Raw genomic sequence first — 71,251 nt, 5'->3', positions numbered from 1 at the left:
ATAGTTTTCTGAGGCATAGTATATTCTACACATTCTTCCTTACCAAAGATGACAGGCTGTTTTCTAGACTGTTTTTGCTGTACGGACAGGAGAAATGATCCTCCAAAGTAGCCCATGTAACCCAAGTGGGAAAAAACAAGAACGAACACAATCTGTCAAACTGCAGGAGCTCACTTTTCAAAATTTAACCTCTTAGAAAGAAGCAATTTCTGACCAGTTCTACTTCAAAATTGCCACAGGCAATCCTCAGATACACTTCTCCTCCACTAGGAAGATTCAGCCTGGTCTGTTGAGGCATTTTCTCAATATAAGAAATAGAATCTGCTCCCCCCGCCCCCAACCTCTGGTTATACAAGAATACGATTCACCCAGTTTTCTCCTCCACAACTGGGATGCCACAGGAGAAAAGGCCCTGGTCTTTCTAGCCACTCACCTTGCTTCCTCTGGTGGGGGCTTCTGGAGCGAGATGGCTAAAGCTGATCTCAGGGTCTGGGCCAGTGTATATGGGAGGAGATGATCTTCCAGGTAGCAAGGGGGGTGCTGGGGGCAATTTGAGCATTTGGGGGCACCAAGCTGGGCTGAGGGGCTGTGTTTTTTGAATACCCTGTCTGCAGTGAGCTAAGATGGCAAAAGCAAGTGCCTGTAACCCTCCTTTCAAGGTTGTGCAGGTTGTGTGAGTACCAGCTGGAAAAATGCTCTTCCTTCTAGGAGCGTTGAAGAGTGCTTCGTTTTCAGTTTCCACTTTGTTGCACATAATGCTAGTTTCGCCCCCTGGAGGCCAGTCCAATTTGCCCCAAAGGGGAGAGTCAACTTCAGGCTGGGTCCAACTGGATTTTATTGTTTGCAAACAGTTCAACAGAGGAGCTCACACTCAAAAGCAGAGTCGACCCTGGGCAACCCCCGCGTTACAGTTTTATCACCTCAGCTTGCATTCCTCAGCCAGCGTGTCACTTTCATTGGTTGCTAGCAGTTTGCTTGGCAACCTTATCTTAGGGTTACTGTCTGCTAGGGGTGGACGAAAGTCCCTTACCTGTCGTCGAAGGACGTTCGCGGTGGGGCGGAGGCGGTTCGCTGCTCCTCCCGCGAAGTTCAGGCCGGGGGGGGAGGCTTCCCGCCTCGTCCCGGCCGAAATTCAGGCTGGGGGGGAGGCTTCCTGCCTCGCCCTGGCCGAAATTCAGGCTGAGGAGGAGGCTTCCTTGCCCGGCCGCGAACGTGAAAGTTTATTTTTTAAAAAAACAAAACGCCCCCTGATAGGCTACGTGATGATTCACGTAGCCTATCACGGCTAGATCTGCAAAGTCAGCCGTGATAGGCTACGTCAGTCGTCACGTAGCCTATCACGGGTGACTTTAAAAAAAAAAAAAGCGCGTACGCTAATGGCGGCCCCCATATCAGGGGGCGTTTTTTTTTTCTTTGATTGCAATGGCGGCGGCGGCAGCCGGTCGAAAGTCCGGCTGCCGCTCCCGCCCCGCTCGAACACCCGCCGAACCGCCGGCCGGACCCGCCACCAGAAGGGACATTCGGTGAAGGTAAGTCCCGTCCCGGGGGGGGTGCAGGGGGCGGGAGGGGTTCGGAGAATTTCTCCCCGAAACTTGTTCGGGGGGCCGAACACGTTGGCGCTCGGCCCCCCGAAGTTTCGAGGAGAAATTCTCCGCCATCCCTACTGTCTGCTCATTCCAGGCATACGCAGCTCTGACAATACTACGTGCTGCTTAAGACACATACAATGGCTTTTAGGTTACATTTTTACTACAACTTTGATGTGATTTCCAGTGAGTAAAAGTGAGTGGGACACAGTTTTTCTTTGAGGCGACGTTCCCGAGCACTTAACACAAATACTGTAAACATTATAACGGCTGCAGGTGACTTGCATACACGTTAAAAAGAGGGGTTTTTTTTTAAAAAAAAAGTATTCTACCATCCCCAAAACCTGAGGAATAGGAAATCATCAATGTTTTAGCCTTAAAAAAATGCCCCCCCCATTCTGATCCAAACAAGGTCACTGATACATATTGCCCAAGTCACTTTGGGCAGAGAGGGGGGATTGTTTGCTTTTTCTCTTATACTGCTGTTTCTCTCCCCATAGTTCACCAATAGACCTGGAAAGTGATGCAATCCCCCGAAATTGGTGGTGAAATTCTCCGCCCTCCCGCCCCCCCCCCGGGATGGGACTCACCTCCTTCGAATCTCCCTCTCAGCAAGGGGTCCCGGCAGCGTTTCGGTGGCGTTTCGACGCTATTTGCATCGCCCTTATTTTCGCTGTAGTCTACGTAAATCTTTACGTAGACTACCCCTGCCCAAACAAGGAACGCAAATGGCGGCGCCCATGGGCGCCACCATTTGTGTATGCGCTTTTTTTTTTTCAAAGTCACCCATGATAGGCTACGTAATGATTTACGTAGCCTATCACGGCTGACTTTTGAAATCTAGCCGTGATAGGCTACGTAAATTGCTGCGTAGCCTATCACGTTTGTTGTTGTTTTTTTTATTTACTTTTTTATTTTGCAGCCGGAGAGACGGGGCGCTACTTCCCAGCCTGAATTTCAGGGGCGAGGGATGGGGCACCTCCCCCGCGGCCTGAATTTCGGGGGGAGAACCAAAGCGCCTCTCCCCCATCTCAAAGCAAGCTGTGGGACCAGGTAAGGGACTTTCGTCCATCCTTACCTGCATGGCAGTACAGGCAGCCACTAGACCTTGTTTTCTGCCACTGTTACATGCTAAAGTAGCTTCCCTCCTCCAAAAACCCCTTACAAATGAAGCCCCAGACCCTTCGAGAACCAGTTGTTTTTGTTTTCTGAAGCACCATCAGGATACAATCTCTTGACTTTGCAGTCAACTTAATGTTTTTGTTGTAGAAGACCCATTGGGATCCATTTCTCTGATCGCTGTCTTATGAAGTGCACAGGGAGTTTGCAGCAATGTGCCCCCTCTTACATGTCCTCCTAATAAAAGCTAGCTGTGGAGGATGGGGTATGACCAGGTGGGTGCAGCCTGTGGTAAATGGGGAAGTCACAAGCACCCACCTTCATCTGGAAGTCCCGCAGACTCCCCCCACCCAGCCCCCTTGACCCCACTCACAGAGCCATGTGGCGTTGACAGAGCTGGTCGCTGAGCTGCTGGGAACAGCCCCGGGTTCTCACCACACACACCCCAACCTCTCTCACTATCTCCTCCTTGCAAGGAGGAGAGGGCAAATGTGGCTAGGGCATATACAGCACTGAGGCTTCATGTTGCCCTTTTGGTTGTCGAGGAAGCCCTTAACAGCTGGCATGGTCTGGATGAGGCCTCAGCACTCCAGCCTCTCTAGCCATCTCCTTGTGAAGAGATGAGGGCTTGCATGCTGGGCCCATGTGTGCTGAGGACTCCAGCAGTGAACCCCTGTGGAGGTGGGTGGGACAGCTTGCTTGGCAGACATTGTGAGGCAAGCTGGGAGGCTGGGTGGGGGGCTCTTGGATGTCCTCCATGCCTTGGATAGAGGTGAGTCCATCCATACGGAGTGGTTAATGCATCCCGATGTGAGGGGGTAGTGCCTGCTGTTCCTAAGGGAGTAGTAGTGTGACCATTTGTTTTGAAGCATTGTCTGGACTCTATGGTTTTGGATAAGGCTGTGCACATCTTCGGAATGAATCCCAAATAACTGTCAAGGGCTCCTTGGTGGCCTCTGTTTGTCTAATCCAGTAGACAATTCCAGACACAGACAAAGGGATTCTTTTCAAAGCTTTATTCCTCTTTTACAACTTAACAACTCTACTGTTAGCAACTAACTATGAGCAGCAGAGTACCTATGCCTAAGTTGAAACAGTTGGTCCCATTTAAAGGAGAATCACTGGCAGACCCTGAACTTATGGGCCAGGGAGAGTCCCTCCCCTTTTCCCTTAGATTCTCTAGGCGCAACTGTTGTTTGCGCGCCAACCGGGCACTACGCCTACTTTCCACGCCCTCCATTTGGCGCCACTCCCTGCGTCGGCGTTGCATGTCCAGCAAGTCTTCTTCCCATGCTCTCTCACTCCCGGGACTGCTATCTATGTCAGGAATGCTGGTGAGAGGAATCTCTGTCAGCTATTGGCCCTAACAAAGATGAGCATGCTCCACTCCCAGGAGCAGCTGCTCCACCTCAGAATCAGAACTACTCTGGGATTCTATGGGCTCAGTGTCCACCCTGACAACAAAGCAAAGTGGGCTGCTTTGGAGGTGCCTCACCATGATCCAAAGTGGATCAGAACAGCGCCGAGGTGCCCCGAAGTGAAGCAGCTCATGGCCAAGGCTTCTCAGTTCCACTTGGATCTTCAGAGGCATTCTGATGCCTTCTGAAGCGCAGATAGCCCTTTTCCAAAATGTAGCAACTTGCAAAAGATATGGAATGGGGAGAGGAGGGGGAGGCGGGAGGGGGAAATGGTGAGCCTTGGGGAATGACAGCTCCAGTCGCCACATGAGGGCTGAGTGTAACCCAGCAGTCTCCAATCAGTGACAGTGTGTGTGTGTGTGTGTGTGTGTGTGTGAGAGAGAGAGAGAGAGCACTTATTAGATGGTGGTTTTGGTTTATGACGTGTTGTTAGGGAGATTTGGCTATATCTATATGGCGTGTGTGTGCTTGTACTTTCTTCTTCCTTCCATTCTTTTTTTTCTTGCTTTCTTTCAATTGTAGATCCTTTATTTGAAAAACCAAACACTTGAAAATTAGAGAGTTTGAGTTTCCCTCTTTCTCTTCCTGGATCTTTGTCTCTCCCCTTCCCTTTCTTTAATAGGTTTTACACTTCATTTTTTTCTTGATTGTTTATTTTAAAAAGGAGAAATACAATAAAAACTACTACCCTTTTCCTTCCCTTGCCTCTTTCTTTCACTTCCACCACACTCTTCTCATTTCTGAAACCATTTGTTTCCCCTTACTTTGATTCTGTCTGGATTTTACACACACAGTCACACACACACACACACACACACACCTTTTTCTTGGCTCTCCTCCACCCACCCCACCCTCCTCCATTCCTGTATTCCTTCTGTTCCCATTTTTGATCACATATCCCTTAAACAAAAGCAAGAACAACAACAGTTAAAAAGTCCGTCATCTTCTGTTGTCCTCCTGCCTTGCTTGTAGGTAGTCCAGCATTTGCTTTTCTTTTGATTCTCTCTCTCTCTCTCTCTCTCTCTTTCTTTCTCTCTCCTTGTGTGTTCATTTTTGTGTTTGTGTTTGTGTTGTGCTCAAGCAAGCAGTGTGTGTCAAACTACGACACAGTCCACATTTCAAAAAGCAGTAGGCAAAGCACTACACACACATTAACATCTATCATTTGAATAACTCACAGCCACCCTGTGTTGCAAAGCAAGCAAGCCCAGTATGGGGCAGCTTCAGCGTCTTGTTGGCAGGGGCAGAGCAGAGGTGGACGAGGTGGGGCTGGGATTCGCAGCCCTGGTCGGCAGTCAGCCTCTCCCCTGGTCCAGATAGTGAGTGCTGGTGTAGTGGGGCAGCTGAATGCGGAGGCAAGTTGCAGTGCTTAGAGGTCTCTGACCAAGGAGGCACTTCACAGCAACGTACAGCAGAGATCAGGGACAGTGACCTCCTCCACTCCAACAACCAACTTCTCGGATTATTATCCCTTCTGAGTTTGGTTTGAAATTCTGAGAAAAGCACATTGTAGCAGTGCCTAGTGCAACAACTCCTTTGCCAGACTGTCTGAAATTTGGCAGGTGGGATCCCCTCCATGGGGGATGCCAGGTTCCCAAATTTCATGTGTTTAGCATAAAACCTGTAAACCTGACAGCCATTTCTATTTTTCAATGCCAGTCAATGAGAACATGTCATATCAGAATGAATTGGATATCTAAATCTTGCTTTGGCTTGGGATCTGAAGAGAAGCGGAAGGGGTCAGAATCAGCCTGAAGCAAAGCAGGGCTGCTTCAGAAGGTCCAAAGTCGCATCCAAACCGTGATGGGGACTCTGTTCACAGCCCTGGTTTGGATCACTGCTGCCAGCCCTAATACCCCCATTTGGCTAGTGGTCTCAAGGGGGAGGGTGGTGGCAGCCCAGCTGCAGTTCCTGATTGTCTAGCTCCTTTCCATTTGGATTCCCTCTCTGGTTATGTGACTGAATCAATCTTGGTCTCAGGAAGGATGTGAGATATCAGAGGGAGTGAACAGGGAGAGAAAACAGGAGTTGGCCAGGGGCGTTCGGCAGGGGAGGTCAAGGGGGAGGCAGCTAATGATTTTTTTTTCATTTTTTTTAAATCCTTTTCTTGTAACCCACACTTCCATAACAGTCGGGCTGTGTTTTTAATTTCCAGTGAATAGAGGACGAAGCACAGGCTATTCCAGTACAATCTGAAAGCGAGAAACATAAAGCTAGAAGAGCATCAGCAAGCTGAGGCAGAATGGGAAACTGCTGAGGAGAGGAAAAATGAAACAGGAGATACTCTTTGGAAAAGGGTGAGAATTAGAAGAAGAACAACTGGAAGCCACTCTAGACCAGTGGAAGCATTGGAACTATGGAATCATTTCCAGGTACTTGAGGATGAGAGTGGAGGACACCATGCAGAGGAAGAATTACAGGGGACCCCGCATGAGAACAAGTAAGAGGCTGAAGGTCAGTCAAACAGAGGCAATGAAAGCAAGGCTTACAACAGGAAGAAGAGATGACTAGTAGTAGTGGGAGACTCCTTGCTGTTTGGGATTGAAATCTAAGTATGTCGTGAAGACCCGTGGACTCGCCTGGTAAGCTGTCTCCCAGGAGGATGGACTAGAGATGTGTCTGAAGGGTTCCCTATGCTCATAAAGCCCAATGACAGGTAACCCTTTCTTCTCATCTATGTGGGAACAAATGATACCAACAAGCAGAGCTACGAAGAAATCATGTCAGACTTTGAAGCTTTGGGAAGGAAACTCAAGAACTTTGGAGCTCAGGTAGTTTTCTCATCCATCCTTCCAGTAGTTTGAAGAGGGATAAAAAGGGAAAGAAAAATACTCCAGGTGAATGGCTGGCTATGAAGGTGGTGCTAGCATGAGAAATTTGGGATCTAGGACTGCGGGCTATATTTCCTGGCAGATGGACCAGTGGCAAGGGTTCATCAGGTGGATCCACAGTTGGCTACAGAATCGGATTCAAGGAGTGCTTATCAATGGGACCTTCTCAAACTGGGGATTGGTATCGAGCGAGGTACCACAGCGCTCAGTCCTGGGCCAAGTGCTCTTCCACATTTTTATTAATGCGTTGGATGAGGAGATGCAGGGAATGTTGATCAAATGTGCAGATGACACAAAATCGGGCAGGAGAGCTAATACCATGGAAGAAGTTACAGAATTCAAAGTGATCTTGAGAGGCTGGAGCGCTGGGCAGAAAACAACAGAATGAAATTTAGTAGGGATAAATGCCAAGTTCTGCACCTCGGATAAAGAACCCAAATGCACAGTTACACGGTAGGGAATACTTGGCTCCAAAGGACAACAAGCGGGAAGGATCTTGGAATTGTGGTCAATCACAAGCTGAATCTGAGACTTCGAAATCACGTGAAGTACAAGTTGCCCTCTACTCAGCACTGGTTAGGCCTCATCTGGAGTACTGTATCCAGTTCTGGGCACCACACTTTAAGAAGGATGCAGACAAACTGGAGAGGATTCAGAGGAGGGCAGGAAAGATCATTGGGCGATTGGAAACAAAGCCCTAATAGGAGAAGCTGAAAGAACTGGGCATCTTTAGGCTTGGGAAGAGAAGACTGAGGGGAGATACAACAGTGCTGTTCAAGTACTTGAAAGGTTGTCACAGAGAAGAAGGCCAGGATCTCTTCTCGATCATCCCAGAATGCAGGACACGGAATCATGGGCTCAAGTTACAGGAAGCGAGATCCAGCTGAACATCAGGAGAAACTTCCTGATGGTTAGAGCAATATGACAATGGAACCAATGACCTAGGGAGGTGGTGGGCTCTCCCACACTGGAGGCATTCAAGACGAGGCTAGACAGCCACCTGTCAGGGATTCTTTGACTTGGATTCCTGCATTGAGCAGGGGGTTGGACGCAATGGTCTTATAGCCTCCTTCAATTCCTACAATTCTATGATTCTAAGATTTTACCATCAATGCTCGTAACCTTCTGGGCCTCCTACACTGGTGTTGGAGGCACTGAACTCCAGTTCCCCTGCTACCTCAAAGGGAGGTTTCAGAAATTAAGATTCGGTGATCATTCTTTGATCTCTTGAGCTGTGGCATCCCAGACGGTATATGCCCTTGTCCACCAATGTTGTTTTCATTTTGCTAACCATCCGCTCTCCAGTGTTATCTGTCTATCTTCTGGATGTGTTTTGTGAGCATCCCATCTTCTGTGGCATGAAAGGGCTCCTGGCATTCACTCCTGGTGGCTTCTCCAGGGTCCAAAATATCACTTGGCCATAGAGAAAGCCCATGGCAGTTAGAGCATTGCCAGAGTGGAAGAGACTTTATCCAGCAGACTCTATGGTCATGGCCTGGAAGTCCCCTGGAGCCTGTTGAAACCCTGGGGAGCCCGCCAGATGACACGATAAGTCACCTCGGGACCCTTAACACTTTTGTAGAGAGGTGGTTAGTTGGGGTGGCTCACTAAGCATGAGGAATGTGGTTTTCTCCCCCACATGACATGCTAAGCCACCAAGGTGAGCAGACATTCCTTAACCATTACGGCTTAGCATGATGTCTGAACATGCCTGGTATCTTCATTATGAGTAGGAATGGGCAGGTTTTGTTTTAAAATCTCTGCAAATATGCACCTCCCCCCCCCCCGTAAAACAACAACAAAAAAGTCCTGCAAGTTTCCCTAATCTGTGCAACTTGGGAAAAGCCCTCTCTTAAATATGATCCCTTTTGAATTGATTGCGGATTATTCTGACAACACTAATTGTGATTGTGAACAGCCAAAGAATGGCATTGTAAACCCAGATGGGATGTGCACTGACCATGGAAGATCACAGCTCGAAGTGATGAGGCCTAAGATATGGACTAAATTTTCATGATTTCTATTTCGGGGCTGTTTTCTCTATCATTCGAGCTTCACACGTCCTTACGAGACATCCAGTTTTCTAATGCTTCCATGGGCGGACTGTATCTGGATAAGACTGGGGAACTGGCAGCTGACTTTGATATCGTGAATTGGGTGATGTTTCCCAATGAGTCTCGTGCTAGAGAGACTATTGGGAGTGTCGAGAGACAGGCATCTTCAGACATGAAACTCACCATTAAGCAGGAAGCCATTGCCTGGCCCGGCCATTTTAATGAGGTAGGGGAAAGGATTTGTGTCCTATTATTGGCTTGTGACATCTCTTAAGCTCTAAGAATATCCACCCTGTCTTGTGTGTCCCACTCCCAACCCCAGATTCTAAACATTTCATTATTTATTTATTTACTTATTTCATTTCTATCCCACTTAATAGCCGAAGATCTCTGGGTGGTTCACAAAAATTAAGACCAAATGGCCCGCAATACAACAATTTTAAATATATAGAACATCCAAACCACAATATAACAATACAACCACAATAAAACCTAGCAGCAGTGTAGGAATTTAAAATACAGGTTTAAAACAGCAAAGCCAAAAGTCTAGAAAGCTAAAACGCTAAAATGCCCGGGGAAAATAAAAAGGTCTTCACGTGGCACCGGAAGGAATACAAAGTAGGTGCCCGGCAAACCTCAGTATAGACCTCATTCCACAGCTGTGTCATTCACCTGTGCCTCAAGTGACAGTTCTGGGTCAAAGAGCACCCCAAAACTATGAATGTGATCCTTTGGGGGGAGTGCAACCCCCTCCAGAACAGGTGGAATATCACCTAGCCAGGCAGATGAACTACCCACCAGCAGTACCTCCGTCTTGTCTAGATTGGGTTTCAGTTTATTGGCCCTCATCCAGTCCATTACCGTGCCCAGACCCCATTAAGAACAGCCACTGCCACAGCTGGTTTTGATGAGAAAGAGAGGTAGAGCTGGGTGTCATCTGCATATTGATGGCACCTCAGCCCACATGGATAACCTCCCACTGCAGTGCACTGCCTCCAACTCCCAGCCCAGGCAATCTGTGCAGAAGGATCTCATAGTCAATGGTATCGAAAGCTGCTGAGATGGTATCCCACTCTCCCTGTCCCTCTCAAAACAGAGGTCATTCCACAGGGCGACCAAGGCAGTTTCCATTCCAAAACCAGGCCTGAAGCCCGACTGAAATGGATCTAGATAATCTGTTCCATTCAACAGTGCCTGGAGCTGTCCTGCAACCACCCGCTCAAGCACCTTGCCCAGGAAGGGGATTTTGGCCACTGGCCTATAATTGTTAACATCCTCCAGGTTCAGCTTTTTTAGGAGTGGTTTGATTACCGCCTCTTTTAAAGGGGCCGGCACCACTCCCTCTCTCAAGGAGGAATTTGCAACCTCCTGGACCCAGCCGGACATCCCCTCCTTGTTTGATTTAATAAGCCATGAAGGGCAAGGGTCAAGCACACAAGTGGTCATTCGGACTTTGCCAAGCTCCTTGTCTGCATTAGGGATGTCAGAAAATTCTGAGACGGATCTCAGTGAGGCCGAATGCCAGTGCATTCGGCCCACCGAAATCCATCGCGGAACAAAGCCCTCACCCCCCCCAACCCACGAAAGGCGCACGGCACAAGGTCCCCGCTGCCCCTACCCCATGAAAGGCATGCGAAATGAAGCACTTACCTACTCCCGTCCGCGCTGCTTTGCGAATGGCAGCCATCCTGCGGCCGCCATTCGCTTCCTCCTCTTCAAGTCCTGATAGGGTATGTAAATACTTACGTAGCCTATCACGACTAACGCAGGGACACCATTTGCGTCCCTGCAGAGGCCGTGATAGGCTATACATGTATTTACGTAGCCTATCACGGCGGGCGGGGGGGAACCCAGCGTATGCAAATGGTGGTGGCTACCGACATTTGCATACGCTGGGTTTTTTTCCCCCTTGCCGTGATAGGCTACATAAGTATATATGTAGCCTATCATGGCAGGGGGAAAAAATCCCAGCATATGCAAATGGCGGTAGCCGCTGCCATTTGCGTACGCTGGAGTTTTTCCCCCTGCCGTGATAGGCTATGTAAATATTTGCGTAGCCTATCACGGCTCAATAAAGGGACGCAAATGGTGGTGGCCACAACAGCCACCATTTGTGTCCCTGCAGGCAGGCGGATGGAGACAGCCAGCGGCTCCGCAGTTTGGACGCGGAGCAGAGCCAGCCAGGCAGGATTCCGGGGGGAGGGATGGAGTGCCTCCCTCCCACCGCTAATGCCCCTCAGCGGAGCAAGGTAAGGGATTTGTACATCCCTAGTCTGAATCCTCCGGCCTCAATAACTGAAAATCAGCCAATAAAACGGGACCATATGATGCTCTGAACACGTCTACCAATGGATCTGCATTAATGGTGGTGTCCAATTCATGACAAATCTGAGCGACTTTATCTGAGCCCACCGTCATTGCATGCACACGTTTTGAAGCTTCTCCATTTATTGCTGTTGCTTGTAATTTCTGTTATTCTGGGATTGCCTTTTAGTTTATTTCATTGTCGTATCTTTTCCCCTCCAGTTTTTATATTGGCTTGAGTCCATATATAGTATAGGTGGCATAAACATTTTGAAACAAACAGACCAAAAACCTCCGTGCGATGTTGTGATGCATAAATAGTGGTTCCCTGAAACAAGGACCTGGGATCCCTGCTTTTTCATTTAGCTGCCGCCACTGCCATTTCCAGCTAAAAAAAAACAAAAACGTGATAGGCTACGTAAATGTTTACGTAGCCCATCACGGCTGACTTAAAACAACAACAACAACAACACCGCGCGTACGCAAATGGCGGGGGCCATGGCTGCTGCCATTTGCGTTCCTTATTTTGGCACGTCTTAGTCTACATCAAGATTTTAGGGATGTACGAAAGGGAATTACCTTGTCCCGCAGCTTTTTTTGCAGTGGGGGGGAGGCGCTTCGCTTCTCCCCCTGAAGTTCATCTGAGGGGGGAGTGTCTTCCCGCCTCGCCCGGCCGAAATTCAGGCTGGGGGGGGGGGAGGCTTCCTGCCTTGCCTGGCTGAAATTCAGGCCGGGGAGAAGCACCCCGTCTCCCCGGCCGTGAACTTCAAAAGAAAAGTAAAAAAAAAAAAAGCCCCGTGAAAGGCTACGTAACGATTAACGTAGCCTATCACGGCTAGATCTGCAAAGTCAGCCATGATAGGCTATGTTAATCGTCACGTAGCCTATCACGGGTGACTTAAAAAAAGGCCTCCCACCCCCCGCCACCACGCAGAATCCCAATGGGACAGAGCTTACCTGAGGTGAATGCAGCAGCGGCAGCTCCAGCTGGTCTACCGGCCGGCCGCGGCTGGGCTGCTGCGGCCGCAAATGACATAGCGGCAGCCATTTGCATGGCTGCCTTTCCCGTGATAGGCTACCAGGTCACCTCCCCCCCCCTCAGCTAATGCCCCAACCAGAACCAGATAAGGGATTTGTACATCCCTACTGTAGATGCATTATGTTCCCCAAGACTCTGACATTGCTTCTGTGATGTTAGCTTGGATGGCTTTCCTCTGGCTGATGGTTGTCTGCCTACACCTCTCTTCTGCCATGGAGAACTCTATCTTATCTTGAGTCGCGTGCGCTCATCGGTAAACCTGGAAGGTCACTGGAAGTAATAATATAGGGATGGCAGAGAGTTCTGCCATGGATCTTGGTGAGACCGAATGCCAGTGCATTCGGCCCCCCGAACTCCGTGGTGGAATGGCCACCCCCCCCGCATCCCCCCATGGACCCCCCCCCCGGATGAGACTTACCTGGGGCGGATCTTCCGGGAGGTGGTGGCTGCGGCGGCAGCTTCGGCGGCGGCTGTGGTGGCTGGTCTTCCAAACGGCTGCCACCGCCACCATTTCCAGTCTTGTTAAAAAAAAAAAAGACATGATAGGCTATGTAAAGATTTAAATAGCCTATCATGGCTGTGTATATATATAAAAAAAACCACAACGTGATAGGCTACGTAAGTCTTTATATAGCCTACCATGGCTGGGTGGGTTTAAAAACAAAACAAAACAAAACCGCGTACACAAATGGTGGCGGCTACGGCCGCCGCCATTTCCGTTCCTTATTTTGGGCAGAGCACAGCTGGTCCCGGAGGATTCCGGGGGGAGGGACGGAACGCCTCCCCCCCCACCGTCAACATAATCCGTGAAAGGTAAGTGACTTTCGTACAATAGGGGGAGATCCTTCATTTGTATGGCAGCCACCATTTATTGTTTGATCACTGGAAATCCTGACTTTATTTCTTGCGCATAAGGAATGAGGAAGATGTGGCCCTCCTGATGTTCTCGGACAGCAACTCCCATCATTCCTCCCCATGGGCTAGGCCAGCTAGGGCTGATGAACGTGCATTCCAGGAATACCTGGAGGGCCACGCGTTGCCAAGCACTGGTATGCATCCAAAGAGATGTTCTTGATCTTGGCCCTTTTGTGTGAGTTTTTTGCATACAGGCCAGGGCAGGATCACGTTTCCCCCTTGCCAACCAGAAGATGGAGCTGCCTGTGTGACTTCTCACAAACATGTTTTTCCCCAATTCTGCACCTTGCCTCGAGGCACTCAGAGAATCCATGAAGTTGCAGCTGTGAAGCTTGCTCTGATCATTATCATAAACATAGTGAACTATTCTGAGCCTTGCCAAAGCTCAAGAGATGTTTTGCTTTCTGTTTTCCTTGGAGACCAATGATGTAAACATCAGAATGAAAGGCAGCTCCCAGGACCCTCTTGCAGCGTGACTGAAAAGCTTGGTGCATAAAATATCTCCTTTGCTCCCGAGAGCCTGGGCTCAGACTTAGACAGGCTGAGATGGCCATGCCTGTGGTGTAGTTTAGTACACCACCTCCCATCACTGCCTATGGCTCAGAATTGGATGTTGTTGTAAAGACACTGCAGCCTCGACCTTGCAAGACTTTTCTCATGTCTCCTGATTAGCTGGCTGTGGAGGTGAAAGGAACAGTCACAAAGGAGGAACTGCAAGAGGCAGGCAGACCCAGAATGATACCGTTGCTGCTGCTGTTGTTGCTCCTGCTTCCTTATGCGGCTGGTCAACTGCAGAATATGGACTGCCTGAGGACTCAGAAGAAAGGGCAAGAGTTAGGATCCTATTATTACCGGCCAGGAGACTACCTCATCAGTGGAGTCCTGTCTTCACAGTATTTCATGTGCAACAAACCATATGTTTTCTCTGAGTCCCCTTTAACCAGGGTTGTGAAGTAAGTGATGCTGATGATCTAATGCTTCCAAACACGCACTGTGGTTGTCCCCATTTGCGGGAGACTGTCCATCTTTTCTGGTATCTCTGGTCATCCCTGATACATTGCTCTCCTGACTTTTCCCACTCTGCACTTTTTGAAGAAGAATTCGGAGCTTCATTAAAGTGAACGCATCATTTAGTTCAGTACGCTCATGTATGACTGGATCCATGGGGTTCCCTTGCATTGTTTCAGCCAAAAGAACCAGCAGCCTCTTTGCTTTTAAATGTTGTGATAAGACACAGGCTGGAGCTGGGGAGGTATTTTCTTGGGAGCGGTCCAAATGCAAATGTCCTCACAGAGGTTCCATCTCCAGAATAATTACAGGCCATAGTTTTAAGGCTGAGCATCTTTCTTCCTCTTCCACCACAGTACGTGACTGTAAATCCTACTGCACTCTTTGGGATTTCCTTCTGAAGAAACCACGTTTGTGTGTGAGTGTGTGTGTGTGTGTGTGTGTGTAATGGGTGTTAGACCCATTCAAGATAAAATACAAGACATAATATCAGGGCACAGGGATACAGTTTCTTCAGTTTAGCTCATACAATCAGCTGAGAGTTTATATGCATGATGATTAGAAAATAATTAGACACCTCTTTGTTGAGATAGCTGACTTTTCCTAAGACAGTGAATGACCAATCTTTCCTCAGAATGCCCTGGGAATTAGTCAGCAGAGCATACAGCATATGGCCTCTCAAATCAGAATAAAAATTACAATAAAAGAGTCCTTGGGCCAGAGTTGCAGGGACTCCTGCCTTACACAGACACAATCTGCTTTTGAATGGAGTTTCCCAAAACCTCCCCTGAAATGCAGCTGCTGGTCCAAGATTAAGTCTTGCATGAAAGGATGCTTGATGGCCCTGTTTATTCTGAAGAGACATCAAAGAAGAGGGTGAGGTACCAGAACTAGGCAGCATCACATTCACATGGGGTCACTGGGGGAACAGGTTCTGCTGGGCAGGAGTGTAGTTCCTGTCACTCAGTATCATCAAGTCTCAGATCAAGACTACAGAAGCCTGTGGTTGCTCCTGCGTTAGAAGAGATTCAAACTAAACACCAGTTGAGTTCATTTTGTGTTTTGTGCATAGATTCCCGATAATGGAGAAAAGGCTTCTGGGATGGTAATGAACCAGAGCCCGTGGTTACCTTTTTGGTGATCTGTTCATTTAGGTTATTAGAGATAGGAGAATTAAGAATCTGTATAATGTGTCTCCAAATTTTGTCCATCTATATCCGTGTATTTCAAATATATGGTTGCAGATCATCAGCCCCGAGCTACGCCTCTTGTGTTATTAAGATGTAGATCTCTTTTTCTCCCCCCTCCTCCCCCTGAATCTAACATGGCTTAAGACTATTAACATTCTTCATGCGATTAAGGACTGGTTAATATTCCAGAAGAGTCGGACACGACTGAACGACTGAACAACAACAACAACAACAACAACAATATTCCAGAATGGCTGAGTGGCTGGTGTGGAAATTCTTTTTTAATTGAATGCCGGATTAAAATGGAGTAAATACCTTGGAATGCCTTATAGTTTTCTGAGTCATAGTATATTCTACACCTTGCTTTTTTCTCTTTATAGTGCTGTTTCTCTCTCCATAGTTCACCAGTAGACCTGGAAATTTCATGGCTTGTAAATGCTACACTTCTTCTGGCACCTGTAAAGCTCAGTAACATTGGTGAAACCATTCTGAATGATAGCCCACCCCATTATGATTTTACATGACAGAATTATTGTTTTTACTGAAAAGCCTTAACAAAAGAGAAGTGTGTGTGTGTGTGTGTGTGTGTGTGTGTGTGAGAGAGAGAGAGAGAGAGAGAGAGATTATCTATCTAAATATAGACAGACAGACAGCTGGATACTTGATCCTTGAAATCTGTCAACATCCCCTCTGAAGGAATGGGGTATAAATATCTTTCCTTTCATCAGGTAAATGGATATTCAATTCCTTGCAACATGGCTATGTTTGCTGTCCCTATGAACATCCAAAGCATTATGTGATGATCGGCTCTTCTGAGATTTAAATTGCATGAAAAAGAATTGAGAACGACAGCATGAGGCATTGAATTTTGTTCTTATTTACTGTTTTGCAGTTTCCATGATACAAGGTACTGGCACATCCTGTCCTTCTTGTTTGCCATTCAGGAGATCAACCTGAGCTCCAGGCTCTTACCCAACATCACCCTGGGCTACAACATCTACAAGTCCTTCTTCGACGGAAGAGCCACCTCCTACGCCATGCTGCAGCTCCTTGCTGGGGGTGAAAGCAACATGCCACACTACAGCTGCGGGAGGAAGAATGACCCGCTGGCCGTCCTTGAAGGGGCTGAATCGGACCTCTCCCTCCACATTTCCTCCATGTCGAGCATTTACAAAACCCCACAGGTGTGAATGGGGAGCGGACAGGAGGCCAGGTGCATAGAAAGGGGAGCTGAGCCCTGTTTGAGCTCAGCTCTCGCTCTTCAGTCCCTGTGCCTCATGGGCATAATGGTTCTCTGGAGTGTGTGAACATGAGTCATGGCAGTGGTGGAGATCTGTGATGGGAGACCGGGCATCCCTGGGTGCAGGGATGGCAGGAGACCATGGAAGCTGTACAAGACAGCTTTCCATGTGATCCCCAGCCCAGTTCCTGCTCCTTCCGGAAGCCTCACATAGCCATGTGGAAACGTCCATCTAAGGCAAAATGCAACACAGAGGGAATCCCCTTCTTTGTGCTGTTTCTGCCCTGCATTGGATCGGACATTGCCTCTGACTTCTGCGGAGGTCTGAGTGCCTGTCTATCTGTATAGGATTGCACCTTTAATCATGTCTTGAAAGGCTCTCTGATGCAGACGTTGCAGAAAACAGTAGTGGCTGACAGGAACGAGAACCCTCCCCAGCAGTTTTTGCAGCCCCCACATGACTACTGCCATGATTCTGCCCCAGAAGGTATGATGTCACCCATCTCTCTGTTGAAGGCACAGCCCTGTAGGGCATTTATTATTTCTTTATTTATTTCTATATTCATTTCTGTAATTTATTCATTTACATCCATATTTCACTTCACATCTAGACAGATTCCGGAGTGGTGAACAATAAAAGATACAAGATAAGGTAAAAGAATAAAAGTCCATGTTAAAAATTATTTTTTAAAGAAGAGAGAGAAAGAGTGGGAGAAAGAAAAATAATTACAATACAACTGGATTGTACTGATGATGTGGCAGGGATCCTGGTCGCAAGTTCTTTAGCTCTTTGTACACTAGTATATAACCCCTTAAATCTGACCTGGTATCAAATAGGCATGTAGTGCAGTTCCCACAGCAAAGGTAGCAGCATGCTGAAGAGAGTCAGCTCCTGACAACAGCCAAGCTCCTGAATTCTGAACAATTGCCAGCTTTTGGAGCAGCCTTGAGGGCAGCCCCACATAGAGTCCATGGCAGTAATCCAGTCTTCAGGTTATTAGAACCTGTACCATGGTGAACAAGCTACCACATCCAGGAGAGGCCGTAGCTGGCGAACCAGCTGAAGTTGGCAAAAGACACTCCAAGCTGCATGGGCCACGTGGGCCTGCAGGGACGATGGATGTAGGACTCCCCCCAGATTACCAACCTGATCTTTGAAGGGGAATGCAGCCCCATCCTGAAGAGGCAATGGCCCTATCTCCTGGACTTGGGAACCAGTGACCCACAGGGCTTCCATCCTCTTCCAAATCCCCTCATGACTACTCCCAGTGAATTCATACAGATGTTGAGCAATATTGGGGACAAGATGGTGCCCTGTGGAACCCTGTACCTCAACTGCCAAGGGGTCAAGAAATGGACACCCAACATTACTCCCTCAAATCAGCCCTATACTCTGAGTGAAACCATTGTAAGCCACGTCTTCCGCTGCCCTTCCCACAGCGTCCATCCAGCAGGAAACCATGGTCCATGGTACCCAAAGCCGATGCGAGATGGAGCAGAATTAGCAGAGTGGCATTCCCCCTGTCCCTCTCTTGATATAGATCAACCAGCAGAGCAACCAAGGCTGATTCAGTCCTGTAACCAGGTCAAAACCCAAAGTGGGTTTCTTTGGTTCTCAGGTGGCCCCTTGATTGCTTTAATTCTGGAACAAGGCTCCTGTGTGCTCCCCAAACAGAATCTAGAACATCGTTGGGGGCAGGGCTAAATCTACCCTTTTCGGTTGGCTCACATGAGGCAGCAAGCAGGTCTAGCGTTCATTGATTGGTTCCTGAAGTGTATCACTCTACAGTGTTTTGAATGCGTGTACAGGACCCCAGTGTTCCTCTTGGGCTGCACCACAAATGGAGCTTGAGATATTTTTGCACTCCCCATCCACATATTCTGCCTCATAGTGACAGGCATTGATTTAGATACTATTTATTTATTTATTTATTTATTTATTGCATTTATTGCATTTATACCCTGCCTTTTTTCCACTTTAAGGAACCCAGTGCGGAGCACATAATCGTCCTTCCATTTTAGCCAAAAATATTTCATTTTACCCAGAAAACAAACTGATACTAAACTACCACCTCTTACTTTACTTTGCTCCCTAGATGAGTTACGGCATTGCTACTCCTGTTTCTAATGACAAAAGTCAGTTCCCTTTTGTCTACCGGATGACCCCGAAGGAGGAAGCCCAGTACCCAGGGATCGTCCAGCTACTCCTATTTTTCCGATGGACATGGGTCGGTCTCTTTGCTCCAGACACTGAGAATGGGGAGAGGTTCCTGGGTGCCTTCACACCCCTGATGATCAGCAGTGGGATTTGTGTCGCTTTCTCCAAAAGACTGCCCCGAAATCTGTTATTTCAAATATTCCAGATGGACGTTTCTTTCCTGGGGAAAGAAGTGAAGGTCATTGTTTACTATGCGGACTCCCACTATGGCATTTTTCCCTTGATGTTTATGCAAAAAACACTTGAAAAGAAACCAACTGGGGCAAAAGTCTGGATCACGCAAGCTTTTCAGGACATGGACTACAACTTGTCTGTTGCACCTTCTTACTTCCATTTCCTCCACGGATCTTTGTCCTTCAGAATGAAGACTAAAATAATGACAAAATATGACTACTATGAGCCAGTCTCCTCTTCTCTGGAACGGTTGTGGGATGAAACATTTGAGTGTTTCAGTTCAATGCATGTTTTGTCCATGAAAATTTGGACAGGTTGCAGGGAGAAAGAGAAACAGGTGACGCTGCCCCAGGAGGAGATTGAAAGAGCCCTGTCTCAGGACAGCTACTTTACTTATAGCAGCATCCAAGCTGTGGCCCATGCCTTACATGCTGCATATTCATCCCGACCAAAACGCATGCTGATGGTGGGTGAGGGAGAAAGGAGGGAACATCAAAGGCTGCATCCCTGGCAGGTATTCCCTTTTTCTTTGGCAATACCTCCATAAAGACTCATGATGAAGATAACCAACTGTGGGATAGAGCAGATAATTGTTCCTCCTGCATGACACTACAGGCAGCCAATATATCTTGTTTTTCTGCCACCATTTCATCCCCAAATAGCATTCCTCCTCCAAAAATCCCTTAGAAATGGAGCCCCAGACCCATCGAGAACCAGTTGTTGTTGGTTTGGAGAGAGCGAGCATGATTAGGTGGTGATTTTGGTTTACGGCGTGTTCTTAGGGTGATTTGGCTATATCTATATGGTGTGTGTGTCCTTGTATTTTCTTCTTCCTTCCCAATCCAACTTTTCTTTTTTTTTCTTGCTTTCTTTCAATTGTAGATCCTTATTTTAAAAACCAAACACTTGAAAAGTATGTAGTTTGAAAGAGTTTCCCTCTTTCTGTTCCTGGTTCTTTGTCTCTCTCCCCTTCCCCTTCTCTAATAGGTTTTACACTTCATTTTTTTCTTGATTGTTTATTTTAAAAAGGAGAAATACAATAAAAACTGCTTTCCTTTTCCTTCCCTTGCCTCTTTCTTTCGCTTCCACAACACCCTTTTTGATTCTCAACAACTTGTTTGCCCTTACTTTGATTCTGTCTGGATTTTACACACACACACAAACACACACACACACACTACTCTCCTGTCCTTTTTCCTGGCTCTTCCCCACCCACCCCACCCATCCTCCTTTCCCGTATTCCTTCCTTTCCCATGTTTGAACACATTTCCCTTAAACAACAGCGAGAACAACAACAGATAAACCTCCTGTTGTCTTCTGTTGTCCTCCTGCCTTGCTTGTAGGTAGTCCAGCATTTGCTTTTCTTTTGATCCCCCCCCCGTCTCTCAATTTGTGTGTTCATTTTTGTGTTTGTGTTTGTGTTGTGCTCAAGCAAGCAGTGTGTGTCAAAGTACGACACAGTCCACATTTCAAAAAACAGTAGGCAAAGCATTAAACACACATTAACATCTATTATTTGAATAACTCAGAACCACCCTGTGTGCAAAGCAAGCAAGCCCAATATGAGGCAGCTTCAGCGTCTTGTTGGCTGGGGCAGAGCAGAGGTGGACGAGGTGGGGCTGGGATTAGCAGCACTGGTTGGCAGTCCGCTGCTCCCCCAGTCCAGATAGTGCGGAGGAAGTTGCAGTGCTCAGAGGTCACTGATAGAGGAGACACTTCAAAGAAACCTACAGCGGAATTAGGGACAGTGACCTCCTCCACTTCAACAGCTAATTTCTCGGATTTTTATCCCTCCTGAGTTTGGTTTGTAATTCTGAGAAAAGCACATTGTAGCAGTGCCTAGTGCAACAACTCCTAGTGCAACTCCTATTTTTCAATGCCAGTCAATGAGAACATGTCATAGCTAGGGATGGTGGAGAATTTCTCCCCGAAACTTCGGGGGTCGAGCGCCAACATGTTCGGCCCCCCGAACAAGTTTCGGGGAGAAATCCTCCACACACACACACACCCCGCACCCCCCCCCCGGGATGGGACTTACCTTCACCGAATGTCCGTCCCGGTGGCTGGTCCGGCCGGCGGTTCGGCGGGTGTTCGAGTGAGGCACGAGCTGCCGCCGCCGCCGCCATTGCAATGAAAGGAAAAAAAAAAAGCGCCCCCTGATAGGCTACGTGACGATTCACGTAGCCTATCTCGGCTAGATTTGCAAAGTCAGCCATGATAGGCTACGTGAATCGTCACGTAGCCTATCATGGGTGACTTAAAAAAAAAAAGAGTGTACGGATAATGGCGGCCCCCATAAGGAGCCGCCATTCCCGTTCCTTATTTGGTCGCTGTAGTCTACGTAAATGTTAACGGTATTTGCGTTGCCCTTATTTTCGCCGTAGTCTACGTCAACATTTACATAGACTACAGCGACTAAATAAGGAACGCGAATGGCAGCTCCCTATGGGGGCCGCCATTCGCGTACGCGCTTTTTTTTTTTAAAGTCACCCGTGATATGCTACGTGATGATTCACGTAGCCTATCACGGCTGACTTTGCAGATCTAGCTGTGATAGGCTACGTGAATCGTCACGTAGCCTATCAGGGGGCGTTTTTTTTTTTTTACTTTCGCGTTCGCGGCCGGGCGAGGCGAGGCGCCTCCTCCCCGGCCTGAATTTCGGCCAGGCGAGGCGGGAGGCCTCCCCCCCGGCCTGAATTTCAGCCGGGTGAGGCGGGAAGCCTCCCCCCCGGCCTGAACTTCGCGGGGGGACCAGCGAAGCGCCTCCCCCCCGCCGCGAACGGCCTTCGATGACAGGTAAGTGACTTTCGTCCACCCCTAGTCATAGCAGAATGATTCGGATATCCAAACCTTGCTTTGGATTGGGGTCTGAAGAGAAGCGGAGGGTGTCAGAATCAGACTGAAACAAAGCAGGGCTGCTTCAGAAGGCCCAAAGTCACATCCAAACCGTAATGGGGACTCTGTTCACAGCCCTGGTTTTGGATAACTGCTGCCAGCCCTAATACCCCCATTTGGCTAGTGGTCTCAAGGGGGAGGGTGGTGGCAGACCAACTGGAGTTCCTGATTGTCTAGCTCCTTTCCATTTGGATTCCCTGTCTTTTTATTGACTGAATCAATCTCGGTCTCAGGAAGGATGACCATTAAAAGAAACAAGGGGAAATCCACACTGTTGATTCTACTTGATCTCACATCTCCTTTGACATGTCTGTTTCCTGTTTCCTACCTGAGCAGTGCAGAGGAAGCTGCTCCAGCTGGTCTCGGGACTATGGAAGCAAGCAAGCTCACAGAGAGGGTGCGATCACAGCAAGCGAACAGGGAGAGCAGATAGGAGTTGGCCAGGGGAGGTGCCAGCATGAGAAATTTGGACTCTAGGATAGCGGACTATATTTCCTGGCAGATGGACCAGTGGCAAGGATCCCTCAGGTGGATCCACTGTTGGCTATAGAATCGGATTCAAGGAGTGCTTGTCAATGGGACCTTCTCAAACTGGGGAGAAGTATCGAGTGAGGTACCACAGGGCTCAGTCCTGGGCAATGTTCTCTTCCACATTTTTGTTAATGAGTTGGATGAGGAGATGCAGGGAATGCTGATCAAATCTGCAGATGGCACAAAATTGGGCAGGATAGCTAAATACCGTGGAAAACAGAAACAGAATTCAAAGTGATCTTAAATTTAATTAATTTAAATTAAATTTAGTAGAGATAAATGCCAAGTCCTGCACCTTGGAAAAAGAACCTAAATGCGCAGTTGCAAGGTGGGGAATACAAGCAAGAAGGACCTTGGAATTGTTTTCAATCACAAGCTGAATCTGAGACTTCCAAATCACATGAAGTACAAGTTCCCCTCTACTCTGCACTGGTTAGGCCTCATCTGGAGTACTGTGTCTAGTTCTGGGCACCACACTTTAAGAAGGATGCAGACAAACTGCAGAGGGTTCAGAGGAGGGCAAGAAAGATCACCAGGGGACTGGAAACAAAGCCCTAATAGGAGAGGCTGAAAGAACTGGGCATCTTTAGCCTTGGGAAGAGAAGACTGAGGGGAGATACAACAGCGCTCTTCAAGTACTTCTGGAAAGGTTGTCACAGAGAGGAAGGCAGGATCTCTTCTCGATCATCCCCGAGTGCAGGAAACGGAATCATGGGCTCATGTTACAGGAACCCAGTTCCAGCTGAACATCAGGAAAAACTTCCTGATGGTTAGAACAATACGCAATTGAACCCATGACCTAGGGAGATGGTGGGCTCTCCCACACTGGAGGCCTTCAAGACGAGGCTGGACAGCCACCTGTAGGGATGTACAAAAGTGACTTACCTTTCATGGATTATGTTGATTTTTTGTGGGGAGGCATTCCGTTCCTCCCCCCGGAATCCTCAAACAGCTGGCTGTGCTCCGCTCTGGGTAAAAAAAAAACAAACAACCGCGTACGCAAATGGCGGCGGCTCCGGCCGATGCCATTTGCATTCCTTCTTTTGGGTGTCTTAATCTACATAAATATTTACATAGAGTATGACGGTGAAAATAAAGGGGAACGCAAATAGCTAGGGATGTCGGAGAATTTCTCCACGAATCTCTGGGAGGCCGAATGCCAACGCATTCGGCCCCCTGAAATTGGTGGAGACATGGTCCCCCCCCCGCCCCCCCGGGATCGGACTTACCTTGGTCGAATGTCCCTGGCGGCGGTGGGTCCTGGCTGCGGTTCGGCGGTGGCAGCGGCGCCGGCCGGTCTTCCGACTGGCTGCCTCCACTGCCGTTTCCAAGTGTAAAACAACAACAACAACAAACGTAATAGGCTACGTAAAGATTAACGTAGCCTATCATGGCTAGATTTTCAAAAAACACCGTGATAGGCCCATAGGCTATTTTTTTTTTTCCCAGACAGCCATGATAGGCTATGTAAACATTTATGTAGCCTATCACGGCTGACTGCAGGGACGCAAATTTTGCAACCCGGCAGAAGCAGAGGATTCACGGCCGGAGGGACAGGGAGCCTCCCCCCCAGCCAGAGTTTTACATCTTTACATAGATTAACACGGCGAATCAAAAGGGGACACAAATAGTGCCCGCTACACTATTTGCATTCCCCTTTATTTTCGCCAACATAGTCTACGTAAATATATACGTAGATTAAGATGGTAAAACGAAGGAACGCAAATGGCGGCGGCCATAGCCGCCCCTATTTGCGTACGCGGTGTTTTTTTTTTTTTAAACACACCCAACCATGATAGGCTATGTAAATCTTCATGTAGCCTATCACGTCTTTGTTCTTTTATTTACACACATGCCTGAACATGGTGGCGGCGGCACCTGGAGCCGCAATCGCCTGGAAGATCCGCCCCAGATGAGTCTCATCCTGGGGGGCATCCGTGGGGGCAGGGCGTGTGGCAAGCCGATCCGCCACAGAGTTCGGGGAGGCCGAATGCAGTGGCATTCGGCCTCACCGAGATCCGTGGAAGAATTCTCTGACATCCCTAGCCACCTGTCAGGGATTCTTTGACTTGGATTCCTGCATTGAGCAGGGGGTTGGACACAATGGTCTTATAGCCCCCCTCCAACCCTACTATTCTATGATTCTATGATTCTACCATCAAACTTTGTATCCTTCTGGGCCTTCTACACTGGTGTTGGAGGCACTGAACTCCAGTTCCCCTGCTACCTGCAAGGGTGGTTTCATTTTTTGATCCCTTGAGCTGTGGCATTCCGAGAGGGTATATGAGCTTTTCCACCAATGTTGTCTTCATTTTGGTCACCATCCTCTCTCCATTGTTATCTGGCTATCTTCTTGATGTGTTTTGTGAGCATCCCATCTTCTGTGGCACGAAAAGGGCTCCTGGTGTCCTCTCCAGGGTCCAAAATAGCACTTGGCCATAGAGAAAATCCATGGCAGTTAAAGCATTGCACAAAGTGGAAGACATTCTACCCTGCAGACTCTATGGTCATGGCCTGGAAGTGCTCTGGAGCCTGTTGAAACCCTGGGGAGTCCGCCAGATGACACGATAAGTCACCTCGGGCCCCTTAACACTTTTCCAGAGTGGTGGTTAGTCAGGGTGGCTAACTCAGAATGGGGAATGTGGTTTTCTCCCCCACGCTAAGCCACCAAGGTGAGCAGAGATTCCTTAACCATTATGGCCTAGCATGGTGTCTGAACATGCCTGGTATCTTCATTATGAGTAGGAATGTACAGGGTTTGTTTTAAAATCTCTGCAAATCTGGGCTGTTTTCTCTGTCATTCTAGCTTCACACTTCCTTACGAGACATCCAGTTTTCTAATGCTTCCATGGGCGGACTGTATCTGGATAAGACTGGGGAACTGGCAGCTGACTTTGATATCGTGAATTGGGTGATGTTTCCCAATGAGTCTCATGCTAGAGTGACTATTGGGAGTGTGGAGAGACAGGCATCTCCAGACCTGAAACTCACCGTTAAGCAGGAAGCCATTGCCTGGCCCGGCCATTTTAATGAGGTAGGGGAAAGGATTTGTGTCCTGTTGGCTTGTGACATCTCTTAAGCTCTAAGAATATGCAACCTGTCTTGTGTGGCACACCCCCACCCCCAGGTTCTAAACATTTATTTATTTATTTATTTCATTTTATTTCTATACCACCCAATAGCCGAAGCTCTCAGGGTTGTTCACAAAAATTAAAACCAAATGTCCCTCAATAAAACAATTTTAAACATATAGAACATCCAAACCACAATATAGCAATACAACCACAATAAAACCTAGCCGCAGTGCAAGAATTTAAAATACAGGTTTAAAGCAGCAAAGCTAAAAGTCTAGAAAGCTAAAATGCTAAAATGCCTGGGAAAATAAAAAGGTCTTCACCTGGCACCGGAAGGAATACAATGTAGGTGCCAGGCCAATCTTACTAGGGAGCTCATTCCACAGCCGGGGTGCCACAGCAGAAAAAGCCCTCCTCCTAGTAGTTACCCGCTTCACTTCCTTTGGCAGGGGCTCATGGAGAAGGGGCTGCTGAGGATGATCTTAAGGTCCATGGATGGGTGTTTCTATGCTGTATTGATCTGGGGTCCTGATCCTGTCAGTTCCAGTCTTCAAGTCTTTTGGTTATCAAGCTGAAACAAGCCAATTGTGCAAAAGGTGGCAGTTCCTGGATAGAAAATGGATGTAGAATAAATATGTACAAAGAAGATCCACACCTCCCTTCAGGTGACAAAGTAGTGGGCACCGTGAATGTCTGTCAGGGTCCCAGGAGCACAATTTTCTCTAGGCTAGTTGCTTGCCTATTTCTCCTTAGAGCACCACCAAAGGAGCCAGCAAGCAGGATCTAATTGACCTGGGGACGGGGTTGGGAGCGTTGCTGTGATACTCTGGACAACTCACCCTCAGCTCTGAGGAGTTCAGATTTAATGCTCACAAACCAGCTCACTACGTATGCCAGTGCTAGAAGCCTTTGATTTGTTTATTTATTCCATTAAGCTCTCTGGATGGTTCCCAAAGTTAAAACTACAAATCACAGCATGAAACAATGTAAAATATGAAAGCTTGAAACCACAACAGAACACTACAACCTGAATGAAAACTTTTAGCAATGCAGAGATTTTAAAATACAGATTTATCAAAATCTGTGGCGGAACAGCCCCCCCCCGCCCCCCCCCGGGACGAGACTTACCTTGGGTGGATCTTGCAACCCTGCTAGCCAGCATCTCTGCTAGCCAGAGGCCAGATGTCCGGCTGCTGGCGGAGCTGGCTGGCGGCTCTGCAGAATTGCTGCGGAGCGCAGCCGGCCGGCCAGGATTCCGGGAGGGGGAGGAACAGAGTGCCTCCCCCCTGCCCAGGATTCCGGAGGGTGGGACGGAACGCCTCCCCCCTACCATCAACATAATCCATGGAATGGTAAGTCACTTTCGTACATCCCTAGGCAAGGGTCAGCATCAAATGGTCGATCGGACTTGGCCAAGCAACTTCTCTGCATCCTCAGGCCTCAATATCTGAAACCCAGCCAATAAAACTGGACCAGATGGAGCTCTGAACACCTCTACCAATGGATCTGCATTAATCGGGGTGTCTAATCCATGACAAATCTGAGTGACTTTATCTTTGAAGTGCCGTGCAAACTCGTTACAGAGTGCAACTGAGTGTCCCACAGTTGTCTCTCCCTGGCCAAGAATGTAACTGGCCGCAAACCACTCAGAAAAGCTCCTCTGGATGACATTGAGAAGATGCAATACTGGAAGAAAAGCCTCTTTGCCACCCTCACCGCTGCCTCTTTGCCACCCTCACCACCACAGAATAGGCTCGATAGTGAGCTTTTACCTGTGTTCGGTCAGACTCAGGACGCGTTTTCCTCCACCTGCATTCTAGCCGTCTCCCCCCTTGCTTCATTGCCCTCTGCTCAGTTTTATACCAAGTAGGGATGTACGAAACAACTTACCTGTTTTGTTTCATGACATCCGCAGTGGTGGGGAGGCGCTCTGTCCTTTCTCCAGAAATCCTTGCCAATCGGCTCCACTCGTCGATGACTCCACAGAGCCACTGGCCGCGGTCACCCGCAGCGACATCCAGCTGCTGCTGGCCTGCGCGGGGACGAAAATGGGAGCCGCCGTTGGCACCGCCATTTGCATCCCTTTTTTTCCCCATGATAGGCTACATAAATATTTACATAGCCTATCATGGCATCTGCAGGGATGCAAATGGGGTCCCTGCATTAGCCAAGATGCTAAGTATTTACGTAGCCTATCACAGGAAAAATGGTGAAGCGAATGGCAGCCGCAGACCTGGCTGCCATTTGCAAAGCAGCGCGAATGGCACCAGGTAGGTGCTCCATTTCCCATGCCTTTCGCAGGGTGGTGGGGCAGGGGGGCTCTGCTCAGAGGGAGAGGGCGCTTGGGCATGATCGTGTCAACCGTCCGAGTCATCTCTGCATTCCACAGAGCGACCTGGGCTTCAACAGGAGCACCAGCCATACCAGCAGGAAACCCCCCAGAGCCCTCTGGAATCCATCGGACTCCATTAGCCTCTGGGGATGGACCATTTTAATAGGGCCCCCACCCTTGCAGAGGAGAAAGGCTTCCAGGAGTCTAAACCTCAACAGGTGGTGATCTGACCATGACAAATGGACAGAAGTTAATTCCTCCACTTTCACATCACCATCCTCCTGCCCAGCCAAGACAACCAGATTAAGCGTGTGACCTTTTATATGCATTGGGCTGATGACATATTGGGACAGCCCCATGGTTGTCATGGTGGCCATGAAGTCCGGAGCCGCCACGGATACAGCGGCCTCGGCATGGAAGTTGAGATCCCCCAGGACCTTCATCCGAGGGTTCTCAACACCACGTCCGACACCACCTCCGCCAGCTCAGGCAGGGAGTCTGATGGGCAGTGGGGTGGGTGGTACACCAACAGAATCCCTAAGCTGTCCCACATGCCCAACACAAGGTAAACACACCCAAGATCTGCACTCGAATGAGCAGGAAGCCTAGAGAGGGAGATTGAATTCCTATAGACCAGGGCCACCCCCCCTCCCCAACCCTCAAGTCGGTGTTGGTGCTGCACTGAGTAGCCAGGAGGGCACAGCTGGGAGAGAGTGACCCCTCCCAGTTCCCCCACCCCAGTCTCAGTAATACATACCAGGTCAGCCCCTCATCCACAATCAAATCATGGATGAGGGACATTTTATTTGGGGCCCACCAGGCATTCAGCATCAGCACCACCAGACCCGAGGGCAGACTGGTAAGGCCGTCAGGAACCATCAAGTTGGGGGAAGAACCAGAAGAGGGGACAGCTGTAAGGTGTCTAGCCCCTCTTCTTCTCAGCTGGCCTGTTAATCCGCCAAGGCCATACCTCCCCCTGCCTGTGACCACAGTTATTTTGGCACCTCCCGGACCCCCTGGACAGACATCTGTTAGGCTACATGTCTATCCAGTCAGTTATCCTTTACTCCCAATTCATACTGAATTCAAGGGTCAACTTAGGCAGCTGCCTCCAAAAATATGGGCTCATCTAACCCAGTATTGCTGACACTGACTGGCAACACTCCAGGGTTTCAATCAGGAGTTATTGCAGCCCTACCAGGCGATGCCAGGGATTGAACCTGGGACCTTGTGACGGTAAATCAGGTGCTCTAGTGCTGAATTATGGTCCCACTATGGGTAGAATTGGATTGAGTTAAAGAGGTGGTGGAACCCGTGGTGGAAGGGCCTCCCACTCCCCTCCACACATCTCATGCAGTTGTAGGAAGTGTGGGTGAGGACCCCTCTTGCTGATAAACCCCTCTAGGACAATTTAGCATCCCTGCTTTCTGAAAGAGGAAAATATCTCCCAGTTCTGAAATTGTCAAAGAAGGACTAATTCATCACAGAGGACAAAGTTTTTACTGTACTTCCTTCACAGCTCAATGCATTGATGTCCCAGGACTGTCACCTCCACCAGTCATCAGGAAACAGTTTGCCTTTCTCCACATCTGTCTCTACCCTTTGGACTTCCAGCTCTTGTTCTTCCCTGCCTCTCTCATGCCTCTCTCCCCTATCCCATTTATATAGCAGATAATCTGGCTTGGATTTATTGCTTGTCCCTGGCCTCCCACCCCCACCCATTTGCAAAATGCCATCATCCTATTCGGATGGAGCAAATTAGGGATGTACGAAAGTTCCGTCACGGATCTCGGGGAGGCCAAATGCCAGCGCATTCGGCCCCCCAAAATCGGTGGCAGAATGGCCCGCCACCCCCCTAGGACGGAGGCAGAGGCTCCAGTGGCGGCTGCGGCAGCAGTTCGGCGGCAGCAGCGGCTGCGGCGGCCGGTTTTCCGACCGGCTGCAGCCGCTGCCATTTCCATGTTTAAAAAAACAAACAAATCGTGATAGGCTATGTAAAGATTTACTTAGCCTATCACGGCTAGATTTTTAAAAAACACCATGATAGGCTACGTAAATGTTTACGTAGCCTATCACAGCTGATTTAAAACAAAAACAAAAAACGCGTGTACCCAAATGGGGGCGGCCATGGCCGCGGCCATTTGCATTCCTTGTTTTGGCACATCTTAGTCTACGTAAACATTTACGTAGACTAAGATGGTGAAAATCAGGGGAACGCAAATAGCTTAGCGTCTATGCTATTTGCGTTCCCCTTATTTTCGCCGTCTTAGTCTACGTAAAGGTTTACATAGACTAAGACGTGTCAAAATAAGGAACGCAAATGTGTACATTTGTGTACGCGCATTTTTTGTTTTTGTTTTAAATCAGCCGTGATAGGCTACGTAAAGATTTATGCAGCCTATCACGGTGGGCTGACTGCAGGGACACAAACGGTGGTGGCTACGGCCGCCGCCATTTGCGTCCCTGCTAGCCAACAGCCGGATGTCCGGCTGCTGGTGGAGCCAGCCGGCGGCTCCGCAGAATTGCTGCGGATCACGGCCGGCCGGCCAGGATTCTGGGGGGGGGGTTGGAACGGAGCACCTCTCCCCCGGCAAGGACTCCAGGGGGAGGGACGGAACGCCTCCCCCCACACCATCAGCATAATCCCCGAAAGGTAAGTACCTTTCGTACATCCCTAGAGCAAATTGGGAGTAATAGCACAGGAAGATGGACGTTCCTCTAAACTCAAGAAGTACAGAGGTCTGAAAGGAGGCTTGGAGGTGCCAGGTGGGCCTTCCTCTGAAGGCAGTGGAGAGAGTTCTGGTGACCCCTCAGTTCACAACTGGGGCAGGGTGGAGAGACAGCACTACACCTGTTTTAAAAGAGATTCTTTTGCTCACACTCAGCTTCAGGGTGCAGATTAAGGTGCTGATATATTTGAATCCCTCTAAGATAAGGGTAGCAAAAATTAGGGTTCTGCACAGCCAACCCATCCTAATTCAGACATCAAATTAGAGGACTCCAATCAGCCTGAACTCGCCTCAACCGCCCCTGAAGCTGGGTTGACCTACTTCTCCAGTTCTGAAGCAACATCTAGAGACCCGAAGCAAAAGGGGGGAAACCCCCACCAAAAGTGACCCCCCCACAATGTCATTGCCACTCCCACAGAACCCCCAATCCTTATGTTGATCTGTCGGGAGGGCCTGCACCCATTGGCCTCTGCAAGGGAGTCACATTTTATTTATTTTTTAAAATGGTGTTTTATCTTACTGGAAGAAGAAGAGTCACCATTTTGAAAGGAAATGGCAACTCCATCTCAGAGAGTGATGGCTGCATGTGATTCCCTGGAGACCGGGTAAGGAGTGAGGGGCTCACACAGCAGGGTGGGGTTGCTGTCCGCATCGGGCTGAAGCACCACCAAAGCTCTTCAGAGTGATCCAACCCATATTGGAGTTCTTTGGCCTGATCCTGACCTGCTGTGGAATTGCACCGCTTTGCACCACAGCACCCAGACACACTAGGGATTCAGGCTTCAGACTGACGTTGTTAGCAGTCCTAGTAAAAATGCCCTCTTCCACATGACTCTTGGTTATGTTGCCTTAGAGCATCTGATGAGGCCTCCTCCAAGTGGCAAGGCCAGCTGCGATTTGGCTGGTGACAATTGGCAGGAAGGCCTTTTGTGGTGTGGCAACATCCCTGGAGATGTTGGTCTGCCATGAGTCTCAAGCAGGAAGTGCTTTCTGTTTCAAGAGGCCTTTCAATTATTTGAATGGGATTTTCATGTTGTGATCCTTTTGTGTTGAATGGTTGGTTTTTACGTAGTGCTTTTATTCATTTAATTCGATGTATTCTGTGGTTTGGTACAGTAGAGACCCGTGGCTCTGATTTCGGCGGGGCTGTGGATCCATTCTGGGTTTTAGTAAGAACCATCCAGAACTATAAAAGAGTTATCCAACGTGCTGAACATATTTGGGGGATATAAATCCATCATGTACCCATTCCCTGTCTCTCAATCCACCAGGTGCCTCCCCTCCTTAAAATGCCTTTCCGTCTCCAGCTGTGCCATGAGGCCTCCGATCCTTCCTTTGCCTTCTGCCCTGCCACTGAAAATCAAAACACGGAAGAGAGGGCCTTTCCAATGGTGGTGCCTATCCTCCAGCAAAAAGCTCATCTCCCTCCCCCATCGTTCACCGTCATTCATGCACATGTCTTGAAGCTTGTCCTTTTATTGCTGTTGCTTGTAATTTCTGTTATTCTGGGATTGTCTTTTAGTTTATTTCATTGTCGTACCTTTTCCCCTCCAGTTTTTATATTGGCTTGAGTACATGTATAGTATAGGTGGCATAAACATTTTGAAACAAAGAGACCAAAAACGTCCATACCATGTTGTGATGCATAAATAGTACTTCTCTGAAACAAAGACCTGGGATCACTTCTAAATCACTTAGGGTCACAAGCGCTAGAAACCCTATTGGGTCCTGTCTAAATTGTAGGACTCATTTCCATAGGCACAAAAATTCAAAACACTGTTTTTCTTGATACTCCTTCTCTTTGTTGCTAGACTGTGCCACATTCCAGATGCACTGAGAGCTGTCAGCGTGGATACTACAAGGAGGTCCAAGAAGGAGAGCCACCATGCTGCTATGCTTGCGCTCCATGTGCGGAAGGAACCATCTCCATTCAGGAAGGTAGGCAGGATCAGAAGAATGGGAGTTCCCTAGGGCAACTCCTTGAATATGCCAAATAGTCTCCACAGCCCTATTTTACTTCTCTCTTCTTTTCTCTTAAACCCCTTTAGCAAAACATTCCATAAGTAGGTAAGAAAAGAAGGCTTCATGAATGACTGTAGCTCCTAGTGTAAAACGTCATGGGAATCCCTTATGGTCATGGGCCATTCACTACTGCTCAGTCTGAAATACCTCATGATAACTTTCTAGTACATAGCGTGATTTTAATGAGGACTTGTTCCATTTGACTGAATGCTATTTTATTTTTTATTAATTGCTCTTCTTCTACAAGGTTTTACTCTTCTGGTCCATACATCATGTGATCATTGTTCTGATGTGCAGTCTCAAAAACATTTTAATTAACACATTAAATATTCATACATCTTTGGAACAGATGCAAAAGACTTTTCGAACTCTGATCCCTACTTGGCTTCAGTTTGTTTTTAATCTCTACCACTAATCCCATGAAGTGAGTGGAAAGAAAAGATGATGGGAGTGAATCTCTGGGGTGCAAAGCAGGGGGGATGCTTAGTGCCCACTGTTCCTAGTATAAATCAAGCCCCCCCCCCCCAAAAAAAACCACTCTGCTTTTTCCATGATTCATAGAATCATAGAATCATAGAATAGTAGGGCTGGAAGGGGCCTACAAGGCCATCGAGTCCAACCCCCTGCTCAGTGCAGGAATCCAAGTCAGAGCATCCCTGACAAATGGCTGTCCAGCCTCGTCTTGAAGGCCTCCAGTGTGGGAGAGCCCACCACCTCCCCAGGTAATTGGTTCCATTGTCGTATTGCTCTTACAGTCAGGAAGGTTTTCCTGATGTTCAGCCGGAATCTGGCTTCCTGTCACTTGAGCCCATGATTCTGTGTCCTGCACTCTGGGATGATCAAGAAGATATCCTGGCCTTCCTCTCTGTGACAACCTTTCAAGTACTTGAAGAGTGCTATCATATCTCCCCTCAGTCTTCTCTTCTCAAGGCTAAACGTGCCCAGTTCTTTCAGTCTCTCTTCATAGGGCTTTGTTTCCAGTCCCCTGATCATCTTTGTTGCCCTCCTCTGAACCCTCTCCAGTTTGTCTGCATTCTTCTTCAAGTGTGGTGCCCAGAACTAGACTTTATCAAGAAATGAGATCAGATTTGTCTGGCAGGACTTGTTTTTGACAAATCCATGTTGGCTTCGAGTAATCACGGCATTGTTGTCAAGGTGCTCCCAGATGGATTGCTTTATCATCTGCTCCAGAATTTTCCCAGGGATTGATGTCAGACTGACTGGTCTGTAGTTCCCAGGTTCCTCCTTTTTACCCTTTTTGAAGATAGGGACAACGTTAGCCCTCCTCCAGTCATCTGGCACTTCCCCCGTCCTCCATGATTTCTCAAAGAGAATAGACAGCGGTTCTGAGAGTTCTTCTGCCAGTTCCTTTATGACTCTAGGATGCAGTTCATCTGGCCCTGGAGATTTGAACTCATTCCAAGTAATGAGGTGTTCCTTGACCATATGCCTGTCGATCTCAAGCTGCAATCCTGCCCCTTTAGCCTGTACTTCGCCTTGGCAAGGGGGGTCATAGACCCTCTTTTGGGAGAAGACTGATCCAAAGTAGGAATTGAGCACGTCTGCCTTTTCTTTGTCATCTGTTATCGTTTTGCCATTCTTATTTAATAGCTGAACCACCATTTCTTTCCTCTGCCTTTTACTATGCACGTAGCTGAAGAAAGCCTTTTTGTTGTTTTTAACATCCCTCGCTAACCTCAGCTCATTCTCAGCTTTAGCCTTCCTGACGCCATCCCTGCAATTCTGTGCTATCTGCCTGTACTCTTCCTTTGTTACTTGGCCCTCTTTCCACTTCCTATATGTGTCCTTTTTGTTTTCAGGTCATCCCTAAGCTTTTTGTAAAGCCACATTGGCTACTTCTGTTGTCTTCCACCTTTTCTTCTTGTTGGAATTGCTTGTGATTGTGCCTTGAGAATTTCCTTTTTTAAAAGCTCCCACCCATCTTGGACTCCTTTTCTCGCTAGCACCGCTTGCCATGGGACCTTACTGATCATTGTTCTGAGTTTATTAAAATCAGCTTTCCTAAAATCCAGGGTACGCGTTTGACTACACTCGGCTTTTGCTTGCCTTAGAACCAAGAACTCAAGTACAACATGGTCGCTTTCCCCCAGAGTTCCTGGAACTGCTACTTTATCCACGAAGTCATCTCTGTTGGTTAGGATCAAGTCAAGGATAGCCGATCCTCTAGTTCCTTCCTCTACTTTCTGTAGGAGGAAGTTATCCGCCACACAAGTCAGGAATTTCTTGGAGGGGCCATGTTTTGCAGAATTTGTGTCCCAACAAATATCGGGGAAATTTGTCCCCCATTACTACTGCATCATGCTTCCTTAAAACATTGGCTATTTGCTTTTCAAAAGTTTCATCCTTGTCTTCTCCTTGATTGGGTGGCTGGTAGTAGACTCCAACCACCAGGTTCCTTTTATTCTTTACTCCATTTATTTCAACCCAGATGCTCTCGATGGGGCTACCAAGCTCCTCCTCCTGTATTTCTGTGCAGAGATATGTATTTTTCACATACAGTGCAACCCCACCTCCCTTTCTGTTCCTCCTGTTCTTTTTGAACAAGTTATATCCTTCACTTGCTGTATTCCAGTCATGAGAGTCATCCCACCAAGTCTCAGTTATACCTACCAGGTCATAATTTCCCTCTTGTATTAAGAGTTCAAGTTCATTCTGTTTGTTTCCCATACTCTGGGCATTAGTATATAGACATTAAAGACCATGTGCTTCATAGTGTGGCTTTCTTCCTACATGTGTCTGAAGACTATTATTGGGTGCTATCAGAGCTGTTCTCTCCATTGCAGTGCATGCGCCTATGTCCATCGTTACCCCCAACATTACATCTCCCTTCCCCGTAGGATTCAGTTTAAAGCCCTCCTGATGAAGTTCTTCATGCTGTGACCAAACACATTCTTCCCATCCTTTGTGAGGTGCAACCCATCCCTAGCCAACAGCCCATCTTCCAGGAAGTATAGGCCGTGGTCCCAGAATCCAAATCTCTCTCGTCGGCACCACCTTCATAGTCAGTCATTCACCCGGAGTATTTTTCGTTCCCTTTCTATCCCTCTTCTAACTACTGGAAGGATGGATGAGAAAACTATCTGGGCCCAAAGTTCTTGAGTTTCCTTCCCAAAGCTTCAACGACTGACGTGATCTCTTCGTGGCTCCTCTTGGCGGTATCATTTGTTCCCACATGGATGAGAAGAAAGGGATACCTGTCAGTGGGCTTTATGAGTGCAGGCAACCTTTCAGTCACATCTCTAATCTGTCCTCCCGGAAGACAACATACCTGGCAAGTCCATGGCTCTTCGCAACATACTGGGGTCTTGACCCCACGCAGCAAGGAGTCTCCCACTACTACCACTCTTCTCTTCTTCTTCTTGTAGGCCTGGGTTTCATCACCTCTGTTTGACTGACCTTTAGCCTCTTGCTCACTCTCATGCAGGTTCCCCTGTGATTCTTCCTCTGCAGGCTGTCCTCCAGTCTCATCCGCAAGTACCCTTTCCAAGGAGTATCCTCTATTCCATTTTTCTTCCCCTCAGCATTTCCCACTGCCTCATCTTGCTGTTGCTCTTCAAGCTTCTGGTCTGCCCTTTGCTGCTGTAGTTCCCCCATTCTGTCCAAGAACTCTTCGTGTTCTCTTATTCCCCGGAGGGTCGACAGTCGCCGCTCCAGTCCACTTACTTTTTCCTCCAGCAGCATGATCAACTTGCACTTGTTGCAGGTGTAGGCCATGTTGTTCTCCGGCAAGAAAACAAACATTGCACAAACCTTGCAGGTCACCGCCACTGGAGAATCTTGTCCTTCCATAGCCTCTTTTCCCTTTTTGTGTCTAACTTTGTGATTGTTCTAGACTAGCCTGTGCCTGCTCCTCTACTCAGTAGAGGTTAAAAGCAGAGTCCCACTGGTGTGAAAGTGTGTGTTACAAGACAAATAAATGGAAAAAAGTTAGTTAAAATAAAAAATTAAAATAATTAAAAAAAATGTTAGGGGCCTCCTCCTTGACCTCCCCTGCCTAACTCCCCTGGCCAACTCCTGTTTGCACCCCCTGTCCACTTGCTCTGGTTGCTCGCTCTCTGGGAGCTTGCCTGCTTCTCTAGTCCCTGGACCAGCTGGAGCAGCTTGCTCTGCTCTGCTCTGCTCTGCTCAGCTGGGAGGCGGGAAACAGACTGAAGCTTCCCGCCCAGTCAGCTGCTGGGAGTACTCAGGCCACACCCCTCCAATTCAGTTGGAGCTCTCAGAAGCACCTGGTGAGCTCACAGCCAATCAGAAGGATAAAGGGCAGCCCACTGGGCTTCCTGCAGCCCACTTACCTCTTAGCCTTGTCTCCTTTGTCTCCTTTGTCTCTTCAACCCCTGCAACTCCCCTGGCCAACTCCTGTTTGCTCCCCCTGTTCGCTTGCTCTGTTCGCTCGCTGATTGGGACAGGGCAGCACGTACAGACATGGTGGGCCTTTCTCCATTATACACAGAGAATTGTCTGCACTGTGCTGTGATCCTGTGACAGGAAAGCAGGGGGTCCCTGGCAGAAAAGGTGATGTGAAAAAGGTGTAACCCTCACATTCTGGTTATCAGAGTACTCCCCTGACCAATGCTGATTCAGTCTTCTGTTTTTTAAAACTTCTTTAGTAAAGCGTGACTCAAAAATAAGAAACCTTTATGGAAGTTTACTACTCTGGAATTCAAACATAATCAGGAGTCCCTTGAGCACCGTCTTGTGGTAGAAAGGTGGAAAATAAGTTGAGTAAATAAATAAATCACAAGCCACTCAGCTACCAAGTAGCTTTACATGCCTTACAGGATTATTATGAAGATAAGAACAGGATAACCTCACAGACACTCCCTTACCCTGAACAATGCTGGGATAAATACCCTCACTTTTCCATATTTAAACAAGGTAGGGAGCTGTGTTTATTCCAAGTCAGCCCATCAATCCATCTAGCCCACTCTTCTCTGACTCACAAGCACTCTCTAATGCCCCACAGAGATATTACAGTACCTTTCCTGGCCCTGCGACTACTAAGGTAATCGCTTGGTAATGAGGCCATAGTGGTCTGGTCACAAAACAGGTCCTCTTTGAGGGAATTTTTCCCTCTCTCCCCACCCAAATGCACATTTTTTCTGGAGGTACAGTGGATTTAAATCCTGCTGATCTCACTCTCCATCTTCTCAGATGCTGACCATTGCATCAAGTGTCCGGAAGATCAGCATTCAAACACGGACAGAGATCAATGTGTCCCCAAGGAGATAACCTTCCTCTCCTATGAAGAACCTTTGGGCATTGTCCAGACTTCCTTTGCTCTATTCTTGTCCTTATCCACAGGCTTCGTATTAGGAATCTTCATGAAATACCAAGAAACTCCAATAATCAAGGCCAACAACCGAGATCTGTCCTACATTCTCCTCATCTTCATCATGCTTTCCTTCTTGTCCTCCTTCCTGTTCATGGGGCGGCCAAGGAAAGTGACTTGCCTTCTCCGACAAACAGCCTTCAGCATCATCTTCTCAGCTGCTGTTTCTTCAGTGCTGGCCAAAACCATCACAGTGGTGTTGGCTTTCCTGGCCACCAAACCAGGGAACACAGTGAAGAGATGGCTGGGGAAGAGTCTTGCAAACTCCATTGTCAGTTCTTGTTCAGGTGTCCAAGTTGTCATCTGCACCATCTGGCTGGGGAGCTCTGCCCCATTCCCTGACGCTGACATGCACTCCCAGCCTGGACAGAACATTCTGCAATGCAACGAAGGATCTGTTGTCTTCTTCTATACTGCCCTTGGCTACATGGGCTTCCTGGCTGCCATCTGCTTCACGGTGGCTTTCCTCGCCAGGAAGCTGCCTGGGGCCTTCAATGAAGCCAAACTGATCACCTTCAGCATGCTGGTCTTCTGCAGTGTTTGGCTGTCCTTTGTGCCCTCCTACCTGAGCACCAAGGGGAAATACATGGTGGCTGTGCAGGTCTTCTCGATCTTGGCCTCCAGTGCTGGGCTGTTGGGCTGCATCTTTCTTCCCAAGTGCTACATTATTGTGCTGAGACCTGATCTGAATACAAAGGAGCATATCATGTTCAAAACTAACTAGGGCATCTGATCCATAGAAGTAGGGTTGTGGGAGAATATTTGTTGTAGCTTTGGAGGAGATAGAATTTTGGTGAGATTTTAGTTATCAGAGCCTTTTGATGTGCTTATCTCTTCGGCTGCACAGTTTCAGTGTTTCTGTTACAGGAGACAGGCAAAGCTGAGCCTTGGGGCTATCACTCTGCCAGTGACCACCATCCGCATCTGAGGTAGTGTTGAGGCTGGAACTATACCATACTCACATTGTCAAAATAATGTAGGGATGGCGGAGAATTTCTCCACGAATCTCCAGGAGGCCGAATGCCAACGCATTCGGCCGCCTGAAATTGGTGGTGAAATTCTCCTCCCCCCCCGCACCCCCTGGATGGGACATACCTCCTTCGAATGTGCCTCCCGGCGGCAGGTCCCAGCAGTGTTTTGGCAGCATTTTGGCGGGGGCGGGGGCAGCGCCGCCGCCATTACAAAGTAAAGTAAAAAACAAAACAAAACACATGATAGGCTACGTAAAGATTTACGTAGCCTATCATGGCTAGATTTTCAAAGAACTTCGGGGGGAGAACCAAAGCGCCTCCCCCCCACCGCAAAGCAAGCTGCAGTACCAGGTAAGGGACATTCATCCATCCTTATAATAATGCATCTGTTGAAGGACTAGACGTGCCAAAATAAGGAACACAAATGGCAGCGCCCATGGGCCGCCCCCATTTGCGTACGTGCTTTTTTTTTTTTTCAAAGTGGTAACAGCAGTATCTTAACAGTGGTAGATAAAATTTGTGCTATGAGAGACAAAATAGCAATTTGGAAAAGGAAAGTGAAAGAAGGAAATTTTGAAATGTTTTCCCAAACTGCTGAGTGCAGCCTAAAATGTGATATCAGCTCGCTAATTGTTGACCATTTCACATTGCTTGGAGAAAAAATTCATCATTACTTCCCAAATGTTGAAATCCAAGACTATGATTGGATCAGAAATCCATTTTTTTCAAGTGCAATGAGGAATTTTTCACTTATTGAAGAAGAAGAATTAGCTAACATAAAAAAAGATTGAAATCTGTTAATGATGCATGAACAGGGTGTAGGGTTGTCAGAGAATTTCTCCATGAATCTCGGGGAGGCCGAATGCCAGCGCATTCGCCCCCTGAAATTGGTGGAGAGACAGTCTGCCCCCCCCCCCCGGGACGGGACTTACCTTGTGCGAATGTCCCTGGCAGCAGCAGCTCCGGCGGCGGTGCAGCGGCGGTACGGCAGTGGCGGCTGAATACAACTGCCCTATATATGTAATATATATGTAGCCTATCACAAGCTAGCATAGGGACGCAAATGGCGGCCACTATGACGGCTGCCATTTGTGGCCGCAGCAGCCCTGCAGCGGCCAGAGCCACCGGCGGAGCCAGAGCCACAGCCAGGTAGGCTCCGTTTCATGGGGCTTTCGCGGGTTGGGGAGGTGGGGGGCTCCGTTCTGCCACGGATTCCAGGGAGCTGAATTAACTGGAATTCGGCCTCCCTGGGATCCGTGGTGGAATTCTCTAACATCCCTAGTAGTCACAAGGAATGCAACTAGGAAAGATTTACTTCTTAACTATGGGAAATGACAGATTTTGTCAGTTAAAGACATACTGTTGTATACAGGCCCTAGTTGCCTCTTAAAGTCTACTCCAATAGCCAACTCAAGACACAGACAAAAGGATTCTTTTCAAGGCTTTAATCCTTTTACAGTTTAATGACTCTTTCAGATGCTAATCACCAGTGACTAAGCAAGGAACAGCACTGGGGAAAGATAGCAGAGTAGCCTACGCTCCAGGTTAGGCAGTTGGCCCCAGTTTGAAGGAGAATCACGGGAAGACCCTGAACTTATGGGCTAGGGAGAGGTCCTCCCTCTTTCCCTTGGGTCCTCGGGACACGACCGTTGCTTGCGCGCAAAACGAGCGCTATGCCTCCTTTCTGCATCCTCCATCGGCGTCACGCGCCCAGCAAGCCCCCGCCCAGCACTCTCTCACTGCCAGGGTCACTATCTATCTCAGGAATGCTGGCAGGAGGAATTTCTGCCAGCTGCTCTGCCTGTGAGAGATGAGCGAGCTCTTCTCCCATGGATTGCGGTTCCTCCTCAGAATCAGAACTGCTCTGGGATTCTATCGGCTCAGTTTCCACCCTGACAGAAGTGTCATTGCGCCGATCTTATTCGCTATCTTCATCACCATGATTCTACACCTTGTTGAAGGGAAAGTTCCCACTGGTGTAGAAATCATGTATCGAACAGATGGAAAACTTTTTAATCTCAGTAGGCTGAAAGCAAAAAGTAAGGTAATTACATCCTTTGTCATAGAACATCAATATGCTGATGATAACATAATCTGCACACATTCAGAGGAAGGTCTCCAAACTATCCTAAACATCTTCACAGAAGCATATGAACAGGTCGGCACTTAACATCAAAAAAACCCAAAGTGCTTTACCATCAAGCACAAACCAACCCCTCTGTAGTGCCATCAATCCAGCTTAATGGTTTGATGCTGGAAAATGTTGACCACCTGTCTTATCTTGGCAGCTGTCTCTCCACAAAAGCTGAAATTCAGCATCGCCCAAGCTCTGCGACTGTAGCATTATCCCGAATGAAGCATAGAGTGTTTGAGGATCGGGACATTCACAGGGAGACCAAAAAGCTTGTTTACAAAGCCATTGTACTACCACCCTTACTGTATACCTGTGAAACATGGACCATCTATAAATGCCACTCCCAACTTCTCAAAAAATTCCACCAACGGTGCCTCTGATCTGAAAAATTCTGCAAATTACTTGGGAAGACAGATGGACTAATGTGAGCATACTGGAAGAAGCAAAGACCACCAGCATTGAAACAATGATTCTCCAACATCAACTTCGCTGGATCGGCCTTGTTGTTCGAATGCCTGATTATCGTCTTCCAAAGCAGTTACTCTTTTCCCAGCTTATGAATGGAAAACAGAATATTGGTGGACAGCAAAAGAGATTTAAAGATGTTCTTAAAGCTAATCTAAAAAAATGTAAAAAAGGTAACGTAAGCATTGAAAACTGGGAAGCTCCAACTCATGAGCATTCCAACTGTAGGTCAGCCTATATTAAAGGTGCTAAAGACTTTGAAGAAGCACGAGTACAGAGCAAAAGGGAGAAACGAGCTCAGCGGAAGGCATGTCAAGCAAACCCTCACTGTGACCGCCTTCTAGCTGGAAACCTATGTCCTCGGTGTGGGAGGCTGTGTAGATCCAGAATCGGCCTTCATAGCCACCTGCAGACCCACTGCTAGAGATTCATGTGTTGATTGACCTATCTTCTATGAATGTCTAATCCTTTTAAAGAGTTATCCATATAGACTCTATCTTTGGAAGACAATCTTACTCGGTCACGAGTGATCGCCATGATGATGATGAGGAACCTATGGCTGCGAGAGCTGGACCATAAGGAAGGCTGAGCGAAGGAAGATAGATGCTTTTGAACTGTGGTGCTGGAGGAAAATTCTGAGAGTGCCTTGGACTGCTAGAAGATCAAACCAGTCCATACTCCAGGAATTAAAGCCAGACTGCTCCATTGAGGGAATGGTATTAAAGGCAAAAGTGAAGTGCTTTGGCCACATCATGAGAAGACAGAATGCCCTGGAGAAGATGCTGATGATAGGGAAAGTGGAAGGCAAAAGGAAGAGGGGCCGACCAAGGGCAAGATGGATGGATGCTATTCTGGAGGTGACGAACGCGACCTTGGGGGAGCAGGGGGTGGCGATGCCCGACAGCGTGGGATGGTCCATTAAGTCACGAAGAGTCGGAAGCGACTGACCGAATAAACAACAAACAGTTAAAAGTAACCCAGTCAAAGTGTATTCGTTGCTCAGAAAGGGAGTCTCAAGCTGTTACATTTTATTTATTTATTTATTTATTTATTGTACTTATACCCTCCCTTTTTTCCTCTTCCAAGGAACCCAAGGTGGTTTACATTATCATCCTCCTCTCCAATTTATCCTCACAACAACCCTGTGAGGTGGGTTGGGCTGAGAGAGTGTGACTGGCACAAAGTCACCCAGTGAGCTCCCATGTCCGAGTGGGCCCTAGAACCTGGGTCTCCCATCTCCCAGTCCAACACTCTTGCCACTACACCACACTGGCTCTCACAAAATGGCCTTTTAGGGATGTGCGAAAGTCACTTACCTTTCGCGGATTATGCTGATGGTGTGGGGGGAGGCATTCCATCCATCCCTGCAGAATCCTCACCAGTGGGGGAGGCAATCCATTCCTCCCCCCCGGAATCACCCGCGGCTGGCTGTGCTCCGCAGCCGCTCCGCGGAGCAGCCGGCCAGGCCCAGCCAGGCCAGAGCCGTCCGCAGCCGGATTTCTGGCCACGGAGGGCCCTTGGGGGGGGGAAGTGTATGCAAATGGCCAATTGCGTACGCAGTCTTGCTTTTTTTAAAACCCACCCAGCCATGATAGGCTATGTAAAGTTTTATGTAGCCCATCACGTCGTTTTCTTTCTTTTTTTTTTACAAGAGTGGAAATGGCGGCGGCAGCCGGTCGGACGACAGGCCGCCCCTGCCACCACCGCAGCTGCCGTCAGAGTAGCTGCCACCCGGAAGATCTCCCCCATGTAAGTCTCGTACTGGGGGGGATCCGCGGTGGGTTGGCAGGCCGTTCCCCCACGGTGTTCGGGCGGCTGAATGCACTGGCATTCGGCCTCACTGAGATCCGTGGCGGAATTCTCTGACATCCCTACTTTATATACGGCACTCCACACATTACTACCATGCCTAGACATCAAATGCTTACTGGTAACAGCAACCAGTAGCTGAACCATGAGTCCCAGCATACCTTGTGCCACCGCACCAATTCTACCCCTCCAGCCCTAGAGAAGGAGCTTTGTGGCCCAGCCAGGATGATTCCACCCCCGCCTCAAGAAGCTTGCATATGCAGGCAGCCCCTTGGCTCTGGGAGTCAACAAAGCTCTGGCCAGCCTTGCATCCATCAACATCTGAAACCAGCCCAGGCACGGGAGGCAGGCTGCGCCTTTTGCCCTGCGTCCTGCAACCAACCTCGACAGGTTTGATATCAGCATCTGTGTTAAGGGTTGTGAGCCCTGTGACGCCTTCCTTTTCAAGTGTGAATTGTCAACTCTTTGCTGACATGGAAGAAAGTTTTCACTACCACCACCCTTCGTTCCCATTCTCATCTGCAACATTGTCACCGATGGCTCCATTCTGGGCAAGAAATTCCTGAAGGACGTTCAAAAGTACAGCAGTACTCTAGGCCTTGCTTCCTGGCATGCACCGCTCAAGATTGTACAGCCACAACCTCCCATTCCATTTGTGTTCAGAGTGCAAGGGTCACTTTGCCGTCCAATGAGCACTGTGCGGTCAGATGCGCCTCCAAGCTATGGCCAGCTGTACATCCTTGACACCGATGAGGCCACTATGGCTCTACAGCACACTGGGCTGCACCTTGCTGGAGTCACTCACTAACCTGCTACTCAAAGTTTACCCATGTGCTACTGAGAACTGGCATGTCAATGAAGTCCTTGAGCATGAGAACTCTGTTGCATCTGCTGTACCTATGGACGTATCATTGTGCTTCCATCACGATGGCAGAATGATGAAGTTTATGGCTCAATGTTCCCCATGTCTCTGAAATTGCTTTTGTGTTGTTCGCTTGGATGGCTTTCCTCTTGCTGATGGTTGTCTGCAAACACCTCTCTTCTGCCATGGACAACACTATGTTGTCATGAGTTGTGTGCGATCATTGGTAAACCTTAAGAATCAAGTGACTGATGGACCAGAACAAGGACGTTACAGGGGCATCCCTGGAGTCGATACCAAGAACATTGTATTTAAGGAAGTTTTGAAAAGTTCAAAGATGTAACACTTGGAATGTTTCAAATAATAAAGTTAGTGACCTTAAATTTATCTTTACATTAAATTTTTCTCTGCAAACTGGGTTCATAACTAACCAGTTTGTTGAATATGATTTTCTATGTCCCAAACAAGATTCTGCACAGTTCTGATGAGCTCACTGGAAGTACTAGTAGGGGGAGATCTTTCTGTTGTATGGCGACCACCATTTGTTCTTGGATCACTGGTCATGCTGGCCTATCCAGCAAAAGAAGTGCAATTGGGAGGGCTGGCAATGGGGGCAGGGCTGGGAAATGCCCCCACGTATTGTGCACCTTCATGCGCATAAGGAATGGGGAAGATGTGGCCCTCCTGATGTTCTCGGACTGCAACGCCCATCATTTTTCACCATGGGCTAGGCCAGTTTGGGCTGCTGAACGTGCAGTCCAGTGCTATCTGGAGGGCAGCACATTCCCAAACACTGGTATACATCCGAAGAGATTCTCTTGCTCTTTGCTCTTTTGTGTGAGTTTTTTGCATACAGGCCAGGCCAGGCTCAACTTCCCCCCTTGCCAACCAGAAGATGTAACTGCCTGTGTGACTTCTCACAAACTTGTTTTTCCCCAATTTTGCACCTCGCCTCGAGGCACTCAGAGAATTCATGAAGTTGCAGCTGTGAACCTCCCCCTGATCATTATCAAAAACATAGTTATCTATTCTGAGTCTTGCCAAAGCTCAAGAGATGTTTTGCCTTTTGTTTTCCTTGGAGACCAATGATGTCAACATCAGAATGAAAGGCAGCTCCAGAAACCCTCTTGCACCATGCCTGAAAAGCTTGGTGCATAAAAGATCTCCTGTGCTCCCGAGAGCCTGGGCTCAGATTTAGACAGGCCGAGATGGCCATGCCTGTGGGGTAGTTTAGTACAGCACCTCCCATCGCTGCCTATGGCTCAGAATTGGATGTCATTGTAAAGACACTGCAGCCTCGATCTCGCAAGACTATTCTCACATCTCCTGATGAGCTGGCTGTGGAGGTGAAAGGAACAGTCACAAAGCAGGAACAGCAGGAGGGAGGCAAAGCCAGAATGATCTCTTTGCTGCTGCTGTTGTTGCTCCTGCTTCCTTATGCGGCCGGTCAACTGCAGGAGACAGACTGCTTGACCACTCTGAACAAAGAGCAAGAATTAGGATCTTATTATTACCGGCCAGGAGACTACCTCATCAGCGGAGTCCTGTCATCACAGTATTTCTTTTGCAACAAACCATACGTTTTCTCTGAGTCCCCTTTAACCAGGGTTGTCATGTAAGTGATGCTGATGATGTACTGCTACCAAACCCGCACTCCAGTTGTCCCCATTTACGGGAGACTGTCCATCTTTTCTGGTATGTCTGGTCATCCCTGATAAATTGCTCTCCTGACTTTTGCCACTCTGTCCTTTTTGAAGAAGAATTCGGAGCTTCATTAAAGTGAAAGCATCATTTAGTTCAGTACGCTCATGTATGACTAGATCCATGGGTTTCCCTTGCATTGTTTCAGCCAAAAGAACCAGCAGCCTCTTTGATAGTAAATGTTGTGCTAAGACACAGGCTGGAGCTGGGGAGGTTCTTTCTTGGGAGTGGTCCAAATGCAAATGTCCGCACAGAGGTTCCCTGTCTGGAATAATTACAGGGCCATAGTTCTAAGGCTAGGCATCTTTCTTCCTCATCCACCACAGTATGTGACTGTAAATCCTACTGCACTCTGTGGGATTTACTTCTGAAGAAACCATGTGTGTGTGTGTGTGTTTCTGTAATGGGCGTTAGACCCATTCAAGATAAAACACAAGAGATAATATCAGGACACAGGGATACAGTTTGTTCAGTTTAGCTCGTACAATCAGCTTAGCGCTCATACGCATGACGATTAGGAAATAATTAGCCACTTCTTTGTTGAGATAGCTGACTTTTCCAAGGCAGTGAATGACCAATCTTTCCTCAGAATGCCCTGGGAAGTTAGTCAGCAGAGCATACAGCATATGGCCTCTCAAATCAGAATAAAAATTACAATGAAAGAGTCCTTGGGTCAGAGTTACAGGGACTCCTGCCTTACACAGACACGATCTGCTTTGGAATGGAGTTTCCCAAAACCTCCCGTGAAATGCTGCCGCTGGTCAAAGATTATGTCTTGCATGAATGAGTGCTTCATGGCCTTGTTTATTCTAAAGAGACATCAAAGAAGAGGGTGAAGTGCCAGAAGTAGGCAGCATCACATGGGGTCACTGGGGGAACACGTTCTGCTGGGAAGGAGAGTAGTTCCTGTCACTCAGTATCATCAAGTCTCTGAATCAAGACTGCAGAAGCCTGTGGTTGCTCCTGTGTTAGAAGAGATTCAAGCCAAACACCAGTTTAGTCATTTTGTGTTCTGTGCATAGATTCCCTATAATGGAGAAAGGTCTTCTGGGATGGCAGTGAACCGAAGCCCTTGGTTATCTTTTTGGTGATCTGTTCATTAAGGTTATTAGAGATAGGAGAATTAAGAATCTGTATAATGTGTCTCCAAATTCTGTCCGTCTATATCCCTGTATATCAAATATACGGTGGCAGATCATCGGCACCGAGCTACGCCTCTTGGATTATTAATATGTAGATCTCTTCTTCTTCCCCCACTCCTCCCGCTGAATATAACGTGGGTTAAGACTATTAACATCCTTCGTGCTATTGTTGTTGTTGTTGTTCAGTCGTTCAGTCGTGTCCGACTCTTCGTGACCCCATGGACCATAGCACGCCAGGCCTTCCTGTCCTGCGCTCTCTCCCGGAGCGTGCTCAAGTTCATATTCATTGCATCCGTGATGCTATCTAGCCATCTCATCCTCTGCCGTCCCCTTCTCCTTTGGCCTTCAGTCTTTCCCAGCATCAGGGTCTTTTCCAGGGAGTTTTCTCTTCGCATTAGGTGGCCAAAATATTGGAGCTTCAGCTTCATTATCTGTCCTTCCAATGAGCACTCAGGGTTGATTTCCTTTGATTTGACCTCCTTGCAGTCCAGGGGATTCGTAAGAGTCTTCTCCAGCACCACAGTTCGAAAGCATCAATTCTTTGGCGCTCAGCCTTCCTTATAGTCCAGCTCTCACAGCCATCCATTACTACTGGGAAAACCATAGCTTTGATTAGACGGACCTTTGTTGACAAGGTGATGTCTCTGCTTCTTACTATGCTGTCTAGGTTGGCCATAGCTTTCCTCCCAAGGAGCAAGCGTCTTTTAATTTCATGGCTACAGTCACCGTCTGCGGTGATCTTGGAGCCCAAGAAAGTAAAATCTGTCACTGCTTCCATTTCTTCCCCTTCTATATGCCAGGAAGTGATGGGGCCAGATGCCATGATCTTAGTTTTTTTAATGTTGAGTTTCAAACCAGCTTTTGCACTCTCCTCTTTCACCCTCAACAAGAGGCTCTTTAGATCCTCTTCACTTTCTGCCATTAGGGTGGTATCGTCTGCATATTGGAGGTTGTTGATAATTCTCCCAGCAATCTTAATTCCGACCTCTGATTCATCCAACCTGTCATTTCTCATGATGTACTCTGCATATAAGTTAAATAAGCAGGGTGACAATATGCAGCCTTGTCGTACTCCTTTCCCAATTTTGAACCAATCGGTTTTTCCATATCTGGTTCTTACTGTTCCTTCTTGACCCTCGTACAGGTTTCTCAGGAGACAGGTAAGGTGGTCTGGTACTCCCATCACTTTCAGAATTTGCCACAGTTTGTTGTGATCCACACAATCAAAGGCTTTAGCGTAGTCAATGAAGCAGAAATAGACGTTTTTCTGGAATTCTCTTGCTTTCTCCATGATGCAGCGAATGTTGGCGATTTGATCTCTAGTTCCTCTGCCTCTTCTAAACCCAGCTTGTACTTCCGGTAGTTCTCGGTTCGCATACTGCTGAAGCCAAGCTTGTAGGATTTTGAGCATCACCTTGCTGGCATGTGAAATGAGCGCAATGGTGCGGTAGTTTGAACACTCTTTGGCGTTGCCCTTCTTTGGAATTGGAATGTAAACTGACCTTTTCCAGTCTTGTGGCCACTGTTGAGTGTTCCAGATTTGTTGGCATATTGAATGCAGCACTTTAACAGCATCATCTTTTAGGATTTTAAATAGCTCGGCTGGAATACTGTCATCTCCGCTAGCTTTGTTGTTACTAATGCTTCCTAAGGCCCACTTGACTTCACTCTCTAGGATGTCCAGCTCAAGTTCAGTGACCGCACTATCATGGCTATCAGGGACATTCAGATCTTTCCTGTATAGTTCTTCTGTGTATTCTTGCCACCTCTTCTTAATCTCATCTGCTTCTGTTAAGTCCCTGCCTTCTTTGTCCTTTATCATGCCCGTCTTTGCACAAAACGTTCCCTTGAGATCTCCAATTTGCTTGAAGAGATCTCTAGTCTTTCCCATTCTGTTGTTTTCCTCGATTTCTTTGCATTGTTCATTTAAGAAGGCCTTCTTGTCTCTCCTTGCTATTCTCTGGAACTCTGCATTCAGTTGGGTATATCTTCCCCTTTCTCCCTTGCTTTTCGCTTCCCTTCTTTTGTGAGCTACTTGTAAAGCCTCATCAGACAGCCACTTGGCTTTCTTGCATTTCTTTTTCTTTGTGATGGATTGAGTTGCTGCCTCCTGAACAATGTTACGGACCTCCGTCCATAGTTCCTCAGGCACTCTATCTATCAGGTCTAATCCCTGAAATCTATTCCTCACCTCCACTGTATATTCATCAGGGATATGATTTAGGTCATACCTGAATGGTTTAGTGGTTTTCCCGACGTTGTTCAATTTAAACCAAAATTTTGCAAGAAGCAGCTCATGATCTGAGCCACAGTCAGCTCCAGGTCTTGTTTTGACTGACTGTATGGAGATTCTCCATCTTGGGCTGCAAAGGACATAATCAATCTGATTTCGATATTGACCATCTGGTGACGTCCATGTGTAGAGTCACCTCTTGTGCTGTTGGAAAAGAGTGTTTGCTATGATCAGCGTGTTCTCTTGGCAAAACTCTATTAGCTTTTGTCCTGCTTCATTTTGTACACCAAGGCCATGCCTGCCTGTTATCCCGGTGATTTCTTGACTTCCTACTTTAGCATTCCAATCCCCTATGATGAAGAGGACATCTTTTTTTGGTGTTAGTTCTAGAAGGTGTTGTAGGTCTTCATAGAACCGATCAACCTCAGCTTCTTTGGCCTCAGTGGTTGGGGCATAGACTTGAATTACTGTGATGTTGAATGGTTTGCCTTGGATTCATACTGAGATCATTCTATCATTTTTAATATTGTACCCCAGTACTGCTTTTCCCACCCTTTTGTTGACTATGAGTGCTACTCCATTTCTTCTAAGGGATTCTTGCCCACAATAGTAGATATGATGGTCACCTGAATTAAATTCGCCCATGCCTGTCCATTTTAGTTCACTGATTCCCAAGATGTCGATGTTCAATCTTGCCATCTCATGTTTGACCACCTCCAGCTTACCTTGATTCATTGATCTGACATTCCAGGTTCCTAAACAATATTGTTCTTTACAGCGTCGGATTTTCTTTTCACCACCAGACACATCCACAGCTGAGTGTCCTTTCGGGTTTGGCCCAGCCGCTTCACTCTTTCTGGCACTACTTGGAAATACCCTCTGCTCTTCCCCAGTAGCATATTGGACACCTTCCGACCTGAGGGGCTCATCTTCCGGCGTCATATCTTTTAGCCTTGTGATACGTTCCATGGGGTTTTCTTGGCAAGAATACTGGAGTGGGTTGCCATTTCCTTCTCCAGTGGACCACATTTTGTCAGAACTCTCTGCCATGACCTGTCCGTCTTGGGTGGCCCTGCATGGCATAGCTTATGGCTTCACTGAGTTACGCAAGCCCCTTCACCACAACAAGGCAGTGATCCATGAAGGGGATCATTCTGAATGATCATTCTGAATGATACCCCACCCCTATTAGGATTCTACATGACAGAATGATTGTTTTTACTGATAAGCCTTAAAAAGAGACGTGTGTGTGTGTGTGTGTGTGTGTGTGTGAGAGAGAGAGAGAGAGACAGACAGAGAGAGTGAGAGAAAGAGAGAGAGATTACCTATCTAAGTATAGTCAGACAGACACTTATGTCCTTGATCCTTGCAATCTGCCAACATCCCCTCTCAAGGAATGTGGTACAAATATCTCCATCTTTCCCTTCATCAGTCAGATGGATACCCAATTGCTTTGCAACACAGGTATGTTTGCTGCCCCCTATGAATGTCCAAAGCATTATGTGATGACCGGCTCTTCTGGGATTGAAAACACATGAAATAGAATTTGGGGGTATAAAAGAAAGAACCTGAGATATGTTTTCATTCAGTGGAGAATGACAGCACGAGGCATTGCATTTAATTTTTGTTTATTTTTTGCAGTTTCCACCCTACAAGGCACTGGCACATCCTGTATTTCATGTTAGCCATTCAGGAGATCAACCGGAACCCCAGGCTCTTACCCAACATCACCCTAGGCTACAACATCTACAAGTCCTTCTTCGACGGAAGAGCCACCTCCTACGCCATGCTGCAGCTCCTTGCTGGGGGTGAAAGCAACATGCCACATTACAGCTGCGGGAGGAAGAATCACCTGCTGGCCGTCCTTGAAGGGGCTGAATCTGACCTCTCCCTCCACATTTCCTCCATGTCGAGCATCTACAAGATCCCACAGGTGTGAATGGGGAACGGACAGGAGGCCAGGTGCATAGAAAGGGGAGCTGAGCACTGCTTGGGCTCAGCTCTCGCTCTTCAGTCCCTGTGCCTCCTGGGCATAATGGTTCTCTGGAGTGTGTGTTGGAGGTGAGTCATGGCAGTGGTGGAGCTCTGGGATGGGAGGCCAGGCATCCCTGGGGGCAGGGATGGCAGGAGACCACGGAAGCTGTACTAGACATAGCCTATCACTGCAAAAAAACAGGAGCGCAAAGGGCGGCAACCATAGCCACCACCATTGTCTGTTTCCCGCCTCCCAGCTGAGCAGAGCAGAGCAGAGCAAGCTGCTCCAGCTGGTCCAGGGACTACAGAAGCAGGCAAGCTCCCAGAGAGCGAGCGAACAGAGCGAGCGAACAGGGGGAGCAAACAGGAGTTGGCCAGGGGAGTTGCAGTGGTTGAAGAGACAAAGGAGACAAAGGAGACAGAGGCTAAGAGGTAAGTGGGTTGCAGGAAGCCCAGGGCGCTGCCCTTTATCCTTCTGACTGGCTGTGAGCTCACCAGGAGCTTCTGAGAGCTCCAACTGAATTGGAGGGGTGTGGCCTGAGTACTCCCAGCAGCTGACTGGGCGGGAAGCTTCAGTCTGTTTCCCGCCTCCCAGCTGAGCAGAGCAGAGCAGAGCAGAGCAAGCTGCTCCAGCTGGTCCAGGGACTACAGAAGCAGGCAAGCTCCCAGAGAGCGAGCGAACAGAGCGAGCGAACAGGGGGAGCAAACAGGAGTTGGCCAGGGGAGTTGCAGTGGTTGAAGAGACAAAGGAGACAAAGGAGACAGAGGCTAAGAGGTAAGTGGGTTGCAGGAAGCCCAGGGCGCTGCCCTTTATCCTTCTGACTGGCTGTGAGCTCACCAGGAGCTTCTGAGAGCTCCAACTGAATTGGAGGGGTGTGGCCTGAGTACTCCCAGCAGCTGACTGGGCGGGAAGCTTCAGTCTGTTTCCCGCCTCCCAGCTGAGCAGAGCAGAGCAGAGCAAGCTGCTCCAGCTGGTCCAGGGACTACAGAAGCAGGCAAGCTCCCAGAGAGCGAGCGAACAGAGCGAGCGAACAGGGGGAGCAAACAGGAGTTGGCCAGGGGAGTTGCAGGGGTTGAAGAGACAAAGGAGACAAAGGAGACAGAGGCTAAGAGGTAAGTGGGCTGCAGGAAGCCCAGGGCGCTGCCCTTTATCCTTCTGACTGGCTGTGAGCTCACCAGGAGCTTCTGAGAGCTCCAACTGAATTGGAGGGGTGTGGCCTGAGTACTCCCAGCAGCTGACTGGGCGGGAAGCTTCAGTCTGTTTCCCGCCTCCCAGCTGAGCAGAGCAGAGCAGAGCAGAGCAGAGCAAGCTGCTCCAGCTGGTCCAGGGACTACAGAAGGAGGCAAGCTCCCAGAGAGCGAGCGAACAGAGCGAGCGAACAGGGGGAGCAAACAGGAGTTGGCCAGGGGAGTTCGGCAGGGGAGGTCAAGGGAGAGTCCCCTAACATTTTTTTTTTTTTTTTTACTAACTTTTTTCCATTTATTTGTCTTGTAACACACACTTCCACACCAGTGGGACTCTGCTTTTAACCTCTACTGAGTAGAGGAGCAGGCACAGGCTAGTCTAGAACAATCACAAAGCTAGACACAAAAAGGGAAAAGAGGCTATGGAAGGACAAGACTCTCCAGTGGTGGTGACCTGCAAGGTGTGTGCAATGTTTGTTTTCTTGCCTGAGAACAACTTGGCCTACACCTGCAACAAGTGCAAGTTGGCCTCATCTGGAGTACTGTGTCCAGTTCTGGGCACCACACTTTAAGAAGGATGCAGACAAGCTGGAGAGGGTTCAAAGGAGGGCAACAAAGATGATCAGGGGACTGGAAACAAAGCCCTATGAAGAGAGACTGAAAGAACTGGGCATGTTTAGCCTTGAGAAGAGAAGACTGAGGGGAGATATGATAGCGCTCTTCAAGTACTTGAAAGGTTGTCACAGAGAAGAAGGCCAGGATCTCTTCTTGATCATCCCAGAGTGCAGGACACGGAATAATGGGCTCAAGTTACAGGAAGCCAGATTCCGACTGAACATCAGGAAAAACTTCCTGAGTGTCAGAGCAATACGGCAATGGAACCAATTACCTGGGGAGGTGGTGGGCTCTCCCACACTGGAGGCCTTCAAGACGAGGCTGGACAGCCATTTGTCAGGGATGCTCTGACTTGGATTCCTGCATTGAGCAGGGGGTTGGACTCGATGGCCTTGTAGGCCCCTTCCAACCCTACTATTCTATGATTCTACTATTCTATGATTCATTTGCATCCGCAGGCTCTGCATGCCGGCGAATGCACCTGGCTGGCGGCTCTGTGAGTCGCTACAGAGCAAAGCCAGTTGTGTTAGGATTTCCATACCTCCCTCCCACTGGGAATAATCTTCGAAAAAGTAAGTGACTTTCGTTCATCCCTACCGACATCTGCCGAGCTCCTGAATTCTGAACTATCGCCAGCTTTCAGAGGAGCCTTGAGGGCAGGCCCACATAGAATGCATGGCAGTAATCCAGTCTTCAGGTTATTAGCACCTGTACCATGGTGAACAAGCTACCCCATCCAGGAGAGGCCATAGCTGGCGAACCAGCTGAAGTTGGCAAAAGACACTCCAAGCTGCATGGGCCACGTGGGCCTGCAGGGACGATGGATGTTGGACTCCCCTCAGATCACAAACCTGATCTTTGAAGGGGAGTGCAGCCCCATCCAGAAGAGGCAATGGCCCTATCTCCTGGACTTGGGAACCAGTGACCCACAGGGCTTCCGTCCTCTTCCAAATCCCCTCATGACTACTCCCAGTGAATTCATACTGATGTTGAGCAATATTGGGGACAAGATGGTGCCCTGTGGAAAAATGTAACTCAACTGCCAAGGGGTAAAGAAATGGACACACAACATTACTCCCTCAAATCAGCCCCATAGTTTGAGTGAAACCATTGTAAGCCACGTCTACTGCTGCCCTTCCCACAGCGTCGATCCAGCAGGAAACCATGGTCCATGGTACCCAAACCAATGACAGATGGAGCAGAATTAGCAGAGTGGCATTCCCCCTGTCCCTCTCTTGATCTGGATCATCCAGCAGAGCAACCAAGGCTGATTCGGTCCTGTTACCAGGTCAAAACACAAAGTGGGTTTCTTTGGTTCTCATGTGGCCCCTTCATTGCTTTAATTCTTGAATAAGGCTCCTGTGTGCTCCCCAAACAGAATCTAGAACATAGTTGGGGGCAAGGGTAAATCTACACTTTTCAGTTCCCTGATGCAAGGCAGCGAGCAGGTCTTACCTCCATTGACTGGTTCCTGAAGTGAATCACTCTACAGTATTTTGAATGCGTGTACAGGACCCCAGTGTTCCTCTTGGGCTGCACCACAAATGGACCTTGAGATATTTTTGAACTCCCTGTCCACATATTCTGCCTCATACTGACAGGCATTGATTTAGATACTATTTATTCATTCATTCATTCATTCATTCATTCATTCATTTCATTTATATCCTGCCTTTTTTCCTCTTTATGGAACCCAATGCGGGGCACATAATCATCCTTCTATTTTAGCCAAAATTATTTGACCTTCATCCAGAAAACAAACTGATACTAAACTACCGTCTCTGACTTTACTTTGCTCCCTAGATCAGTTATGGCATTGCTACCCCTGTTGCTAATGACAGAAGTCAGTTCCCTTTTGTCTACCGCATGGCCCCGAAGGAAGAAACCCAGTACCCGGGGATCGTCCAGCTGCTCCTGTTCTTCCGATGGACATGGGTCGGTCTCTTTGCTCCAGACACTGAGAATGGGGAGAGGTTCCTAGGTGCCTTGACACCCCTGATGATCAGAAGTGGAATTTGTGTCGCTTTCTCTAAAAGACTACTACGACATTTCTTAAGTTACATATTCGAGATGGACCTTTCTTTCTTGGGAAAAGAAGTGAAGGTAATTGTTTACTATGCGGACTCCCACTATGGCTGTTTTCCGTTGATTTTGCTACAAAGAACACTCGAAAAGAAATCAACTGGGGCAAAACTCTGGATCACACCAGCTTTTCAGGACATTAACATCAACTTGTCTCTTTCACCTTCTCACTTCCATTTCCTCCACGGTTCTTTGTCCTTCATAATGAAGACTAAAATAATGACAAAATATGACTACTATGAGCCATTGTCCTCTTCTCTGGAACTGTTTTGGGATGAAACTTTTAAGTGTTTCCGTTCAATGCATGTTTTGTCGATGAAAATTTGGACAGGTTGCAGAGAGAAAGAGAATCAGGTGACGCTGCCCCAGGAGGAGATTGAAAGAGCCCTGTCTCAGGACAGCTACGTAACTTATAGCAGCATCCAGGCTGTGGCCCATGCCTTACATGCTGCATATTCATCCCGACCCAAGCGGATGTTGATGGTGGGTGATGGAGAAAGGCGGGAACATCAAAGGCTGCAGCCCTGGCAGGTATTCCCTTTTCCTTTGGCAACACCTCCATAAAGACGCATGATAAGATGACGAAATGTGGGTTAGAGCAGATATTTGTTCCCTCTGCATGGCAGTGCAGGCAGGCAGTAGACCCTGTTTTCTGCCACCGTTACATGCTCAAGTAGCTTCCCTCCTCCCAAAATCCCTTACAAATGAAGCCCCAGGCCCATCGAGAACCAGTTGTTGTTTTTTTCTGAAGCACCATCAGGCTACAATCTCCTGACTTTGCAGTCAACTTAATGCTTTTGTTGTAGAAGACCCATTGGGATCCATTTCTCTGATCACGGTCTTATGAAGTGCCCAGGGAATTTGCAGCAGTGGGCCCCTCTGACATGTCCTCCAAATATAAGCTAGCTGTGGAGGATGGGGTATGACCAGGTTGGTGCAGGCTGTGGTAAATAGGGATGTCACAAGCACCGACCTTCATCTGGGAGGAAGATGATGTGGCGCTGACAGCAGGGGAGTACGAAACCCTGCTTACCTGGCTCTACTGGTTTCCACAGGTGGGGGGAGGCCATCTGTTTCTCCCCACAGAATCCTCGATGGGGGCGAGGTGATCCATTCCTTCCCCTGGAATCCTGCCTGGTTGGCTCCGCTCTGCAGCCAGGCTGTGAAGAGACCAGCCAGGCCAACCCACAGCGGGGCCTCCAGCCCTGCCAGGCTGGTGCGGACGCAAAGGGCGTCCTGCGTAGGGGATGTCATTTGTGTTCCTACACAAGCCCGTGATAGGCTACGTAAATATTTATGTAGCCTATCACAGCTAAAGCAGGGGTGCAAATGGCGTAGGGGATGCTATTTTCATCCCTGCTTTAGCCATGATAGGTTACATCAATATTTACGTATCCTTTGATGGCTAAAGCCGGAACGCAAATGGTGTAGGGAAAGAAATTTGCAACCCTGCTTTAGCCGTGATAGGCTACGTAAATATATACGTTCCCTATCACGGCCTGGCATAGGGACGCAAATGGCAGCTGCCACGCCAGCCACCATTTGCGGCCGCAGCAGCCCGGCAGACATCGGAGCCATCGCCGGAGCTGGAGCTGCAGCCATGTAGGCTCTGTTTCACGGGGCTTTCGTGGGTTGGAGGGGTGGGGGGCTCCGTTCCACCATGGATTCTAGGAGGCCAAAGTCACTGGAATTCGCCCCCCCCCTGGGATCCATGGTGGAATTCTCTAACATCCCTAGCTGACAGAGCTGGGCGCTGAGCAGCTGGGAACGGCCCCGAGTTCTCACCACACGCACCACAACCATTCTCACTCTCTCCTCCTCGCAAGGGGGAGATGGCATGTGTGGCTGGGGTATTTACTGCACTGAGGTCTCATCTTGCCCTGTCGGCTGTCAAGGAAGCCCTTACCAGCTGGCATTGTCTGGATGAGGCCTCAGCACACCACCCTCTCTAGCCATCTTCAACTTGCAAAGAGACGATGGTAATTAGGGATGTACGAAAGTCACTTACCTGTTTGCGGATTATGCTTTTGCTGGGGGGGAGGTGCTCCGTCCCTCCCCCCGCAATTCTGGCCGGGGGGGAGGCGCTCCATCCCTCCCCTCCCCCGAATCCTGGCCGGCCGGCTCTGCTCCTCAGCCAGTCGGAAGTCTGGCCTCCGCTGCCGCCGCCACCGCACCGCCACCAGAGTCACCATCGCCAGGAAGATCTGCCCCAGGTCAGTCCCATCCCGGGGTGAGGCGGGGGGCTGTTCCGCCACTGATTTCAGGGGGCCGCATGCGCTGGCATTCGGCCTTCCGTGATCCATGGCGGAACTTTCGTACAACCCTAGGATGGTTTGCTTGCTGGGCCCATGTGTGCTGAGGACTCCAGCAGTTAACCCCTGTGGAGGCAGGTGGGGCAGCTCACTTGGATGACCTTGCGAGGCAAGCTGGGAGGCTGGGTGGGGGGCCTTTGGACCTCCCCCATGCCTTGGACAGAGGTGAGTCCATCCATCCCTAGTGGAGAATGCATCCCGATGTGAGGGGGTAGTGCCTGCTGTTCCTAAGGGAGCAGTAGTGTGACCACTTATTTTGAAACATTGTCTGGACTCTCTGGTTTTGGATAAGGCTGTGCACATCTTCGGACTGAATCCCGAATAACTAAGCAAAGTGGGCTGCTTTGGAGGTGCCTTGTCATGATCCGAAGTGGATCAGAACAGCGCCAAAGCACCCCGAAGCGAATCAGCTCATCTCCAAGGCTCCTCAGTTCCACTTGGATCTTCAGAGGCATTCTGATGCCTTCTGAAGCACAGACAGCCCATCCCCAAAAGGTAGCAACTTGCAAAAGATATGGGAGGGGGAGAGGAGGGGGAGGCTGGAGGGGGAAATGGTGAGCCTTGGTGAATGGCATCTCCAATTGCCAAATAAGGGCAGAGTTTAACCCAGCAGTCTCCAAACAGTGACAGTGGTGGAGGAGGGGGGCAGAATTGGGGTGGACTCATTGGAGAGTTCAGTCTGCTTTCATTTCAGTGTGTGTGTGTGTGTGTGTGTGTGTGTGAGAGAGAGAGAGAGAGAGAGAGAGAGCACTGATTAGTTGGTGGTTTTGGTTTACGGCGTGTTGTGCGTACATGGTGTGCGTGCTTGTACTTTCTTCTTCCTTCCAAATCCAACTTTTCTTTTCCTTTCTTTCTGTCTGTCTGTCTGTCTGTCTGTCTGTCTGTCTTTCTTTCTTTCTTTCTTTCTTTCTTTCTTTCTTTCATTTGTAGATCCTTTATTTGACAAACCCAACACTTGAAAAGTACGGAGTTTGAGTTTCCCTCTTTCTGTTCCTGGTTCTTTGTCTCTCCCCTCCCCCTTCTCTAATACATTTTACACTTCATTCTTTTCTTGACTTTTTTTTTCAAAAAGGAGAAATACAATAAAAACTACTTTCCTTTTCCTTCCCTTGACTCTTTCTTTCACTTCCACGACACCCTTCTCGATTTCTTTACCCTTACTTTCATTCTGTCTAGATTTTTCACACACACACACACACACACACTACTCTCCTGTCCTTTTTCTTGGCTCTTCCCCACCTGCCCCCTCCTCCTTTCCCATATTCCTTCATTTCCCTTAAACAACAACAAGAACAGTTAAAAACCATGTTGTCTTCTGTTGTCCTCCTGCCTTGCTTGTAGGTAGTCCAGCATTTGCTTTTCTTTTGCTCCTCGCTCGCTCGCTCTCCTTGTGTGTTCGTTTTTGTGTTTGTGTTTGTGTTGTGCTCAAGCAAGCAGTGTGTGTCAAAGTACGACACAGTCCACATTTCAAAAAACAGTAGGCAAAGCACTACACATATTAACATCTATCATTTGAATAACTCAGAACCAGCCTGTGTTGCAAAGCAAGCAAGCCCAATATGAGGCATCTTCAGGGTCTTGTTGGCAGGGGCAGAGGAGAGTTGGACGAGGTGGGGCTGGGTTTCACAGCCCTGGTCGGCAGTCAGGCTTTCCCCCGGTCCAGACAGTAAGTGCTGGTGTAGTGGGGCAGCTGAATGCGGAGGCAAGTTGCAGTGCTCAGAGGTCACTGACAGAGGAGGCACTTCAAAGTAGGGATGGACGAAAGTCCCTTACCTGATCCCGAAGCTTGCTTCGCGGTAGAGGGGAGGTGCTCCGTCCCTCCCCCTGAAATCCTGGCCAGGGGGGAGGCGTCCTGTCCCTCCGGCTGCGGAACCTCCTCTCCTGCCGGGACATTAATGGCAGCGGCCATAGCCGCCACCGTTTGCGTCCCTGCACTCAGCCATGATAGGCTACGTAAATGTTTATGTAGCCTATCACGGCTGACTGTAAAAAAAAAAAAAAAAGCGCTAATGCAAATGGGGGCGCCAATGTGAGCCGCCATTTGTGTTCCTTATTTTGGCACGTGTAGTCTACGTAAACATTTATGTAGACTACAGTGAAAATAAGTGGAACACTATCACGGAATCATGTGCTCAAGTAACAGGAAATCAGATTCCAGGTGAACATCAGGAGAAACTTCCTGACGGTTAGAGCAATATGACAATGGAACCAATGACCTAGGGAGGTGGTGGGCTCTCCCACACTGGAGGCATTCAATATGAGGCTGGACAGCTACCTGTCAGGTATTCTTTGACTTGGATTCCTGCATTGAGCAGGGGGTTGGACGCAGTGCTCTTTAGCCCCCTTCCATTCCTACTATTCTATGATTCAAAGATTATACCATCAACACTCGTAACCTTCTCGGACTTCTACTCTGGTGCTGGAGGCACTGAACTCCAGTTCTCCTGCTACCTTAAAGGGTGGTTTCAGAAATTAAGATTTGGTGATCATTCTTTGATCTCTGGAGCTGTGGCATCCCAGATGGTATATGACCTTTTCCACCAATGTTGTTTTCATTTTGGTAACCATCCTCTCTCCATTGTTATCTGGCTATCTTCTGGATGTGTTTTATGAGCATCCCATCTTCTGTGGCACGAAAGGGCTTCTGGCATTCACTCCTCGTGGCCTCTCCAGGGTCCAGAATAGCACTTGGCCATAGAGAAAGCCCATGATAGATAGAGTATTGACAGAGTGGAAGAGACTCTATCCAGCAGACTCTATGGTCACGGTCTGGAAGTCCTCTAGAGACTGTTGAAACCCTGAGGAGCCCGCCAGATGACGAGATAAGTCACCTCAGGCCCCTTAACACTTTTGCAGAGAGGTGGTTAGTTGGGGTGGCTTACTAAGCATTAGGGTTGGCGGAGAATTTCTCCCCGAAACTTCGGGGGGTCGAGCGCCAACGTGTTCGGCCCCCCGAACAGGTTTCGGGAGAAATCCTCCACACACCCTGCCCCCCGCACCCCCCCTGGGATGGGACTTACCTTCGCTGAATGTCCCTCCCGGCGGCAGGTCCAGCCGGCGGTTCAGCGGGTGTTCGAGCGGGGCGGGAGCGGCAGCCGGTCTTTCGACTGGCTGCCGCCGCCGCCATTGCAATGAAAGAAAAAAAAACAAAAACGCCCCCTGATAGGCTACGTGACGATTCACGTAGCCTATCATGGCTAGATATGCAAAGTCAGCTGTGATAGGCTACGTCAATCGTCACGTAGCCTATCACGGGTGACTTTAAAAAAAAAAAAGTGTGTACGGATAATGGTGGCCCCCATAGGGAGCCGCCATTCCCGTTCCTTATTTGGTCACTGTAGTCTACGTAAAGATTTACGTAGACTACGGCAAAAATAAGGGCAACGCTATACGGCGAAAATAAGGGCAATCTCTGCGGCCTATCAGGGGGCGTTTTTGTTTTTTTAAAAAAAACTTTCACGTTCGCGGCCGGGCGAGGCGGGAAGCCTCCTCCCCGGCCTGAATTTCAGCCGGGCGAGGCGGGAAGCCTCCCCCCCAGCCTGAATTTCGGCCGGGCGGAGGCGGGAAGCCTCCCCCCCCCGGCCTGTACTTCGCGGGGGGACCAGCGAAGAACCTCCCCCCCCACCGCGAAAGTCCTTCGAGGACAGGTAAGTGACTTTCGTCCACCCCTACTAAGCATGAGGAATGCGGATTTCTCCCCCACGTGACACGCTAAGCCACCAAGGTGAGCAGAGATTCCTTAACCATTGCTGCTTAGCATGATGTCTGAACATGCCTGGTATCTTCATTATGAGTAGGAATGGGAAGGATGTGTTTTAAAATCTCTGCAGATGATCAGGCATCTTTACTTCTGCCTTCTGTTCATAGATGGGATGCACATTTGTGTACGAGGATTTTGGTCATTTGCAAAGGTGCACTTTTTACTAACCTCCACTTGGACCTCCCGCCCCTGCTTAAAACAACAACAAAAAAGTCCTGCAAGTTTCCCTAATCTGTGCAACTTGGGAGAAGCCATCTCTTAAATATGACGACTTTTGAATTGATTGCGGATTATTCTGACAACTCTAGTTGTGACTGTGAACAGCCAAAGAATGGCATTGTGAACCCAGATGGGATGTGCACTGAACATGGAAGTTCACAGCTCAAAGTGATGAGCCTAAGATATGGACTACATTTGCATGATTTCTAAATCCGCATTGTTTTCTCTGTCATTCTAGCTTCACACTTCCTTACGAGACATCCAGTTTTCGAATGCTTCCATGGGCGGACTGTATCTGGATAAGACTGGGGAACTGGCAGCTGACTTTGATATCGTGAATTGGGTGATGTTTCCCAATGAGTCTCGTGGTAGAGTGACTATTGGGAGTGTGGAGAGACAGGCATCTCCAGACATGAAACTCACCATTAAGCAGGAAGCCATTGCCTGGCCCAGCCATTTTAATGATGTAGGGGAAAGGATTTGTGTCCTGTTATTGGGTTGTGACATCTCTAAACTCTAAGAATATCCACCGTGTCTTGTGTGTGCCCTTCCCAACCCCAGCTTCTAAACATTTATTTATTTATTTATTTATTTATTCTTTCTATAACGCCTAATAGCTGAAGCACTCTGGGTGGTTCACAAAACTTAAGACCAAATGGCCTGCAATAAAACAATTTTAAATATATAGAACTTCCAAACCACAATATAACAATACAACCAGAATAAAACCTAGCAGCAGTGTAGGAAGTTAAAATACAGGTTTAAAACAGCAAAGCTAAAAGTCTAGAAAGCTAAAATGCTAAAATGCCTGGGAAAATAAAAAGGTCTTCACCTAGCACAGAAAGGAATACAATGTAGGTGCCAGGAGAACCTCTCTGGGGAGCACATGCCACAGCCGGGGTGCCACAGCAGAAAAAGCCCTCCTCCTACTAGTCACCCGCCTCACTTCCTTTGGCAGGGGCCCACGGAGAAGGACTGCTGAGGATGACCTTAAGGTCCATGGATGCGTGTTTCTATGCTGTATTGATCTGGGGTCCTGATCCTGTCAGTTCCAGTCATCAAGTCTTTTGGTTATCAAGCTGAAATATGCCAATTGCGCAAAAGATGGCAGTTTCTGGATCGAAAATGGATGTAGAATAAATATATACAAAGAAGATCCACACCTCCCTTCAGGTGACAAAGCAGTTTGCACCGTGAATGTCTATTAGGGTCCCAGGAGCACAATTTTCTCTAGGCTGGATGCTTGCCTATTTCTCCTTAGAAGACGACCAAAGGAGCCAGCAAGCAGGATCTTACAAGCTTCCCTGTTAGATGCCTCCTTCTACCCATGAGCAATGCCTCTCCCCTCCTCTCTCACACCAACTGGCTGACACACTCACAAGAGTAGGGTGGCTTCTCCCTTACCCAACAGTTGCTCAGAACATTTGGCCTGGGAATGTAATTGACCTGGGGATGGGGTTGGGAGAGTTGCCCAACCCTACTGTGATACTCAGGACAACTCTCCCTCAGCTCTGTGGAGTTCAGATTTTCTGCTCACAAACCAGCTCATCACTACGTATGCCAGTGCTGGAAGCCTTTGATTTGTTTATTTATTCCATTTCTATATTGCCCAATAGCCAAAGCTCTCTGGGTGGTTCCCAAAAATTAAAACTACAAAGTGCAGCATGAAACAGTGCAAAATATGAAAGCTTGAAACCACAACAGAAAACTACAAGCAGAATGAAATCTTTCAGCAATGCAGAGATTTTACAATACAGATTTAAAGCACTGGAGCTGAAAGACTAGGAAGCTAAAAGGCTGAAATACCGGGAGAATAACAAGGTCTTCACCTGGCGCCAGGAGGAGTGCAACGTAGGTGCCAGGCGAACCTCCCTAGGCAGCTCATTCCACAGCTGGGGAGCCACCTCAGAAAGGGCTCCCTTCGCGCCAGCCACTGGCCTCACTTCCTTGGCAGGGGCGCATGGAGAATGGCCTCTGAGGATGATCTCATGGTCTGGGCAGGAAGGAACACATGGGAGGAGGAGATCCTTCAGATAACCTGGCCCCAAGCCATTAAGGGCTTTAAACATTACTACCAGCACTTTGAATCGGGGCTGGAAATGGACTGGCAGCCAGTGCAGCTGGAAAAGTAGTGGCATAATATGAGCTCACTGGCCAGTCCCTGTTAACAATCTTGGTGCCCTATTTTGCTCCAGCTGAAGTTTCTGGACCGCTTTCAAGGGCAGCCCCACGTACAACGTATTGCAGTAATCCAGGTGACAGGTTATCAGAGCATGGATAACTGTAGCTAGGCTCTCTCTGTCCAGATAAGGGCGTAGTTGGGATACCAGCCGAAGCTGATAAAAAGTGCTCCATGCCACTGAGTTCACCTGTGCCTCAAGTGACAATTCTGGGTCAAAGAGCACCCCTAAACTATGAACGTGATCCTTTGGGGGGAGTGCAACCCGCTCCAGAACAGGTTGAATATCACCTAGCCAGGCAGATGACCTACCCACCAGCAGTACCTCCATCTTGTCTGGATTTGGGTTTCAGTTTATTGGCCCTCATCCAGCCCATTACCGTCCCCAGACCCAATTCAGAACAGCCACTGCCTCAGCTGGGTTTGATGAGAAAGAGAGGTAGAGCTGGGTGTCATGCGCATATTGAAGGCGCCTCAGCCCACACCTCCGGATAACCTCCCCCAGCGGTTTCATGCAGATGTTAAACAGCATGGGGGATAAAATAGAGCCCTGTGGAACCCCATTGCACAATTGCCATGGCACAGAGCGGTAATCCCCCAGCAATACCATCAGGGGTCAGCCATCCAAGCAGCAGCAGAACCAATGCAGTGCAGTGCCTCCAACTCCCAGCCCAGACACTCTTTGCAGAAGGAGATCATAGTCAATGGCATCAAAAGCTGCTGAGATGGTATCCCACTGTCCCTGTCCCTCTCAAGACAGAGGCCATTCCACAGGGCGACGAAGGCAGTTTCCATTCCTAAACCAGACCTGAAGCCCGACTGAAATGGATCTAGATAATCTGTTTAATTCAACAGTGCCTGGAGCTGTCCTGCAACCACCCGCTCAAGCACCTTTCCCAGGAAGGGGATGTTGGCCACTGGCCAATAATTATTAACATCCTCCAGGTTCGGCTTTTTTAGGTGTGGTCTGATTACCGACTCTTTTAAAGCAGCCAGCACTTTAAAAGGAATTTACAACCTCCTGGACCCATCCGGACATCCCCTCCTTGTTTGATTTAATAAGCCATGAAGGGCAAGGGTCAAGCACACAAGTGGTCGATCGGACTTGGCCAAGCACCTTGTCTGCATTAGGGATGTCAGAAAATTCTGAGATGGATCTCAGTGAGGCCAAATGCCAGTGCATTTCGCCCCCCGACATCCATTGCGGAACAAAGCCCCCACACCCCCCAACCCATGAAAGGCACATGGGGCAAAGTCCCCGCCGCCCCCACCCCATGAAACGTGTGCAAACTGGAACACTTACCTGCTCCCGTCTGTGCTGCTTTGTGAATGGCAGCCGTCCTGCAGCCGCCACTCGCTTCCTCCTCTTCAAGCCCTGATAGGCTATGTAAATACTTACGTAGCCTATCACGACTAACGCAGGGACGCCATTTGCGTCCCTGCAGAGGCCGTGATAGGCTATGCAAGTGTTTATGTAGCCTATCATGGCAGGCTGGGGGAAACCCAGCGTATGCAAATGGTGGTGGCTACCGATATTTGCATACGCTGGGTTTTTTTCCCCCTTGCCGTAATAGGCTACATAAGCATTTACGTAGCCTATCATGGCAGGGGGAAAAAAATCCCAGCATACGCAAATGGCGGTAGCCGCTGCCATTTGCATACACTGGGGTTTTTCCCCCTGCCATGATAGGCTACGTAAATATTTGCGTAGCCTATCATGGCTCAATATAGGGACACAAATGATGGCGGCCACGACAGCCACCATTTGCGTCCCTGCAGGCGGGCAGACAGAGACAGCCAGTGGCTCCGCAGCTTGGCCGCGGAGCGGAGTCGGCCAGGCAGGATGTCTCTCCCTGGCCAAAAATGTAACAGGCCACAAACCACTCAGAAAAGCTCCTCTGGATGACACTGAGAAGATGCAATAGTGGTGGAAAAGCACTGTCTCTTTGCCACCCGCACCGCCACAGGGTAGTCTCGATAGTGAGCTCTTCCCTGTGTTCGGCCAGACTCAGCACGAGTTTTCCTCCACCTGCATTCTAGCCATCTCCCCACTTGCTTCACTGCCCTCAGCTCAGTTGTATACCTAGTAGGGATGTACGAAACAACTTACCAGTTTCATTTCATGACATCTGTGGGATGGGGAGGCACTTTGTCCCTCCCCCCGATATCCTTGCCGGCCGGCTCCACTCCGCAACGAATCTGCGGAGCCACCGCTGCCCACAGCGAAATCCGGCCGCTGCTGGCCTGCGCAGGGACGCAAACGGGGGTTGCTGTAGCAGCCGCCATTTGCATCCCTCTTTCTCACCATGATGGGATACGTAAATATTTACATAGACAATTATGGGCTCCGCAGGGATGCATATGGGTTCCTGGCATTAACTGAGATAGGCTATGTAAGTATTTACGTAGCCTATCACAAGGAAAATGGTGAAGCGAATGGCGGCCGCAGCCCTGCCCGCCATTCGCAAAGCAGCGCAAACAGCACCAAGTAGGTTCTCCGTTTCGCGTACCTTTCGTGGGGTGGGGGGTGGGGGGTGGGGGGGGGCTTCGTTCCATGACGGATTTCAGGGGGCCACATGAATTGGCATTCAGCCTCACTGAGATACGTGGCTGAATTCTCTGAATTCTCTGCCATCCCTAATACCAAGGAGCTGGCTGGGCTCTGCTCAGATAGAGAGGGCGCTTGGGCATGATCATGTCAACCGCCCGAGTCATCTCTGCATTCCACAGAGCGACCTGGGCTTTGACAGGAGCACCAGACATACCAGCAGGAAAACCCCCAGAGCCCTGTGGAATCAATCGGAATCCATTAGCCTCTGGGGGTGGACCATTTTAACAGTTCCTCCACCCTTGCAGAGGGGAAAGGCTGCCAGGAGTCTAAACCTCAACAGGAAGTGATCTGACCATGCCAAATGGACAGATGTTAATTCCTCCACTTTCAGATCACCATCATCCTGCCCAGTCAAGACAACCAGATTATGTGTGTATCCTTTTATATGCGTTGGGCCGATGACATATTGGGACAGCCCCATGGTTGTCATGGTGGCCATGAAGTCAGGAGCCACCACAGATACAGCGGCCTCAGAATGGAAGTTGAGATCCCTCAGGACCATCACCCGAGGGGACCTCAACACCAAGTCCGACACCACCTCCGCCAGCTCAGGCAGGGAGTCTGAGGGTCGGCGGGGTGGGCGGTACACCAACAGAATCCCTAAGCTGTCCTGCGTACCCAACACAAGGTAAAGACACCCAAGATCTGCACTCGAATGAGCAGGAAGCCTAGAGAGGGAGATTGAAATCCTATAGACCAGGGCAACCCACCCTCCCCGACCCTCGAGTCGGTGTTGGTGCTGCACTGAGTACCCAGGAGGGCACCGCTGGGAGAGAGTGACCCCTCCCAGTTCCCCCACCCCAGTGTCAGTAATACATACCAGGTCAGCCCCTCATCCACAATCAAATCATGGATGAGGGACATTTTATTTGGGGCCCACCAGGCATTCAGCATCAGCACCACCAGACCCGAGGGCAGACTGGTAAGGCTGTCAGGAACCATCAGGTTGGGGGAAGAACCAGAAGAGGGGACAGCTGTAAGGTGTCTAGCCCCTCTACTCCTCAGCTGGTGTGTTAATCCGCCAATGCCATACCTACCCCTGCCTGTGACCATAGTTATGTTGGCACCTCCCCGACCCCCTGGACAGACATGTGTTAGGCTACATGTCTTTCTAGTCAGTTATTCATTACTCCGAAGTCATACTGAATTCTAGGATCAACTTAGGCAGCTGCCTCCAAAAATATGGGCTCGTCTAACCCAGTATTGCTGACACTGACTGGTAACGCTCCAGGGTTTCAGGCAGGAGTTATTGCAGCCCTACCAGGAGATGCCAGGGATTGAACCTGGGACCTTGTGCCAGTAAATCAGGTGCTCTACTGCTGAATTATGGCCCCACTATGGGTAGAATTGGATTGAGTTAAAGAAGTGGTGGAACCCGTGGCGGAAGGGCCTCCCACCCCCTGCCATCCTGCGGAATCCTCGAATGGGATTCCGCTGTGGCCGCAAATGGCGGCCGTCTTAGCTGCCGCCATTTGCTTCCTTCCAGGCTGCTGTGATAGGCTGCCGCAGGCTGCCGCAGCAGCCCAGCCGTGGCCAGAACTCCGGAGGATTCCAGGGGGAAGGACGGAGCACCTCCCCCCCACCACGGATCCCCCAGTGTGGAATCAGGTAAGTCTTTCATACATCCCTTGCCGAGACAAGGGGCAGACTGTAAGAAGCAACACAACGCCCCGTTGGGGCAAGACACATTGGAGCCAGACTCAAGGTGAGATTTTGTGAGGAGATGCCTATCCTTCCCATCTGTTCTGGGGAGCCATAGAGGGATATTATGAAAGCTTTCTGGTTCAGGGTTGATCACTGCAGTATTCTACATTAACAGACCTGAATCTTCCTAAAAAGCACAGCGTTCGAGTAAAATAATGCCCCCCCTTTCACACGCATCTCATGCCGTTGTAGGAAGGGTGGGTGATAACACCACTTGCTGATATGACCCTTCCAGGACAATTTAGCATCCCTGCAATCTGAAAGAGCAAATTATCTCCCACATCTGAAGAAAGGTATGTCCAGCCAGGCTGCCATGATAGGCTACGTAAGTATTTACGTAGACTACCACGCCAGGTCAGAAAACCCCCCAAAACAAAACAGCGAACGGAAATGGCTGCGGCTACGGTGGCCACCATTTGAGTTCCCTCTTTTTCGCCATTTTAGCCTACGTAAATACTTACATATTTAAGTATTAACTGCCGCCACCGCCATTTGCAGTCTTGTCATTTTGGTTTTTATTTACATAGACCGTAGTCGCCGCCATTTGCATACACATTTTTTTTTTAACCAAGAGCCCTCCGCGGCCAGAAATCTGGCTGCGGACGGCTCTGGGCTGGGCCTGGCCGGCTGATCTGCAAAGCTGCCGTGGAGCACAGCCAGCCGTCTAGGATTCCGGGGCAGAGGACCGGATCACCTCCCCCCTGTCAAGGATTCTGGGGAGAGGGATGGAACGACTCACCCCCACCATAAGCATAATCTGTGGAAAGGTAAGTGACTTTCGTACATCCCTATTTGGGGGATATAAATCCATCAGGTACCCCGCTCCTTAAAGTGCCTTTCTGTCTCCAGCTGTGCCATGAGGCCTCCGATCCTTCCTTTGCCTTCTACCCTGCCACTGAAGATCAAAACACAGAAGAGGAGAGGGCCTTTCCAATGGTGGTGCCTATCCTACCAGAAAAAGCTCATCTCCCTCCCCCATTGTTCACCTTCATTGCATGCCCACATTTTGAAGCTTCTCCATTTATTGCTGTTGCTTGTAATTTCTATGATTCTAGGATTGTCTTTTAGTTTATTTCATTGTTGTACCTTTTCCCTCCAGTTTTTATGTTGGCTTGAGTACAAATATAGTATAGGTGGCATAAACATTTTGAAAAAAAACAGACCAAAAACGTCGGTGCCGTGTTGTGATGCATAAATAGTGCTTCCCTGAAACAAGGACCTGGGATCCCTTCTACTTCATTTAGGGACACAAGCGCTAGAAACCCTGTTGGGTCCTGTCTAAATTGGAGGACTCATTTCCATAGACACAAATATTCATAACACTGTTTTCCTGGATGCTCCTTCTCTTTGTTGCTAGACCAGGCCTCATTCCAGATGCACTGAGAGCTGTCGCCGTGGATACTACAAGGAGGTCCAAGAAGGAGAGCCATCATGCTGCTATGCTTGCGCTCCATGTGCGGAAGGAACCATCTCCATTCAGGAAGGTAGGCAAGATCAGAAGAATGGGAGTTCCCTAGGGCTAGGGATGTACAAAAGGCACTTACCTTTCACAGATTATGTTGATCGGGAATCCTGATCCTCCCCGGAATCCTGGCCGGCCGGCTGTGCTCCACAGGGATTCTGCAGAGCCACCGTCCAGATCCGCCAGCAGCTGGACATCCGGCCGCTGGCTAGCAGGGATGCAAATGGCGGCGGCCGTAGCCGCCGCCATTTGCTTCCCTGCAGTCAGCCGTGATAGGCTACGTAAATGTTTACGTAGCCTATCACAGCTGACTTAAAAAACAACAACTACAACAACACGCCTACAGTTGTACGCTATTTGCGTTCCCCTTATTTTCACCATCTTAGTCTACGTAAATCTTGACGTAGACTAAGCCGTGCCAAAATAAGGAACGTAATAGGCACGTTGTTGTTGTTGTTGTTTTAAGTCAGCCGTGATAGGCTACGTAAACATTAACATAGCCTATCATGGTTTTTTTTTGTTTTTTTTACTGGAAATGGCGGCGGCCATTGTGATCGTTGTTCTCATGTGCAGTCTCAAAAGCATTTTAATTAACACATTAAATATTTATACATCTTTGGAACAGATGCAAAAGACTTTTCGAACTCTGATCCCTACTTGGCTTCAGTTTGTTTTTAATCTCTACCACTAATCCCATGAAGTGAGTGGAAAGAAAAGATGATGGGAGTGAATCTCTGGGGTGCAAAGCAGGGGGGATGCTTAGTGCCCACTGTTCCTAGTATAAATCAAGCCCCCCCTGAAAAAAATCTCTCCTTTTTCCATGATTGGAACAGGGCAGCTTGTACAGACATGGTTGAGCTTTCTCCATTATACTCAGAGAATTCTCTGCACTGTGCTGCAATCCTTTGGCAGGAAAGCAGGGGGGCCCTGGCAGAAAAGGGGATGTGAAAATGGTGCAACCCTCACTTTCTGGTGATCAGAGTACTCCCCTGCTGAATGCTGATTCAGTCTTCCATTTTTTAAAAACCTCTTTAGTAAAACTTGATTAAAAAATAAGAAAGCTTTATGGAAGTTTACTACTCCAGATTTCAAACATCATCAGGCCTCCCTCAAGCACCGACTTGTGTTAGAAAGGTGGGGCATAAGTTGAGTAAATACATAAATCACAAGCCACTCAGCTACCAGGTAGCTTTACATGCCTTACAGGATTATTATGAAGATAAGAACAGGAAAACCTCACAGAGACTCCCTTACCCCGAACAACTTTGGGATAAATACCCTCACTTTTCCATATTTAAACCAGGTAGGGAGCTGTGTTTATTCCAAGTCAACCTATCAATCCATCTAGCCCACTCTTCTCTGTTTCTCTCTGACTGACACTCTCTAATGCCAAACAGAGATATTACAGTACCTTTCCTGGCCCTGCGACTACTAAGGTCCTCGCTTGGTGATGAGGCCATAGACAGGTCTGGTCACAAAAGAGGTCCTCTGTGAGGGAATGTTTCTCTCTCTCCTTGCCCAACTGCACATTTTTTTCTGGAGGTACAGTGGATTTAAATCCTGCTGAACTCACTCTCCGTCTTCTCAGATGCCGACCATTGCAACAAGTGTCCGGAAGATCAGCATCCAAACACAGACAGAGATCAATGTGTCCCCAAGGAGATATCCTTCCTCACCTACAAAGAACCTTTGGGGATTGTCCTGATTTCCTTTGCTCTATTCTTGTCCTTATCCACGGGCTTTGTATTAGGAATCTTCATGAAATACCAAGAAACTCCAATAATCAAGGCCAACAACCGAGA

General features: G+C 48.6%; 2 protein-coding genes across 2 annotated transcripts; both read left to right on the top strand.

The window, feature by feature from the left end:
* Positions 1–15,356: 15,356 nt before the first annotated feature.
* On the top strand, positions 15,357–20,157 carry LOC146356432 (vomeronasal type-2 receptor 26-like). The gene is made up of 3 exons (XM_084830114.1): positions 15,357–15,379; positions 16,357–16,648; positions 18,801–20,157. Exons 1-3 carry the CDS (start codon positions 15,357–15,359, stop codon positions 19,641–19,643), a joined length of 1,158 nt encoding a protein of 385 aa, XP_084686240.1. The 3' UTR covers positions 19,644–20,157.
* An 8,137-nt stretch (positions 20,158–28,294) lies between these two features.
* LOC146356431 (vomeronasal type-2 receptor 26-like) lies at positions 28,295–38,753 on the top strand. Its single transcript, XM_084830113.1, has 3 exons — positions 28,295–28,417; positions 32,469–32,595; positions 37,852–38,753. Exons 1-3 carry the CDS (start codon positions 28,295–28,297, stop codon positions 38,751–38,753), a joined length of 1,152 nt encoding a protein of 383 aa, XP_084686239.1.
* The last annotated feature ends 32,498 nt before the right edge of the window (positions 38,754–71,251 follow it).

This window comes from Heloderma suspectum, chromosome 2 (assembly GCF_057233095.1).
Source record: "Heloderma suspectum isolate Gila_16-S chromosome 2, 16-S_ref, whole genome shotgun sequence".
NCBI classification, from domain to species: Eukaryota; Metazoa; Chordata; class Lepidosauria; order Squamata; family Helodermatidae; genus Heloderma; species Heloderma suspectum.
The sequence above is the reverse complement of the archived record's forward strand: the minus strand, read 5'-3'. Positions and strand labels throughout refer to the sequence as shown.

Excerpts from the sequence above, each read along its gene's own strand:
- LOC146356432 (XM_084830114.1), top strand. The coding sequence starts at position 15,357 with ATGGAGAAAAGGCTTCTGGGATG. Across the intron at positions 15,380-16,356 it reads GAGAAAAGGCTTCTGGGATG|TTTCCATGATACAAGGTACT; the intron begins GTAATGAACCAG and ends ACTGTTTTGCAG. Across the intron at positions 16,649-18,800 it reads GCATTTACAAAACCCCACAG|ATGAGTTACGGCATTGCTAC; the intron begins GTGTGAATGGGG and ends TTTGCTCCCTAG.
- LOC146356431 (XM_084830113.1), top strand. The coding sequence starts at position 28,295 with ATGGTGGCCATGAAGTCCGGAGCCGCCACGGATACAGCGGCCTCGGCA. Across the intron at positions 28,418-32,468 it reads CACCACCTCCGCCAGCTCAG|ACTGTGCCACATTCCAGATG; the intron begins GCAGGGAGTCTG and ends CTTTGTTGCTAG. Across the intron at positions 32,596-37,851 it reads AACCATCTCCATTCAGGAAG|ATGCTGACCATTGCATCAAG; the intron begins GTAGGCAGGATC and ends CCATCTTCTCAG.